The sequence below is a fragment of the Culex pipiens genome, chromosome 2 (assembly GCF_016801865.2).
Source record: "Culex pipiens pallens isolate TS chromosome 2, TS_CPP_V2, whole genome shotgun sequence".
Classification (NCBI taxonomy): Eukaryota; Metazoa; Arthropoda; class Insecta; order Diptera; family Culicidae; genus Culex; species Culex pipiens.
The window spans coordinates 192,545,526-192,617,614 of record NC_068938.1 but is presented as its reverse complement, the minus strand read 5'-3'; the positions used below and the strand labels follow the sequence as shown (position 1 = coordinate 192,617,614).

Here is a 72,089-nt window from a genome sequence, read left to right as displayed (position 1 = left end):
CCGAAGGAATCTACCGATTCTTTGTGTCCTGCCCGGAAAGAGAGATCCCGGAATAACAAGTGGAATCTTTTCTTAAGAAGCGCCGGAAGTGTCTTCGCTATTCTATTTTTTTTTGCTTCAATAAAGCTTAAGAAACGGACAATTCTAAAAGAAGTGACTTTTATGGTGATGAGGAGCCACAAACAGCAGCTCTCAGTGCGTCGTAGTTGGGCTGACACGTGCCGGCGGTCTTATCTTGCACGGGTTGATGACTATCTTGGCCGGAATATGGCACTTGTTCACGTGCCACGGCCACGATGGGTGGAAACTGTGCAGTTTCGTGGTCGATGAGTTATGGCGACGGAGCGAATTTATTAAACAATTAAGGGAAAACTAGGGTCCACGAATATGGACTGATTGTGACTAAGTTTTTTTTGGTGCAATTTTGGGTTGTCGGTGAAGATTGGTGGCACGTGTCGAGGGAAAGTTTTGGGGGGGGGAATTGCGCAAGCTACACGCAAAATACAAGTGGATTATTATGCTGAGATGGTTGACATTTTTGACCATTATGATAACAAAGATCTTGGAATGCAATTAGAGTGGGACAAAGTGTCCGCTATTGGCAGGTTAAGAGGGTTGCAAACAAATGGGTCAGCAATATTTGGAGAAGCCCATTTATCATACATATTTCTTAAACGCATATTTATTTTATCATGTGTATTAAACACACGATTTCAGTAAGATTTATTTTTTGGCAATATTGATTCGATTAACATTGAACTATTTTGAGTTAGAAAATATATTCAAAAACAAAAGGCAGTTTCAAAAAGCAAGGTTTTGTTTGAGAGTTCTCTAGTGAAATCAATAGAGCAGTTCTCTACGGAATCGGTCTTTTTCTTTAATTTTAATTTTGGTATTTTTTAATCCGGCTGAAACTTTTTTGGGGCCTTTGGTATGCCCAAAGAAGCCATTTTGCATCATTAGTTTGTCCACATAATTTGCCATACAAATTTGGCAGCTGTCCATACAAAAATGGTAAGTGAAAATTCAAAAATCAGTATCTTTTGAAGGAATTTTTTGATCGATTTGGTGTTTTCGGCAAATTTGTAGGTATGGATATGGACTACACTGAAAAAAAATGATACACGGTATAACAAATTTTGGTGATTTTTTATTTAACTTTTTGTCACTAAAACGAAATATTGGTCGCAAAATTTTTCAATTTCATTTTTTGATGTAAAATTAAATTTGCAATCAAAAAGTACTTTAGTGAAATTTTGATTAAAGGCACCGTTTTCAAGTTATAGCCATAGGTTACTTTTTTGAAAATAGTCGCAGTTTTTCATTTTTTAATATTAATGCCCATGTTTGCCCACCTTTGAAAAAAATATTTTCGAAAAGCTAAGAAAATTTTCTATATTTTGCTTTTTCGGACTTTGTTGATACGACCCTTGAACCTTGAACCCTAGTTACATGAAAATGGCTATAACTTGAAAACAGTGCCTTTTATCAAAATTTCACTAAAGTACTTTTTGATTGCAAATTTAATTTTACATCGAAAAATGAAGTTGAAAAAATTTTACGACCAATATTTCGATTTTTTGAAATGTATTGATTAAAAAAATCATAACTCGGTTAAAGATTTTTTGCCCATTCTGGAAATTTCTGAAAAGTTGGCATTTTATGTCCTCTAAAACATATCAAAAAATAAAAAAAATTAAAATGGTGTTTTTTTGCAAATCAAGTTTTATTAAAAATCACCAAAATTTTGTTTACCGTGTATCATTTTTTCAGTGTAGTCCATATCCATACCTACAACTTTGTCGAAGACACCAAATCGATCAAAAAATTCCTTCAAAAGATACAGATTTTTGAATTTTTACATATCATTTTTGTATGGACAGCTGCCAAATTTGTATGGAAAATTATATGGACAAACCAATGATGCAAAATGGCTTCTTTGGGCAAACCAAAGGCACCAAAAAAGTTTCAGCCGGATTAAAAAATACAAAAAAAAACGAATGACCGAAATCTCAGAGAATTGCTCAATACTTGAGTTTTTTTTAAAGGTCCAATAAACCAAATTTTCAGTTTTTGCTTTTTGGGTGTTTTTTAATACCCCTGACTCAAGGCGGTTTCAAAAACACCCAAAAAGCAAAAACTGGAATTTTGGTTTATTGGACTTTTTCAAAAAAAAAAAAACTCCAGAATAGTGATAACGAAAAATGAAAATCTCCCCGATATTTTTCAAAGTATTTGTCCCTCGAGGGGACAAATTAAAACGAGGGGGAAGCAAAAAGGGGGGTTGACAAAAACCTTTTTAAATGTTTGTACTAGCCTTTTAATTTTAAATCAAATCTCACCGTTTTAAAGTTCCCTTTCATTATTTTTTCGGTTTGCTTACAATGTATGTCCATCTACAAAAAAATGACAGGATCATAGGAGGCAAAAAAACTATTTTCCTGAAGATGTATTAATGTAACTGAAATTCCATTCAAAATCATGAAATTGATTTTTACATACACAGCAAAAAATCCGATGGTAAAATCGCATGCAAAAGCATGCACATCACCTTCGTCAAAATAAACACTTAATATTACAAGCTGCATGTACAATTTTTGTAAACACAAAAAAAGTTGCAACCGACGGAATTCAAACCCAGCACCCAGAGTGGCACCTTAGCCCGCTCAGCCATCAGACCGATGAAAAACGTAAAGGATAAACGTATATGTGAGCTCCACATTTCGGTCAAGTAGGTTTCCCATACTGATGGGCTACATATTTCAGGATGTAATATTACACAGATTTTCATAGAATAATGCAAAATTTATTTTACACTCAGGCCTTTTACACGCAGCTGGATTACTACTTTATTTGCTGTGTAGGTAAATTCTCTTGATGTTTTGAATTCATAGATTATGTCTTGTTTTAAACTATTAAACTTTCATTGAAAAACTAACAAAATCCACCTATGTGGTTGGAGCCTTCCTCACTCATTACCAATAATGGCTGCACACAATTTTCATCTATTTTCTAGATCCGGAATAAAAAAGTATATCAATATCACTTAAGTGGCCATATCTCGAGAGAGGGTTGCCAGATCTTCAATGTTTTGAACTCGTTGGAAAGGTTTTTTGAAAACCTAACCAACGATGGGTCAGATGATGGATCCGGACATAGTTTACATACATTTAAGTCATTCGTCCGTACCCGGGCGGAAAGTGAGTTGGTGGATATATCTTATATATAACTTCGAACTATCTTGGCTTGTTTATTCGCATCTTGCTGTAAACTCCTCGAGTTATGACGACTTTTGAAACCGACTGCGTATCATGGAAAGTATATTCCATGATCATACTGCATTATCTACAGTTGATATTGAGGTGTTAGTGGTAGTTTTTTTGGACTTAGCAAAAATTTCGAAAATTTTATTTTTTCCAAAATTTTACCCGAACATCATGAAATGATTATTTTGACTTTATTTCAAATTTATGCTGAACTTAGAAAAATTTGCAGTCACTGACATAATTTTCAATTTCCGACACTTAGAATAATTTTCATGAGCTGACATTTTAAAGTTTGATTTTATTTATGCTGGACTTTGAAATTTTTGCGTATATTTTTCAATTCTTTACTTTTACAGAAAAAGCATTTTTTTGGGACTAAGAAAATTTTTGGGAGTTTGGAAACATGATAAATTATTTTGATGTTTATTTTTGCTTTGAACCAAAATTTCGGAAAAATCGACGAAATTACAGGAAATTTTTGTCCGATTTTTACAACACATCAGTTTGTTCCTAAAATAATGTCCCTAACAAAACGTCTTCATTGAAATTTCGAAATTCGAAAGTTGGTTTTTAATAATTATTGATATACCCCCTACAAAAATCGTTCCGGCACTTAGAAAATTTACGGGATCCGTATCACGACAAGATTTTTGGTAGAATTAATTAGATTTTCAGGACTTTGCGAAATTTTTGCTCTCAGCCAGTTGAATATTTTTCAACATTTTGAAAAAATATTTTGATAAGAAACATTACCAGGCTTTTTGAAATTTTACTGTGGAATTTTGGACTTATGCAATTTTAGGAATATTTTCATAGACTTTTATTTTTAATTTAAAAAAAAATGGAATATAGAGACTTTGGATTTTTCGTGATTTGGAAAATTATTGTGACATTTTGGCAATTCAACGCTTTCTCCACAATTTTTTAATGAGTTTTTTAAGTAAAATAATTTTTCAACTTTGAAAAATCTTGTTTTGATGTAAGTGCGTATATTCCTGCAATATTACTCATATTTGTGAAGAGGAAGAAGGGGGGGGGGGGGTATGAATAGTGGCAGGGTGCATTAAAAACCAATAAAATTATTTTTGGGATCAAAATCTACTTTATGAACTTGATATGATTTTTGGAAGATTTCAGTTGTTTGCTACTATAAACTCAACTTGATGTGGCATTGTTGGTCAAATAAACTCAACAAGATTTTTCGCAGATACACCTCGAACAATTTATGTTCGTGGCCATGTTCGGTTATCTCTTAACCATACCCTGTGAACTTGACTTGTTCGTGTTTTTACGAACATGGGTAGATTTTTCCATGATGCAACTTTCTGCCCCCCGATCAGAAAATTACATCTTACGGTAAACTTGTCATGTTGCCAAAAACATGAAGATGACATGTTTCCAGAACGCTTGACTTAAGAGATGTAGAAACATAAAATGTAACATGAGTTACTCTACGAAACATCATAAAAATATCAAACCAAGTTGACATTTTGAACTTAAAAATATCATGTCATGGTACCGAAAAATATCATCCAGGAACATGAAATAATCATGGCCAATTCTGCTTTTTCCTGAAAAAAATGGTGCGAAAAAATATCATCCAGAAACAAAAAAAATCAAGACAGGTTCAGGTTTTTGCCTGAAAAAAACTGTTCGTAAAAATGTCATCCAGAATCATTAATGTATCATGAAAAGTTGTGATTTGTGAAGAAATCTTACAAATCCATATTTCGCAACTTCCCATGATACATTTTTATTTTCAGATGGTATCTTTCGATAGAAAACTTAAAAGGGCTTATTTTTTAAGCAAAAGTCCATCGCACTATCTGAACTGAGTACACCCTTACCAAAAAACATGATTTTCTGAGTTCAATATCTCACTTTTCATACGATTTTTTGAGTTCAACCCATATAACCATTTTTAAGCTTGTAGTACCTGAACTCAAAAAAATCGTATGAAAAGTGGGATATTGAACTCAGAAAACCATGATTTTTAGTAAGGGTGTAAGCCCAATACACTGTTTACAAAAATAGTCAGAAAAAGAGAGAGAGACGTAACATGCGCGCACAGTGAAAGCGTACTGTGAAAAAAACATTGCGTATAAATTGAATTAATTATCAACATTGATATTTAAATTGAATCGATTTATATATTGAGTTTTTCCCATTAATATTCATTTTATATTAATTCCACAAAACTCAGTTACAATGTGTATTTTTTAAGGGACACCAGTCTTATCTATTTTTTGAAAGTTTTGTTAATAACTTTCAATCAATCAGTTATTAAAATGATGTACACAGAAAAAAGTTGAATTTTGGAACGTTGAAAATTTGGTATGTTGAAAATTACCTCTTTTTTTGACATATATTACATAAAAAATGTTTAAAAATGTGAACCTGATGAATATTCATCAATAACTGATGAAAATTCATCATTTTCTGTGGTAAAACTAATCATTTATTTTGCCACAACATCTGTCACCATTCCCTGATGAATATTACCATAATTTTTTTCTGTGTACTGAAAGTCAACAATATTTTTAAATGTAAAAAATATTTGAAGAGATTTATTAAATATTTAAATAAAATTTCACTTTATTTGATATTGCAAGTTACATACATCATCAGTTTTTCAATGTAATATAAACAACTTTTTGTTGGCAAAAGTTACATTGACTTTAACATAATCTACTTCTAAAAAAATCTATTTATAAACATAAAAACGATTCATGTCCAAATTCTTTAAAACACTGAAATAATAAAAGCAAATCAAATATTGAAGAAAGGTGATGTTCTTTCTTTAGTTGAATTATTTGCTCAAAACCAAAATCTTTCTTTGAATTAAACAGTTTCTTAAAGTACTCCTCATCTCAGTTTAGGACAATTACTATACCAATATAATACTGCAACAACGTGAAATTTAAAAAAAAATCTCTTTACGAGAACGTCTTTTGAAACAATAATTCGCACAAAATATTCTAGTAACTTCCCAGAAAAAGATTTTCGAAGCATTGATTTGGTTTGAAAAAAAAATATATTTGCAAAAGTAACAAAATGAAGTTTGAACAGTGATAGGTTCACTTTAAAATAATATTTTTCGTACATACCTGGTTAATCCTCTTCAAATCCATTCAACCAAAGCACGGTTGCATCGCAGCTAATTTGTCTAATTAAACAAAATGCCAGATGCTGAATGTCCCGAAACATGCCCAGGTTGTGGTCCTGTTAAAGAAAACAAAACACAAAGTATCAATTTTCAAACAGAATTTCCAGGGCTTTTTTTTATCAAATAATCCAATATGATATAATAAAAATATAGAAAAGGAAAGCAAATAATACTTATCTGAGTCAAAAAATCGTTGAAATACTTCTTCCTACTAAGTATTTCGAACCAGCTTGTACCATCGATTCAGATGGACTCCACTTTCCACCTTCACCGGGAAACTGCTCGCGAGTCGCCCAATAGATTACCTCCTCCGAAATAACCAGAGAAAGGTTCTTCCTTCTGTCACGGACACCCCTAAAGGATAGAAGCAATGTCACATTGTCACGTCCTTGCCCCTGCCACACACTCACAATAATCAATTAAAAACGTAAACAAACCCCAAAGCACAGTCACATGAACAATCACAGGCCGCAGCCAGCACCAACGCGAATTTGTCAGTTTTTTTCTCGCTCACCCCCTCCGGAAACACCAAGAAAGTTTCATCCAGTTGTAATCACCCGTTCACCAAGAATACGTCAAACGTAAACAAACACACACGCACACAATCGCGCATTCGCGAAAACAATGTTCCCCCACAAATCAGGATTCCAATCACGCGACACAAAATCAAAACAAACTTTACCAGCTGTGTTTTCCTTCACCGAGAACTCCCGTGTCCTGTCAAATTCACCGAAATAGTTCCGGCGTTGATCCGTGTCAAGACAGCACCTGCATGAGGAGGAGGAGGAAGAAGGCCAAGTGACATTGAGGGCAAGAGGATTCCTCTTCTGGGTGCAGCTGCTTGGCCTGAACATTCCTTGCATCCGCCAACACTGAGCGGAACTTTTTCTTTGCCCCCAGCAGCCAAAACAGAAGCAATCACTTAACCACAATATATCGCGGCTCCCGAACGCCACGGACCGAACGAACACACACTCCCTCGGCCACAGAACGTACTCACAACCCGCGGCGATTCGCGGACTACAATTTATCCGCGGAAAACTACTGCGCGAAAACGTAAACAAACCAGCCCGCCACGAACGCAAAAGCTGTCTGTCTGCCGATTGCCGATTCCTGTCACGACATGTCTCGCGCGTTGCGTGCGAGCAGTGAACGAAAGAAGAGAGAAGAGAGAGAGAGCGAGCGCGTGGGCTCATTTTTGCACTTTGCGGTAAAATACTTTTTAATGTGATTAGTTTAACTAATGTATTTAAAGTAAATTAAAGTGAAAAAAAATCAATAAAAATTTCCATTAATAAAACTGGCAGTTTGCGGAGGAGTGAAAATTTTGCTAAGTCCAACGAAAACATAATGAAAAATAATTGTATCATCTCATAATTGACAGGTCGGTTTTTTTTCTAAGTCCCAAAATAATTGGGCATTCGAAATTTTGCTAAGTCCAGCGAAAACAAGATAAAACTAGAAAATATCATCTCATGATGGAGTGGTCGATTTTTTTCTAAGTCCCAAAATAAATTGGCTTTCGAAATTTTCCTAAGTCCAGCGAAAACTTGATCAAACATCAAAATATCATCTCATGATAAACGGGTTGAATTTTTTTCAAAGTCCCAAATAAATTGATTTTCGAAATTCTGCTAAGTCCAAAAATATCAAATAGAAATGAAAATAAAACATTTGATGATACACTGTTTAGGAACATAAAAAGTATCATGAATTTCGGCGGCCAATTTTTTAGTTTTTGGAACAAACAAAAATCATGCCATGTTCACAAAAACAACTCAAGTTATTTTTTTGTTCGTCCCATGATGCCCCCGGCCCGGGCAGAAAGTCGCATCATGGGACGAACAAAAAAATAACTTGAGTTGTTTTTGATATCATGGCATGTTTGATATTTGTTCCAAAAACTCTTAAAATGCGCGCCGAAATCTATGTTCCTTTCTATGTTTGTAGACTTTTTATCATTAGTTGATAAATTTTCATTTTCTCATGATATTACCGGACTTAGAAAAAAATCGAAAGCCGAATTATTTTGGGACTTAGAAAAAAAATTGACCTCTTTATCATGAGATGATATAATTTTGTTTTATCATGTTTTTGCTGGACTTAGAAAAATTTCGAAAGCCAAATTGTTTTGGGACTTAGAAAAAATTTCGAAATCTTTATCATGGGATGATATTATTTTGTTTTATCTTGATTTTGCTGGACTTAGCAGAATTTCGAAAGCCAAATTATTTTGGGACTTAGAAAAAATTTTGACTTCTTTATCATGAGATGATATTTTCTAGTTTTATCTTGTTTTTGTTGGACTTAGCAAAATTTTCACTCCTCGACAAAATTTCACTTTTCCGACACTTAGAATATTTTTGAAAACCCTGGATTATGAGATGATTTATAAAATTAATTTTTTTTTCAGGCGGGACTTACCTAAAATGGCAGTTTTGTTAATGGACATTTTTATTGAGTTTTTTTTACTTTAATTTACTTTAAATACACTAGTTAAACTAATCACATTGAAAAGTATTTTACCGCATATAAAATTTCATCGCAAAGCGCAAAAATGAGCCCACGCGCTCGCTCACTCTCTCTTTTCTCTCTTCTTTCGTTCACTGCTCGCACGCAACGCGCGAGACATGCCGTGACAGGAATCGGCAATCGGCAGACAGACAGCTTTTGCGTTCGTGGCGGGCTGGTTTGTTTACGTTTTCGCGCAGTAGTTTTCCACGGATAAATTGTAGTCCGCGAATCGCCGCGGGTTGTGAGTACGTTCTGTGGCCGAGGGAGTGTGTGTTCGTCCGTTCCGTGGCGTTCGGGAGCCGTGATATGTTGTGTTTAAGTGATTGTTTGTGTTTTTGTGGCTGGGGGGTGAAGAAAAAGTTTCGCTCCGTGTTGACGGGTGCAAGGAAAGTTTCGGCCAAGCCGCTGCACCAGAAAAGTAATTCTCTTGCCCAAGATGCTGCTGTGGATTAACGAGGAAAGGATTTTGGCGGATTCGCCAGGACAAGGGACAAGGGTTTGTTTACGTTTTTGGTGCAGTAGTTTTCCACTGATTAACAACAGCCCGCGAATCGCCGCGGGTTGTAAGTGCGTATTTTGGTCGTGGGAATGTGCGTTCGTTGGTGTCGTTTTATGTGAGAGTTGCGAAATGTTGTTATTTATGTGAAAGTTGATGTTTTTGTGGCTCGTTGGAGAAGAAAAAGTTACGTTAGCGGGTGCATTACAAAGCCGCAGTTCGCAGAATCGAAATCCTCCTGCCTGCATGTCGCTGGTCATCATTCCTCCTCCTCCTCCAGCAGGTGCTATCAAGACGCGGATCAACGTCGGAATGATTTTGGCGAATTAGACAGTTCTCGGTGGAGGAAAACAGCAGTTTCGATTTGTTTTGGTTTTTTGTCGTCGCGTCATCAGAATCGCGATTTGTGGAGGAACCGTATTTGGTCCGTGTGTTTTCGCGAGTGCGCGTGTGATTGTTTACGTTTCTGAACCTTCCTCTTGTGATTCCGGAGGAGATGATTAAATTGTGTGGCTCGCAAGCAGTTTCACGGAGGAAGATGAGTCCACCTGAAGTGGCTACAGATGTTAGTTCTACTAGTCAACCGACAAATATTTTTCGACGATTTTTAAAACTCAGATAAGTATTGCTTGTTTTCTTTTTCTTTGTTTACTATTGAATTTTTAATTGTTCCATAAATTTTGTTTGAGAATTGATGCTTTGTGTTTTATTTTCTCTTACAGATCTACCAACGGGCATTTTCTGGACATTCGGCTTCTAGAATTTTGTTTACTTTGACCAATCAGCTGCAAAAATGGATTGTGCTGCAATCATATGCTCTCTGGATGCATTTGAAGAGGATTAACAAGGTAAGTACGAGAATTATTATTTCAAAGTGAACCTATCACTTCAGTTTAGAAATTATTTCAAACATTTCAATGTTTGTTTAGCAAAGTTCAGTTTTTTCATACTGTTATTTATGCTGATTTTGAATACACATTATTGACTTTTGACAGATTGATATAAAATTCTGAAAATAAATTATTTATTGATAAGGATTGCATATATTTTTTTGATTCTTTCCTTTCAAGACCATATTTTTGTTTATTTTTTTTTTGTTTGGGAATTTTATAAATTTAAATGTTTGTATAAGACCGAGCCACGTTGCCCAGTTGTAACGCTTCCACCTTGACAATATTTGCAAATTTCTACACTTCTAATAGGTTTGCTAGAATTTCAGGAAAATTTTCAGCGGCCAATGCAAATAAATTAGTGCATTATTGATTTGTTTAGTTCAATTGTACAGATTTTCGAAGCTTTTTCTTTGACTTGGCTTTACAAAAAGTTTGATTTGTTTCAATTTTGTTAGTTGTATGCAATTTTGGATGTAATTTTTTGTTGCCCCCTGATTTTTCGGGCAAACTTCGAAGGGAGGAGTGACAAAAACTTTAAATAAAATTTTTACCAGCCTTACTTATTCACACTAAACTTTGAATCAATTCGAATTATACGGCAAATGATACAGTCATCCCACATATTCGGAACACCCACAAATTCGGAACACTTTTGTGATAATTTGTCAAAAGCATGCCAAATGCATCTTTTCTGTGTACCCTACTATTTTTAGGACCTTTATTTGGACATTCCTTTGCTATTTCATTTATATAAGTAGAACTTTTAAACAAAAAACTGCATTTCGAGACCATTTTATTCAGAGCAGCAAAACGCTGCTTCCAAATTGCCTGTTCCATAATTGTGGGATGTTATTGTGCCTCCCACAATTGTGGAACACCTGAATTTAACTGATATTTTCACAAAAAAAGTTAGCAGACCATTCATAAAACATTACTAAGCATGAGTTTTATTGGTTTCAGAATGTGAAGTCACTTTTTTTTTAAATATGTACCCCAGGAGCGATAAAAAAGATTGTTTACATCGTAAGAAAAAAATGTTCCGAATTTGTGGATTTCAAGGGTCAAAGTTTTTCTTCAAAAACTTGATATAAAACGATAAAATTTGCAGTTGTTCAATACAGCATTCGAAAGATCGCAAAAACAGCTTTCAAATGAAGGTAAAAGCGAATCATTATGTTCAATTATCGATTTTCTATGATTTTTTGAACATTGGCCGATCTGTAAACTGTTCCGAATATGAGGGATGACTCTATACAAATATTTAAAAAAAAATTAGATTGTCATTATGTTTAGTCTTCCAGCAGTTTGTTTGCCAGAGTTTTTAATTTTAGGCTTATTCAATAAAAATAATTTTTACTAGAAAATCACATTATATCATTAAATTAATTTGTTTTATTGAAATACAATTGAAAAACAGTCTATATGAAACTTATATTTTCTTACTGTGTATTACGCTTTCTAAAGCAACCAAATTATTACAGAAAAAAAAATATCTGGAAACATCACAACTTGTTATGAAACTTTTATGTTTTTGTATGATATTTTTCGTCCCATATTTTTCCAGGAAAAAAAATGAACTGGTCGGGATAATTTTATGTTTATGGATGATATTTTTCCGCACCATAGCATGATAATTTGAAGTTTCCAACACGAACTTAAGTTGATAATTTTTTGATATGCGTAGAGTAAATTATGTTCGCGTTTATGTTTGATTAACTCTTAACTGGAAGTTAACAGGTACTTGACATGTTTGTGTTTTTGCGAACATGACAAGTTTTCAGGAAGATGTAACTTTCTGCCCCCCGGGCGGAAAAATATCATCCATAAACATAAAATTATCCCGACCAGTTCATTTTTTTCCTGGAAAGATATGGGGCGAAAAATATCATACAAAAACATAAACGTATCATAACAAGTTGTGATGTTTCCAGATATTTTTTTTCTGTAATAATTTGGTTGCTTTAGAAAGCGTAATACACAGTAAGAAGATATAAGTTTCATATAGACTGTTTTTCAATTGTATTTTAATAAAACAAATAAATTTAATGATATAATGTGATTTTCTAGTAAAATTTATTTTTATTGAATAAGCCTAAAATTAAAAACTATTGCAAACAATCTGCTGGAAGACTTAACATAATGACAATCTAAAATTTTAAAAATATTTGTATACAGTCATCCCTCATATTAGGAACAGTTCACAGATCGGCCAATATTCAAAAAATCATAGAAAATCGATAACTGAACCTTCATTTGAAAGCTGTTTTTGCGATCTTTCGAATGCTGTATCGAACAACTGCAAATTTTATCGTTTTATATCAAGTTTTTGAAGAAAAACTTCGACCCTTGAAATCTACAAATTCGGAACACTTTTTTCTAACGATGTAAACAATCTTTTTTATCGCTCCAGGGGTACATATTTTTATAAAAATAATGACTTCACATTCTGAAACCAGTAAAACTCATGCTTAGTAATGTTTTATGAATGGTCTGCTAACTTTTTTTTGTGAAAATATCAGTTAAATTCAGGTGTTCCACAATTGTGGGAGGCACAATAACATCCCACAATTATGGAACAGGCAATTTGGAAGCAGCGATTTGCTGCTTTGAATAAAATAGTCTCGAAATGCAGTTTTTTGTTTTAAAAGTACTACTTATATTAATGAAATAGCAAAAGAATGTCCAAATAAAGGTCCTAAAAATAGTAGGGTACACAGAAAAGATGCATTTGGCATGCTTTTGACAAATTATCACAAAAGTGTTCCGAATTTGTGGGTGTTCCGAATATGTGGGATGACTGTATCATTTGCCGTATAATTCGAATTAATTCAAAGTTTAGTGTGAATAAGTAAGGCTGGTACAAATTACATTTAAAGTTTTTGTCACTCCCCCTTCAAAGTTGGCCCGAAATATCAGGGGGCAATAAGAAATTACATCCAAAATTGCAGGGTGTACCCCATTTGGCATAATGGACATTTGGCATAACGGGTTTTCAAGATGGACGTTTGGCATAATGGACGTTTGGCATAATTGGTCCAAGACATCAGGGACGTTTGGCATAATGGACATTTGGCATAATGGACGTTTGGCATAATTCGTTCAAAACCCATCAAGGACGTTTGGCATAATGGACGTTTGGCATAATTTTTGCTAGCTATTTTTTTCCTTTTTTCTAAGCAGATAACTTTACTTTAAAAATGATTTTTGTTTTCAAGAAATCTAGTATCTTTGTCATTTTCTCCCAATAGATGTATTTTTTTCCTTTTTTTTCTCAATAAAGCTTGAAAATGCAATTTTTCATAAATATAAAATGCATTTTTTTCTTAAATATATAATATTGAGATTTGTCTTCTTTTGAAATATTTTGCAGCTAATTTTTTGTATTCAATTATTCCTTCTTTTATTTTAAATTCAACCTAACAAAGTAATGTAAGTTTTGCCAGTCTTTGAAGTTTAGCAATAAAGATTTTATACTGTTTACCCTTTTCCCTCCTTTTTCAAATTCAACCTAAAGAATGTATGTACATTTTGCTCTTCTTTAACGAAATGCATTTAAATTTTTTAAAGCAATTTGCTCTTCTTTTATTTTAAAGCTAAAATAAGGTAAAATCTCTCAAAAAATGTGCAGTTTGTTTTTTTTTTCAAAATTTTGCAATCATTGTTTTTATGCAATTTTTTCTTCTTTAATATTCATCCTTAATAAAGGATGTACATTTTTTCTTTCTTTAAATATTTGACAAATGAGTTATGAAATTTTCCCTTCTTTTATTTTAAATTCAACTTTTAGAAGGGAAAATCTCTAAAAACAATACTTTTTGAAGATTTGACAATTAACTTCGTTTATGAAATTTTTTATAACATTTATATTTATTTATATAAAATTCAACTTATGGAAGGAAAAGTAAATTTAAAGATTCACATTTTGACACTCTTTAAATGTTTGACTATCGCAAAATTTTTATGTTTTTCACCTAAAAACGAAACTATTGGCACTACGCCCCCCGGGGCATGGCCTTCCTCTAACGTGGGATTTCTGCTCCAGCGCCTCTGACGAGACAGGAGAAACCGGGACCGACGTTTTACTTCACCATCCGATAGAAGCTCAGTGGATAAGGCGGGAATCGAACCCGCGTCTCATAGCATCATCAATGTTTTTCACCTACCCCTCTTAAAAATAACATTTAATCAGCATTATTTTTTTTTGGGCAGTTGTCCCTTCTTTAAGATTAGTATTGAATAAATAAAAGAAGGGAAAATTCCATAAACAACTTTATTGCAAAAATTAAACCAACAGAGAAAAAATGTGCAGAAATTATATAAATGTTTAAAGACAACATCTATAAGAGAATTTCCCTTCTTCAAGTTAAATATAAAAAATGATGGGAAAATTGAATAAAAAAACTTAATTGCAAAATATTTAAAGAAAAGCAATATCGACATCCATTCACCCAAAATACAGGATCGAGAGTATAATTCCATCAAAATTTATAGAGAGCTCAATGCTAAACTCGATAGAATAATGGTACCAACTCACACCTGCAAAACAATTAATTTAATTGATTAATTGAAACAGTAAATTTGCAACAAGAGTCATACATCGAAATCTGACTACTCTTGTGTCACCAAGCTGCTGTGGCCAAGGCAGTTTAGTCATTGAGTAAGTCTATTAAAGGTCTCTGGTTCATTTCCCGTAGAGAACACTTTTTGTTTTGAAGGATGAACTTTTTCTTGAAAATGGACTCGAGGGCATAATTCTCTCGGTCATCTAGAACTGTGTTTTCTGTGTCTGTGAATCTTTCCGCTAGTCTCGTGTCTGATGAGTGCTGCCCAGTTCTGGGGTTTCTTTAGATTAAATTCGAAAAAGAAGGGAAAAATGTGAATTTATTTAGAGATTTCCTTCTTCAAGTAAATTTTTGATCAGAAGAAGGGAAAATTGCATTATAAAAGCTCAATTGTCGAAAATTTGAAGTGGTTTTTCTCATCATGAATTTTATATAAAAGGGAAAATTTCATTTAAATAATTACTGCTAATTATATTGAAAGGGGAAAAATCTTAAGCTAACAAGAGATATTTTCTTCTTTATACTAATTATTTAATAAAAATATCAAAATTTCATTGAAAAGATTTATTGTGAATTATTCAAAAAGGAAAGAATTGACTATTGGGGAAAAAATATAGAGATACCTAATTTTTTATAGAAAAAAAATGATAATCTCTTAAAGTCATATAAAAAAGGTAAAAAATATACATTTTCGTTCGTGAAAATGACAAATACTTAACAAAAAAAAACAAGCTAGTAATAATTATGCCAAACGTCCATTATGCCAAACGTCCTTGATGGTTTTTGAACGAATTATGCCAAACGTCCATTATGCCAAATGTCCATTATGCCAAACGTCCCTGATGTCTTGGACCAATTATGCCAAACGTCCATTATGCCAAACGTCCATCTTGAAAACCCGTTATGCCAAATGTCCATTATGCCAAATGGGGTACACCCAAAATTGCATACTACTAACAATATTAAAACAAATCAAACTTTTTGTAAAGCCAAGTCAAAGAAAAAGCTTCGAAAATATGTACAATTGAACTAAACAAATCAATAATGCACTTATTTATTTGCATTGGCCGCTGAAAATTATCCTGAAATTCTAGCAAACCTATTTGAAAGTGTAGAAATTTGTAAATATTGTCAAGGCGGAAGCGTTACAACTGGGCTACGTGGCTCGGTCTTATACAAACATTTAAATTTATAAAATTCCCAAACAACAAAAAATAAACAAAAATATGGTCTTTAGAGGAAAGAAACTAAAAAATATATGCAATCCTTATCAATAAATAATTTATTTTAAGAATTTTATATCAATCTGTCAAAAGTCAATAATGTGTATTCAAAATCAGCATAAATAACAGAATGAAAAACTAAACTTTGCTAAACAAACATTGAAATGTTTGAAAGAATTTCTAAACTGAAGTGATAGGTTCACTTTGAAATAATAATTCTCGTACATACCTTGTTAATCCTCTTCAAAAGCATCCAGAGAGCATATGATTGCAGCACAATCCATTTTTGCAGCTGATTGGTCAAACTAAACAAAATACTAGAAGCCGAATGTCCAGAAAATGCCCTTTAGTAGATCTGTAAGAGAAAATAAAACACAAAGCATCAATTCTCAAACAAAATTTATGGAATAATTAAAAATTCAATAGTAAACAAAGAAAAAGAAAATAAGCAATACTCATCTGAGTTGATTACGGGTTTTGATTGATATTTTTCGGTAATCATAAAAATAACGGTGATCAAAAATCGTCCAAACTCATCTGAGTTTTAAAAATCGTCGAAAAATATTTGTCGGGTTTCAGGTGGACTCATCTTCCTCCGTGAAACTGCTTTCGAGCCACCTTCTCCGGAATCACAAGAGGAAGGTTCATCCTTCTATCGCTGACACTCCAAAACGATAGAAACAATGTCACAGTTTCACGTCCAGTCCCCAATCACCACCATGAACGCAGAAACGTAAACAATCACACGCACACTCGCGAAAACACACGGATCAAATAAGGTTTCCCCACAAATCGCGATTCTGCTGAGATTCAGCTGATTGGTCAAACTAAACAAAATACTAGAAGCCGAATGTCCAGAAAATGCCCTTTAGTAGATCTGTAAGAGAAAATAAAACACAAAGCATCAATTCTCAAACAAAATTTATGGAATAATTAAAAATTCAATAGTAAACAAAGAAAAAGAAAATAAGCAATACTCATCTGAGTTGATTACGGGTTTTGATTGATATTTTTCGGTAATCATAAAAATAACGGTGATCAAAAATCGTCCAAACTCATCTGAGTTTTAAAAATCGTCGAAAAATATTTGTCGGGTTTCAGGTGGACTCATCTTCCTCCGTGAAACTGCTTTCGAGCCACCTTCTCCGGAATCACAAGAGGAAGGTTCATCCTTCTATCGCTGACACTCCAAAACGATAGAAACAATGTCACAGTTTCACGTCCAGTCCCCAATCACCACCATGAACGCAGAAACGTAAACAATCACACGCACACTCGCGAAAACACACGGATCAAATAAGGTTTCCCCACAAATCGCGATTCTGATGACGCGACGACAAAAACCAAAACAAATCGACACTGCTGTTTTCCTCCACCGAAAACTGTCAAATTCGCCAAAATCATTCCGGCGTTGATCCACGTCTTAACAGCACCGGCAGGAGGAGGAGAAGGAGGAACGATGACCTGCCGCATGTAAGCAGGAGGATTTCGCTAACATAACTTCTCCACAGAGCCACAGAAACATCAACTTTCACATAAATTACAACATTTCGCAACTCTCACATAAAACGACACCAACGAACGCACATTCCCACGGCCAAAATACGTACTTACAACCCGCGGCGATTCGCGGGCTGTTGTTAATCAGTGAAAAACTAATGCACCAAAAACGTAAACAAACCCTTGTCCCTTGTCCTGGCGAATCCGCCAAAATCCTTTCCTCGTTAATCCACAGCAGCCCCCCGCCACAAAAACACAAACAATCACTTAACCACAACATATCACGGCTCCCAAATGCCACGGAACGAACGAACACACACTCCCTCGGCCATAGAACGTACTCACAACCCGCGGCGATTCGCGGATTACAATTTATCCGCGGAAAACTACTGCGCGAAAACGTACACAAACCAACCCGCCACGAACGCAAAAGCTGTCTGTCTGCCGATTGCCGATTCCTGTCACGACATGTCGCGCGCGTTGCGTGCGAGCAGTGAACGAAAGAAGAGAAAAAAGAGAGAGTGAGCGAGCGCGTGGGCTCATTTTTGCGCTTTGCGATGAAATTTTATATGCGGTAAAATCTAAGGGTTAATCACTTCGAGTATACTGCATACTGTGTATGGCAGCATACCATACGCGCGTACCATACGCGCATAATACTGGCTTGGTATGGTCAACATTTTGATACGATTTATACCAGTGTAGTTGTCAGAATCGTTCAAAATAGTAAACAAGGCTAGATTCTAAGCTAGATTGCACTCAACACAAGTTTTTTCGGCAATTTGAAAATAAAAAATGTGGAAATTTCCTAAAATTGTGGAAAAATGATCAGTTGGCCTAACAAGACGAAATTGAGTTGCGTTTATTTACTTATGATTTATGCATTTATTTATTACATTTATTAATTGAAACTTAAAATGTAAGGAAGTCTAATCCGGACGCAAAAATCCGGGTGAATTGTGTACGCTTGTTTGATAATGTTTCAAGCTTTACATTACAAAAATATTGTTCCTGTTTTTGCAGAAGTCCATATTAGCCACGGTTTAATGTACTCTTGTGAAAAATCTCCTTTCGAATCGTTTGGAACTCGCAAATTCAAGTTTCGCACAATCTTTGGCAGAGAGTAAACTATCATCTGGGGTGAAAAGGGACACCTGGAGCGATTTCAGCATATTGATTATAGTATTGATCCTCGATTGCATGGAATCCTGGAGCTTTCCTTGGATGATGCACAGCTGCTTGCGGAGGTTCTTTTCTTGTTAGATTCCTCTCTGACGAGATTTTCGTTTTTGAGCGCTTCAAACTTTTCGTCGTTTTTGGCAAGGATCTCCAAAGCCTGATCCCGTTCCGGATCCAGCTCGACGATCTTCTTTTGAGTTTAAGCAACCAGACACCTCCTCAAAGTGGCCTTCCGGTACAACGAATTACCTCGCGACGCAGTCCGCGCCACGACAACTCCTTGTTGGGAACCCCGTCAAACGAACCGTCTTTCCGGTCAAGAATCTTCCCCAACGATACAGTTCTGTGCTCGGTTCTGTGTATTTGGATGCTTCGACGAACTGTGCAACAGCATCTTGCCAATAGTATTTCCGTTCCCCAGCCATCATAATATTTATGAATTTAATCAGTAGATACTTGTCAAAATGTAGATAAAAATATACAAAATCCTAAACAACCACTTTTATTACAAAAAAAAAAGAAAACAATTTCGAAATCTAACCGAATCGGCAACAATAAATAACGATTGATGGAGACGGTGTCCTCTGTTCAACGGAATGTAGCGGAATCGTGCTCGTCACATTAGGCCAGATAAGTAGTAGCGGAAATGTTGCCGCCCTTGCCGGTCCAGTTGGTGTGCACAAACTTGACTTCTTGCCAAGCAGCTCGTACGTGTGCGCCTCAAGGTAGTCCCGCTGGGCCTGCAGCAGATTCGCGGACAGTCGCTCCGAGAGGTAGCCATCGAAGAAGCCCAGCGCGGCGGACATTACCGGCACTGGGACGACCTTACACCATCACTGCTGGTTCTTCACGATGGCGTTCTGGAAGAAGTTGTCCAGCAGCAGATGCGACATCGCCAGATTGCACACGAACGAGTTCCGAATGTTTCCGAGGAAGACACTGCGGATGATGCAACCTCCACGCCACATCAACGCGATTCCATCGAAGTTAAGGTTCCACTTGTACTCGTTGGAGGCCTTGCGGATCGTACGAGACGATGTTGGCACAGTACACGGCGCTGCAGATGTACGTGAGGAACGTCTTACGGTCGGCAACGTTTAGCTTGGGGACGGGCTGGCGAGTTGCTTGCTAGCCTTTGCACGTTCCTCCTATAGGGCGGACCGGCAACGCGCGAAGACTGCCTCGCCGATCACCGTAACCAAACGCCTCGGTGCAGAGGAACGATCGCCGTCCACTTGCCGATTCCCTTCTGGCCAACCGTGCCCCGAATACGCTCCAGCAACCAGCGAAGCAAACTTAACCTAACAATAAAAACAACAGCATCAGAGTTTGACGTTGAAAAATGTCAAAAGTTCCCACACTGAAATAAATCCTCGTGTTAATGATTAATATTGAGGTCCATACCATACGCACGATATCGAGTATGATACTGACTACATACACACTCCATACACACCTCAGTATCAGAAGTGATTTGCCCTTAGGGTAAAATACTTTTTAATGTGACTAGTTTAACTAGTGCATTTAAAGTAAATTAAAGTGAAAAAAAAAATCAATAAAAATATCCACTAACAAAACTGTCATTTTAGCTAAGTCCCGCTTGAAAAAATTAACTTTATAAATCATCTCATAATCCAGGGTTTTAAAAAATATTCTAAGTGTAGGAAAAGTGAAATTTTGTCAAGGAGTGAAAATTTTACTAAGTCCAACAAAAACAAGATAAAACTAGAAAATATCATCTCATGATGAAGAGGTCGAAATTTTTTCTAAGTCCCAAAATAAATTGGCTTTCGAAATTCTGCTAAGTCCAGCAAAAACAAGATAAAACAAAATAATATCATCTCATGATAAAGATTTCGAAATTTTTTCTAAGTCCCAAAATAATTTGGCTTTCGAAATTTTGCTAAGTCCAGTTAAAGCATGATAAAACAAAATAACATCATCTCATGATAAAGAGGTCATTTTTTTTTCTAAGTCCCAAAATAATTCGGTTTTCGATTTTTTTCTAAGTCCGGTAATATCATGAGAAAATGAAAATTTAACAACTGATGATAAAAGGTCTACAAACATAGAAAGGAACATAGATTTCGGCGCGCATTTTAAGAGTTTTTGGAACAAATATCAAACATGCCATGATATCAAAAACAACTCAAGTTATTTTTTTGTTCGTCCCATGATGCGACTTTCTGCCCGGGGCGACTTTCTGCCCGGGCCCCCGGGCAGAAAGTCGCATCATGGGACGAACAAAAAAATAACTTGAGTTGTTTTTGATATCATGGCATGTTTGATATTTGTTCCAAAAACTAAAAAATTGGCCGCCGAAATTCATGATACTTTTTATGTTCCTAAACAGTGTATCATCAAATGTTTTATTTTCATTTCTATTTGATATTTTTGGACTTAGCAGAATTTCGAGAATTAATTTATTTGGGACTTTGAAAAAATTTCGACCCGTCTATCATGAGATGATATTTTGATGTTTGATCAACTTTTTGCTGGACTTAGAAAAATTTCGAAAGCCAAATTATTTTGGGACTTAGAAAAAAATCGACCTCTCCATCATGAGATGATATTTCATAGTTTTATCTTGTTTTTGCTGGACTTAGTAAAATTTGGAATGCCCAATTATTTTGGGACTTAGAAAAAAAACCGACCTGTCAATTATGAGATGATACAATTATTTTTCATCATGTTTTCGTAGGACTTAGCAAAATTTTCACTGCTCCGCAAACTGCCAGTTTTATTAATGGAATTTTTTATTGAGTTTTTTTCACTTTAATTTACTTTAAATACACTAGTTAAACTAATCACATTAAAATTATTTTACCGCACTTAAAATTTCATCGAAAAGCGCAAAAATTAGCCCACGCGCTCACTCTCTCCCATTCTCTTCTCTCTTCTTTTGTTCAATGCTCGCACGCAACGCGCGAGACATGTCGTGACAGGAATCGGCAATCGGCAGACAGACAGCTTTTGCGTTCGTGGCGGGCTGGTTTGTTTACGTTTTCGCGCAGTAGTTTTCCGAGGATAAATTGTAGTCCGCGAATCGCCGCGGGTTGTGAGTACGTTCTATGGCTGAGGGAGTGTTTGTTCGTTCGTTCCGTGGCGTTCGGGAGCCGCGATATATTGTGATTAAGTGATTGCTTCTGTTTTGGCTGCTGGGGGCGAAGAAAAAGTTCCGGTCAGTGTTGGCGGATGCAAGGAATGTTCAGGCCAAGCAGCTGCACCCAGAAGAGGAATCCTCTTGCCCACAATGTCACTTGTCCTCCTTCCTCCTCCTCCTCCTGCAGGTGCTATCTTGACACGGATCAACGCCGGAACGATTTCGGCGGATTTGACAGGACACGGGAGTTCTCGGTGAAGGAAAACACAGCTGTTTAAGTTTGTTTTGGTTTTTGTGTCGCGTGATTGGAATCCTGATTTGTGGCGGAACATTGTTTTCGCGAATGCGCGATTGTGTGCGTGTGTGTTTGTTTACGTTTGACGTATTCTTGGTGAACGGGTGACAACTGGATGAAACTTTCTTGGTGTTTCCAGAGGGGGTGAGCGAGAGAAAAACTGACAAATCCGCGTTGGTGCTGGCTGCGGCCTGTGATTGTTCATGTGACTGTGCTTTGAGGTTTGTTTACGTTTTTAATTGATTATTGTGAGTGTGTGGCAGGGGCAGGGACGTGACAATGTGACATTGCTTCTATCCTTTAGGGGTGTCCGTGACAGAAGGAAGAACCTTTCTCTGGTTATTTTGGAGGAGGTTATCTATTGGGCGACTCGCGAGCAGTTTCCCGGTGAAGATGGAAAGTGGAGTCCATCTGAATCGATGGTACAAGCTGGTTCGAAATACTTAGTAGGAAGAAGTATTTCAACGATTTTTTGACTCAGATAAGTATTTTTTGCTTTCCTTTTCTATTTTTTTTAGTATATCATGTTGGATTATTTGATAAAAAAAACCCTGGAAATTCTGTTTGAAAATTGATACTTTGTGTTTTGTTTTCTTTAACAGGACCACAACCTGGGCATGTTTCGGGACATTCAGCATCTGGTATTTTGTTTAATACGACAAATTAGCTGCGATGCAATCGTGCTTTGGTTGGATGGATTTGAAGAGGATTAACCAGGTATGTACGAAAAATATTATTTTAAAGTGAACCTATCACTGTTCAAACTTCATTTTGTTACTTTTGCGAATATATTTTTTTCAAACCAAATCAATGTAGTCATAAATTTTATATTAATTGAATTGAAAAACCAAGATATATTGATCACAGATGGCTTCGAAAATCTTTTTCTGGGAAGTCACTAGAATATTTTGTGCGAATTATTGTTTTAGTTTTTTTTAAAGACGTTCTCGCAAAGAGATTTATTTTTTTAAATTTCACGTTGTTGCAGTATTATATTGGTATCGTAATTGTCCTAAACTGAGATGAGGAGTACCTTTAAAAACTGTTTAATTCAAAGAAAGATTTTGGTTTTGAGCGAATAATTCAACTGAAGAAATAACATCACCTTTCTTCAATATTTGATTTGCTTTTATTATTTCAGTGTTTTAAAGAATTTTGGCATGAATCGTTTTTAAGTTTATAAATAGATTTTTTTAGAAGTAGATTATGTTAAAGTCAATGTAACTTTTGCCAACAAAAAGTTGTTAATATTACATTGAAAAACTGATGATCTATGTAATTTGCAATATGAAATAAAGTGAAATTTCATTAAAATATTTAATGAATCTCTTTGAATATTTTTTACATCTAAAAATATTGTTGACTTTCAGTACACAGATAAAAATGATGGTAATATTCATCAGGAAATGGTGACAGATTTTGTAGCGAAATATATGATTAATTTACCCCAGAAAATGATAAAAAAAGGTGCAAAAAGGTGCAATCTAAAGAGCAGCTGCTTTTTGTAACTGTCTCCAGCGGGGCGGGTCCTACCTATTTAGCAGCACCATCTTCCACCGGAAGATTTTGGGGCCACCATCGTTCCGGTAGCCATCATTTGCATTCGACAAATCCGGTCATTTCGACAATGGAATTCTCGTTTTTATTCAGATAAGTATTGTTTGCTTTCATTTTGTAGTAGTTAATTATAATAATTATCGTAAAGGCGGAGAATTTTTACAAAAATGATTTGGATTTTCATTTGGGAATTGATACATTGTGTTCTCTTCTCTTTCACAGGATAGCAATTTCTATACAACCATCATCACATCATTGTATTCATCATATTGGATGGATTTAGAGATATTGTTATGTGAACATATCACTTTTTACCAATTGGATATTCAAAACATGTCAATTCCCGTTTGGTTTTTTTTTTAAGATAATGAGTCTTAATTAAAAACATTCATTGTGTTATTTTTTGAGATATTAACCTTAAAACTACCATTTAGAAAAACTGCATGCAAATTTTAATTCTAGATTACTTTTTAAAATGGTCCTATGTACAAAGGAATTCCATGGCACATTGGTGGTTTTGAAAAAGTAATCTAGGATAATTGATTGGCAAAAATAAAAAGGAATCTAAAAAATATGCAATTTATCATTTCAAATAGACGATTACACCACACGGAGAGACCGACCAGGGCAAATCTAAGAAAATCTTGGTTAATTTAACTAAAAGTATGGGTTAATTTTTTACACAGCTTTTTTTCAACAATCGATTGTTGATTTTGTTAACCCAAAATTGCTGACCACCAGTAACTAAAATTAACTAAAAAAATAGTTGGAATTGCCATTTTCGTTGGTTAAATGGCCGAAAAAAATTCTAGCAGTCGACTGCTAGAATATTTTTTTCAGAAAGTTAACTATTTTTTTTTTGTTTTAAGCTGAAATATTGTGGAATATTCTGTAAAAAACAGGCTGGGCCATACTTTTCAACTATTTTTCAACAATTTTTTTCGTTTTATTAACTGAAATATTTTTGCATGCTGCAAATTATAAGTGAATTATAACAAAACATTTCTTAATTAAACATAATTTATGTTAGTGTCGATATATATTTTCTTTAATTATCTAACAATACAGGCCGGGCTGAATTTCTAGCTATAATTTTAACTAATGTCTTACTTAAATACAGAAAAACATTCGTGCATGTAGTCAATAATTAGCTATTGTTAGCAATATTTTTATTGAATTTGCAGTAAATTTTATAATAATTCCTCACAAATTAATGCTGGGTGTTTTTATATTCGCATTTATTCTGCCTAAAATTTTAACTTTTTGTACTAATTTGTTTTTTGCATGAAGTTATTAAATTACTGTTAAAAAGCATCAAAACAAAACTTTTTATTATCTGTTATTATAAAACATGTAAAGTTTGATTAAAGTTTGAAAAAAATACGTTGCATAAATCTAAAAAAATAATAATAAAACATATTACAAATTTTGTTAAACATATTTATAAAAGATGTTTAATTTCTCGTGAATTCCTTGAAGATATTTCACCAAGTAAGTTATTATGTTGTATAAAATTAAGTGTTGTATTCACTTACCATCACTGTGCAATCATCCGATAAGTCATCATCATCTACAACGGTCTCAGGTTTAGTTATTTTTCACACAGAATTTACACCAAAACGAACCATTTGCTGCAAATAGACATATAAAATTTATTAGTAATTTGATACAAAATCCTTAATTTTGTCTATAAACTGAAAAAAGGATCGTAAATAAATGTAATTATAATGAGGAAAGAAGAAATATCAATAATGCTCCGTTTCCTGAAAACAATATTTTGAGTTTTACTTACCAGTTTATTTAGCAGTCTTCTATTAACAGCATTTTTAAAATATTTCTATCTTCTTTTGTATATCTTTTATAAATTTTATTTTTTAGACATTTCCCATCATCTCATTTTTATTTTGATATTATGTGTACTCATTTCCATATATTTTATGGTTGATGATTCTGAAAAAAAATGGTTCATTAAAATTGTATCCATCGTAAGCACGAAGGTTTTTGATTATTCAGTTTTCTAATTAAAATCACAACAGATAAATTGTTATGTAAAAATAAATCCATACTTACTTAGATTAACCAACCTTTTGTTAAATTTGCCCGTGCAAGTATTGTCGTGCAAGAGTTCGCCCGCCTCTTCCTTTCACTGCCCTTCCCTTTCCTTAAAACATTGTCATGAAGTCCCCTCGCATCAGAGGTCCTCATTGCGAATGTCCTCGTCTTGTTCTTCATAGTTTATCACCTGCAAAGAAATCATCAACAAACTTACTCACCAATTGCACCTCCACAGTTGCAACAGTGTTCACTTCGATTTGCACTTCAAAATTAGCCAAATAGTGTGATTTTCACCTTTCACATTCTCTCACTTCACAATTAACAACACAAACTCAACAAATCGACCGCTCTTGTTCGAATCCTGACTTCAAATGACAAACGTAAACAAACCCAAGTTCATCTTTTAAATAATCAACCAATTGATATTTACATTTAACCAAAAAAAATCTTGATTTTTCTAAAACCAAAGCTAACAGTCGAGCACGTTCATTCGAGTTCGGGAAATCTGTTAGCTTTTTGCCTTTAGCATTTTCAACAAACAGGTTATTAAATTATTACTGAATTTTGGTTGATTCAACTGAAAATTGGCCGTAACAAGTACGTTTTTGTGAAATTTACGAAAGTAAAATCAACAATTTTAATTGTTAAAATTTCTGGGCACAGTCTCTCCGTGCAGCTGTATGATTAACGCTTTTTTCATTCGTATTCATTCATACTATATGCACAATCACCTTCAATCAAAGTCATCTGGTTTATGGTACCCATGCTTATTAATGTTAATCCCAAATCAAACAAATCAATCAATTTTATATAAATAAGTTAGACTCTAGTACATTTATATATTTTCAGAAAAAAACGTCAATCTATCACTTGTTTTCAAAGTTCTTTTATGTTTTCAGATGACAGATTTCGACATTAACAAAACTTCTTCTGACTATTTTTGTAAACAGTGTATTGGGCTTACACTCTTACTAAAAATCATGGTTTTCTGAGTTCAATATCCCACTTTTCATACGATTTTTTTGAGTTCAGGTACTACAAGCTTAAACATGGTTATATGGGTTGAACTCAAAAAATCGTATGAAAAGTGAGATATTGAACTCAGAAAATCATGTTTTTTGGTAAGGGTGTACTCAGTTCAGATAGTGCGATGCACTTTTGCTTTAAAAATAAGCCCTTTTAAGTTTTCTGTCGAAAGATACCATCTGAAAATAAAAATGTATCATGGGAAGTTGCGAAATATGGATTTGTAAGAATTCTTCATAAATCACAACTTTTCATGATACATTAATGATTCTGGATGACATTTTTACGAACAGTTTTTTTCAGGCAAAAACCTGAACCTGTTTTGATTTTTTATGTTTCTGGATGATATTTTTTCGCACCATTTTTTTCAGGAAAAAGCAGAATTGGCCATGATTATTTCATGTTCCTGGATGATATTTTTCTGTACCATGACATGATATTTTTAAGTTCAAAATGTCAACTTGGTTTGATATTTTTATGATGTTTCGTAGAGTAACTCATGTTACATTTTATGTTTCTACATCTCTTAAGTCAAGCGTTCTGGAAACATGTCATCTTCATGTTTTTGGCAACATGACAAGTTTTCCGTAAGATGTAATTTTCTGATCGGGCCGGGTATAAGCCACTCAATAGGATGAACTGTTTCAATGAACGAATGAACACGCAAGAGGACTATACTCTCGCCAAATAGCACTTTCCTAATGTTTCTTTTCGTGAGGAGTGAGGACTATACCCTCGTTCTTTAACTTTGGGTGTAGGCTACGTGGCTCGGTCGGTGATTTAAATCCAGAGCTATTATTGTATTTATTTTATTTAGAGAGAAAATAAAGATCAAATCTAGAGCAACATCTTAAAAGGACGCATAGGACTCTTAACACTGTTTAATTTATATTTTGTCTTATTTCAATCTATCATTTATCAATCTCTTTTACGCAAGACTTATTCAAGTCAGTAAGAGTCTTTGAAGACATTGATAAAACTCAACTGCTTATAGACTAGCAGTAGAGTTTTAGTCTTAAATAATCCTTGAAAATTGATCTTCATAAACTCCTAAAATGGTCCACTTTGCATTTGACTCAGCTTTAACTCGTGCTTAATTCAGCATGCAGGACTTAAATGTTTTATTACCATTTTTGACAAATGACAATTAAAAACATCTTATAGATTGTTTTAAAATTTTAAATTATTTCTTGGGTTGAGTTAGATCAAATTTCAATTTGCACATAAAACTGTCTTGTGGCTTATCAAATTTCATGGAATTTCTAGCTGCAAAATGTTTTTTTTTAGTTTTTCATAAATCAAACAACTCCAAACACCTTAGGAAGGTTTTAAAAAAATAAAATAATATTATAGCCCATTATCACTTGTCGAATCAAAGTTAATTTTAAAATTAATTAATTAATTATTTTTTGTTACTGTTGAATCATTATTTATCGATCAGAATAGTTGATTTCAATTTAATCTTAAGAATCTTTGAAATCCCTTACAGAAACTTTTCAGAGAATAAAACTATCATTTATTGAAAGAACTACTTATGTTTCCGATAACTTAAAGAACGATTTGATTTTTCACCATCGTTCACACTATCATTGACGAAAGTGAGACAAACATACCGAGATGCCTAATCCAGCAAATATAAAAAACACCCGATAATTAGCTCAAGGTGCCAGACGAAAAGGTCCAAAACAACACCGAAAACAACACAAACATCGCCGGCTCAACACTATCAGCCAACACTCAGCCAGTGCCAAATGGAGTGGCAAAGGTGCGAGCCAGGAAAATCGAGACGAAGGAAAAAAGAAAGAACTCGAACCTCTAAGCCCTAACCAAGGTGTCAGTTTCTTCGATTTCTGCAGAAGGAAATAATCTCGTTTGGCCCCGGGTACGAAGCTTATTTTTTCTGCGGCTAGTTCGTTAAGGGATTAAGTGGTTACTTGCAAACCAGATTCCTGGTCCGAGAGGAAGTCATCAAAGATTGGACAGATTCTATTTTCGCCCTCGTCGTGTCCGCGTTTTGGGCATACTTTTGGTCTGCTTTTGTTTTCCGATTGTTTGGCCTGGATGGCTAATCCCGCTGAGGATTGCCAGGACAGGAGGTATTGAAATTTCAGGTTGAATTTGATGTCTGAAGGGAGAGCTGTGAAAAAAGTGGGAATTAGTCGTCACATAACTTTGTTTTTGCTTTTTCTTTGACAACTTTGTCCCAAATCGAAGCACTGTGGACGACGCAATCAGTTAAATTAAAACTAATGGACTTTTGCTCTTTCATGTTTAAGAGGTTTTTTTCTGCTCTCTACAGTTTTCTAGATCGAACCAGATTGCAGCACTTTGTCACCCTACTAGCATTTGCTGGTGCCGTGAAAATTGATGGCGTCTTTTTCGTCATATCAGGAAGTACTCTGAAACAGAAGACTTTCGGTACACGAATGACCCTTGGGTGTCCGAAACGCACGACGGTTGACTAATGGACGCAGGACGAAATTCAATAATGTCTTCCGTTCGAAGAATCAGGAGTTTTCTGTTTTTTTCCTATGAAAAAAGAACTCGAATCCTTGTTTGTCGATTTCGTTGAACCGAAAAAGTGTACCACTCTCACTCTCTATCTTTCAGAATGTATCTATTATGGACAGATGTTGATTGATAGAAATCAAGTTATTCGAGACGCCAAAGATATTCAACTCACCGTAGTCCTTCAACGTCCATCACATGCGTTGTACAGCCAGGTCCCAGAAGTGGAAAATGGGTAAATTGAATTTTCCCCCGGTTTCGAGGCGCAAACTTCGAAGGGGTCGAAAATTTTTGGCCAAGATCCGATCTCGACACATCGCCGTCCCCTGAAACAGATGTGAGCTCTGGGGCTAATGGGATAAGCAAGTTGTATCAGCTTTCTTGCCACGATTGTTGAGGTGAGGTGTGGGGTTTTTGGCAGGTCCACGAGAGCTTAAGGAGTCAATACTTGGAATCATTCATTAGGCTAATTAATTCGGAGATGGAGCGGAGCGGAACGTGACTGGGATAATAGTTCTAGATGAAGGGAAGAAGGTTAAACAGTAGAACGTCTTTTGTTTGAATGAAATTCTATATTAGATTCATTGATGATAGAAAGTACATCTTGTTTTAAATTTTAAATGATTTGAAAAAAAAGTCAACCTTTGATCACGAGGTCACTTTTAAAACTAACTAAGAAATTTTTTTTTGTCAATTGTGAATCGCAAGTTAATCTTCCTTAGCCTAGCATAATATTTATTCACAGTGCGTACTCATATTTTTATTTACCATGTGAGCATTTTTCCCCACAATGAGTAATTTTGATTGTTGATTTTAGTTATTTTTTTGCTCATCAACATGAATTTATCTTATTATCTATTTGTTGACATTTTCAAGGCATTGTTAAATAAATATTCTATGATATGATTAGAAAATTTCAAAAGAGTTTAATTTTACAGGCTGTTTAGTTGACACTTAGAAACACTGGTTTTAATCGATTCGAATTCTCTGTGAGGCTGTATCTCAGAAACTAATTGTTAAACTTTCAAAGAAAATGGTCTGACTGTTTTTCAGCATTATCGATATGTTATTTCGGGAGTGTTATTCATTCAAGAATTATTTTTTAAAATAAAAAAAACGAAAATAATTCGAAAATATAAACCCAAAAGTGGTTTTCATTTGAGAACTACACATTTCATCTAGTAATAAAGTAAAGTACCGGAAACTGGGGTCAATCGGGACAAATGGGGCGAATTGGGAGAGCAGTTTTAACCATGTTGGAGCACAATATTTTGATTTTTGTGGTTGGTTTAGGTTAGAACAGACTCAGGCCAACAAAATGTGTACATCCATTTCCAAATTTAAAAGCTTTAAGTGCTCTAGAAACTGCTGTCCCTATTTAGACTGTAGTCCCGATTCACCCCAGATTACGGTACTTTGCGATTGAAAATTTTATTCTTAAAACAAATTGTGTTATTTTTTTGAATATATAAAAACCACTTTTTTCAGTAATTCATATCTCCAGAACAATATTTTTAAACCATCATTATTTATGGCTCAAAACATTTCTTCTTAGGTCCCCTAAAACATATAAAAATCCGAAAATTTAAAAAAGGTGTATAATTTGAATTCAACGATTAGTGATAAAAAGATACATTAAAATATCGGATTGATTTTTCCCATGTGCCTAATTTTAGGGAGCTCGACATAAATTTTGAAAAATATTTACAACGGCCTAATCAAAAGTTACAAGAATTCCTTTGCCTCATAGTATGGAAAGAAAGACTCGGATAGATTTGGTACAATTGAACAACTATTATTAAATGTTGAAAACAACAAAAATAGCGTCTTTATCGTATATAAGCAACAGGCCCAAAACTACACAGAAAAGAAAAATGGTAATATTCATGAGGAAACGGTGACATATTTTGTATCGAAAAAAATGTGTAATATTATACCAAGAATTGATTAATATTCACCAGTTTTTGATGAGCATTGTAACATTACTCAAAAAAGAGGGCATTTCTCATGATTACATAATTTTTTTGGCTTTTAAGGCCGATGCAAATATTTAAAAAAGTTTTTGTCCCTCGGCCTTGGCCGAGGTCAAAGAGGGGGGGGGGGGCAAAAAAATAAAAAATATAAAAATTTGAATAACAAGCCATAATCTTTACATTTAAATGAAAAAAGTGTTTTAAAATGCATTTTACACTAGTTCAGTTGTTTTGCAATCATTAGTTTTCAAAAAATCTAAGATCTGACAAAAACAAAAATTGTATCGAAAAAAAAGATTTTGCATCGAAAGTTTTCAAAAAATCTTATGATTTTTTAATAAACCCAAACATGCTAAAAATGATTTTAAACGCAGGAGAATGTATTTTAATTTGATTTCAGCTGGTTGCACTTGAATTTTTATTGAAATTTTGAAGTTTATTGTAAAAATATTTTTTTTGCCCCCTGATTTTTCGGGCCAATTTTGAAGGGGGCGAGGGTGACAAAAACTTTTAAAAATATTTGTACCAGCCTAATGAAAAAAGTTTAAAATTTTTAGATTTCATGCCAATTTTCTAAAAATTTAAGCAAAAATTTGCAAAATATCAATGATTTTATTAAAATATTTGTTTTTATAGTTTAATGTCTTCTTATCTGTAATCCCAGGATTGAAAAATGTAAATACTCTAGATGAGTCCTATTTGAATAACAATACAAAAATAAACTAATTAGATTCAATTTATTTCAAATAGTTTACGTCGAAAACACAAGTGTTATCATTGATTGCCCCCATAATTTTAGGGGAAGTTTTGAAATTAAATTATAATTATGCCAAGTAAATGCTTAAGTTCAATATTTTATTTATTTGAAAACTACCTTTTCAGAAAAAATATCAGTATTATTTTTCAATTCAATGCAAATTGGTTGTACTGGAAATAAGTTCTTTCGAAGTACATAACAGTGTGTTAGATCATAATCCCTTTTGGAGCAATTATTGTTGTTAACAAAGAGATTACGAAGAATAAGAAAAAATGAGAAAAATCTTGCTAAATAGCAAAGGAAAGAAGTTCGAAAAAGAAAAAAATTGAACAGAATATTACCCTAATATTTTAAATTGAAAATATTTCGAATATGGTTTTATTTCCTTTTTTGTAACCGCGAAATCAGCAAATAAACTCATACTTTTATGAATGCTTGTATGAAAAAATAAGTAACAAATGTTTGCAAAAGCATGGAAACAAAAAAAATCAAAAACCACATCCACAAACCACAAATGTTCCAAAAGCTAGAGAAATATTCATTAGTTAAACATCATTTTATTGAACACTCGATCAAAGATTGTATTCCTAAAATTAATTCTCCCTCCAAAATAGCCAACAGTGCACAAACTGCTTGTTTCCACCACCACGAAAACCACACGCTCAAACCACCCCTTTCCCCGTTCGCGAAAACAATTTCAACCCCGGAAGTGACAAAATTTATGACATTTTATAAGGTAAACCACAAGATAAAATCGCACCCCGGGTCTGAGCAAGCGGCGGCCGAAGCGGGCACTTTCGTCGTCGTCCTTCTTGTCGCCAAACAGTTGGGGCCCTGTCTGGGGCTTCGAAATTGCCTGTGACACTTACCCTCCCCCAAGACCCGTGTGCGTACACGAAACACCCCGCGGGTCCCCGCTGTGCTTAGCCAATTGCACTTCCGACGATGATTTTGGTTGGAATCGCTGACACTAGACTTGGGAGCCCGATTGAAATTGGATTGGTTATTGGGAACATGTCCTGTTAAACGAATAACATAAATTGTTATTTTTAAGTTTTTTTTATGTTATTTTTTGAATAAGTAAAATCAAAACACATTTTGTGCAACAATATAAATAACAATAAATGTTTTTTTCTACATAACAAATTGTGTTCTTATAGTAAATTCCAGGTTTTTTTATTAGCAAACTCTTAAAAAGTATCTTGCAAACAACTTAACAAGCAAACCTTGTAAATGTAAAAAAAGTAGCTAACAAACTGTGTTCGCTTTGAACTTTCCTAGTTTATTCGGCCTCAGTCAGCCACTCTATGAAAATTGATTCGGTTTTACGTGGATTAGGATCCTGTCTATATGATCTACCACCTGGAACGGGTCCAAATTTTCGGGACGAGGATTTCCATGGATCACGAGGGAAGAGGACCAAAAACGAGGATTACGATGATGGTGATGATGAGTGCCGTTGCCCCACGTGCCTGCGTTACAGGTTCCACACAGAGCATCAGCTGTGAGCCTGCTCGAGGTGTTGCTGGCTTTGTTTTGCCAACATGTGGAAGGTCCTGTGGAGGCCGGGAAAGGACCACGTGAGTGGGGCTATCGCCACCAGGAGTGTCGTGCTTATAAATTTTATATGATTTGTGGCCGGCCACGCGTTGATGGTTTTTTGGGTGGCCAACCCGGCTCAGGACGACCGCCCCTTCCCCTTTGTGGAACCTATGCTGATGTCGCGTGTTTGGTGGATTTATTTTTTATCCTGTGTGTGGTGTGTTAGGATGAGCCCATCAGGGCTGACGTGCGAAACGGGCTATCTCTCGCTCCCGGGAAAGCCCGAGATTGTGGCCATGAGAAATGTGGCTCGTTACATTTGAGACAGACACGAACATTACTCAAATGGCGCACGCGGTTTTCCTGTTTTGCGAGTGGATTTATGTGACTCTTGGGCTGCCAAGTTCGTGGAGAGAATTACATTCTCAGGATTTATGAGGAGTAATTATTGTATCACCAAGTTGTAAAAATATATTTTGTTAATGTTGTTTCTCAATTGTTAATTTTTTTTCAAACAAAATTTCTAAAACATTTTCTCAAAATTAATAAATAATATGTAAAAACCACGAAAACCGCCAAAAGCCGACATGCTGTTGAAAATTAAAACAAACATCACAGAAAGTGAAAAAAGCTCACCGTCTGCTGTTTGAGGTTTTAGAAGTTGAAAGATGATTGGCAATAACAAAAAACTTTTCAGCCATCTCTTGGGCCGAAGCCAATGGCAGCGTCTGAACAAACTTGTGTGGGGTTCTTTATTGGATTCCTTGGTTGACGTCAAAAGAACCTCACATGTTGGCGGTTGTTACCCTTTAAATACACTCTTGAAAAAGCTTTTTGCAAAAAGCAAAAAGCAAAAAGCAAAAAGCAAAAAGCAAAAAGCAAAAAGCAAAAAGCAAAAAGCAAAAAGCAAAAAGCAAAAAGCAAAAAGCAAAAAGCAAAAAGCAAAAAGCAAAAAGCAAAAAGCAAAAAGCAAAAAGCAAAAAGCAAAAAGCAAAAAGCAAAAAGCAAAAAGCAAAAAGCAAAAAGCAAAAAGCAAAAAGCAAAAAGCAAAAAGCAAAAAGCAAAAAGCAAAAAGCAAAAAGCAAAAAGCAAAAAGCAAAAAGCAAAAAGCAAAAAGCAAAAAGCAAAAAGCAAAAAGCAAAAAGCAAAAAGCAAAAAGCAAAAAGCAAAAAGCAAAAAGCAAAAAGCAAAAAGCAAAAAGCAAAAAGCAAAAAGCAAAAAGCAAAAAGCAAAAAGCAAAAAGCAAAAAGCAAAAAGCAAAAAGCAAAAAGCAAAAAGCAAAAAGCAAAAAGCAAAAAGCAAAAAGCAAAAAGCAAAAAAGCAAAAACAGCAAAAACAGCAAAAACAGCAAAAACAGCAAAAACAGCAAAAACAGCAAAAACAGCAAAAACAGCAAAAACAGCAAAAACAGCAAAAACAGCAAAAACAGCAAAAACAGCAAAAACAGCAAAAACAGCAAAAACAGCAAAAACAGCAAAAACAGCAAAAACAGCAAAAACAGCAAAAACAGCAAAAACAGCAAAAACAGCAAAAACAGCAAAAACAGCAAAAACAGCAAAAACAGCAAAAACAGCAAAAACAGCAAAAACAGCAAAAAACAGCAAAAACAGCAAAAACAGCAAAAACAGCAAAAACAGCAAAAACAGCAAAAACAGCAAAAACAGCAAAAACAGCAAAAACAGCAAAAACAGCAAAAACAGCAAAAACAGCAAAAACAGCAAAAACAGCAAAAACAGCAAAAACAGCAAAAACAGCAAAAACAGCAAAAACAGCAAAAACAGCAAAAACAGCAAAAACAGCAAAAACAGCAAAAACAGCAAAAACAGCAAAAACAGCAAAAACAGCAAAAACAGCAAAAACAGCAAAAACAGCAAAAACAGCAAAAACAGCAAAAACAGCAAAAAACAGCAAAAACAGCAAAAACAGCAAAAACAGCAAAAACAGCAAAAACAGCAAAAACAGCAAAAACAGCAAAAACAGCAAAAACAGAAAAAAACAGCAAAAACAGCAAAAACAGCAAAAAAACAGCAAAAATAGCAAAAACAGCAAAAACAGAAAAAACAGCAAAAACAGCAAAAAAAGTAAAAACAGCAAAAAAAGGAAAAATAGCAAAAAAAGCAAAAACAGAAAATGTTTAACAAAACAGCACAAAAAACGACAAAAAAACTTGTTTCTTGTTTCTTGTTTCTTGTTTCTTGTTTCTTGTTTCTTGTTTCTTGTTTCTTGTTTCTTGTTTCTTGTTTCTTGTTTCTTGTTTCTTGTTTCTTGTTTCTTGTTTCTTGTTTCTTGTTTCTTGTTTCTTGTTTCTTGTTTCTTGTTTCTTGTTTCTTGTTTCTTGTTTCTTGTTTCTTGTTTCTTGTTTCTTGTTTCTTGTTTCTTGTTTCTTGTTTCTTGTTTCTTGTTTCTTGTTTCTTGTTTCTTGTTTCTTGTTTCTTGTTTCTTGTTTCTTGTTTCTTGTTTCTTGTTTCTTGTTTCTTGTTTCTTGTTTCTTGTTTCTTGTTTCTTGTTTCTTGTTTCTTGTTTCTTGTTTCTTGTTTCTTGTTTCTTGTTTCTTGTTTCTTGTTTCTTGTTTCTTGTTTCTTGTTTCTTGTTTCTTGTTTCTTGTTTCTTGTTTCTTGTTTCTTGTTTCTTGTTTCTTGTTTCTTGTTTCTTGTTTCTTGTTTCTTGTTTCTTGTTTCTTGTTTCTTGTTTCTTGTTTCTTGTTTCTTGTTTCTTGTTTCTTGTTTCTTGTTTCTTGTTTCTTGTTTCTTGTTTCTTGTTTCTTGTTTCTTGTTTCTTGTTTCTTGTTTCTTGTTTCTTGTTTCTTGTTTCTTGTTTCTTGTTTCTTGTTTCTTGTTTCTTGTTTCTTGTTTCTTGTTTCTTGTTTCTTGTTTCTTGTTTCTTGTTTCTTGTTTCTTGTTTCTTGTTTCTTGTTTCTTGTTTCTTGTTTCTTGTTTCTTGTTTCTTGTTTCTTGTTTCTTGTTTCTTGTTTCTTGTTTCTTGTTTCTTGTTTCTTGTTTCTTGTTTCTTGTTTCTTGTTTCTTGTTTCTTGTTTCTTGTTTCTTGTTTCTTGTTTCTTGTTTCTTGTTTCTTGTTTCTTGTTTCTTGTTTCTTGTTTCTTGTTTCTTGTTTCTTGTTTCTTGTTTCTTGTTTCTTGTTTCTTGTTTCTTGTTTCTTGTTTCTTGTTTCTTGTTTCTTGTTTCTTGTTTCTTGTTTCTTGTTTCTTGTTTCTTGTTTCTTGTTTCTTGTTTCTTGTTTCTTGTTTCTTGTTTCTTGTTTCTGAAAAAAATCCTAAATTTCTAACAGTGCTTCTATAAAAACACTGATAAACACAACAAAACACACACACAACTTAATGTTGCAACACAGACAGCGAGAACAATCAGCAACACAAAGACGTTCTCGTCCAATTTGAGTGATGTGTTGTAAGGCTTGCTCCCCGGTTCGGCGTCCAACTTTTTTTTTTCAAAGTCGAAAAGCCATTCTGTTTCCCCCCTCTCGGCGGGGCTTCTTCAGCAGCCAGTTTCTGGCGGTTTGCTTCTTGTCTCTTAGGGCAGTGATGGAAATTTCTTAAAATATTTTCGAAAGAATAAAATCCAGAATTGATCAAACTCACATCGCTGCATTAGACGCCAAACTTTTGCGTCTGTTTTTTTTTTATACTTTCGTGGTTTCTTTTTTCGACTTTCTTTGGCCCCCTGTCAAGGTGTCGGTTCGCTCGAGTTTTTCTTCTTTTCCACGAAAGTTTGCGGTGAGAAAAGTTATGCTACCGGGTTTTGTTAGCATATGTCAAAATAGAGCCCTAACAACAACAAACACAAACACAGCAAAACAGAAGGAGAAAAAAAAAATGTGTGCAAAATTCTTCAATGGATCTTTAATCCGTCGTGTTTGAAGAAAATCATACAAATTCCCAAAAGCAACAGCTAGCTGGGCTACTTGGAAGCATTCCAAACAAGTTCATCAGCCAAAACCTCAAAACCAGTTAACTGATGCAAACAGCACCGTCAGGAGGTTCTGGAAATATTGTGACAAAGAGAAGCTGATTTTCGGTGCTATTGTGTGGTTGTGGAATTTTTAAAACCAAAAATGGAAAATAGATTTGCTCGCAAAAAGGTGATTAGGCTTATTCCCTTTGCGAGGGTGGTGTGCGACTTCATTATTTTCTCTTTCTTTGCTTCATTTTTGGGTAAGGGATTAGTCCCTCAGATGTCTTAGCTCACGGTTAAATGGATTTGTAAAAAGTTTCTCTCTCTCTCGATTTCTTGACGAGACCTGAACAGATAAAGTTGTGCGTGTGCATGAGTTGTGACAAATGTTTACGCAATGATTGGTTGGTTTATAAGGGTTGGTCGTTGAGGGACAACAAGTTTGAGAAAAACAGAAGCGATTGTATGGTTGTGGAAAACTACAGGACAATAGCCAAGAAGGGTCCCAATGTCTACCGAATGGATTGCCAATTAAAATTGGGACATTGTTTGCTAGTCAAAAGTGTCAAAGAAATCAAAGTTTTGACAGATTTATTTTGGGTGAGATCTGAAAAGCGAACAAATTTAGCCGTAAAATTAATTCTGTTTGGCTAAGGTTTTTTACACAGCTATGTTCTAACAATGTTTTGAATATTGTCTGAGATTTTAGTAAACGTTGACTTTTTATTTTTAACTAAGCCAATGTAGTTTTAAATTCAATCTTTTTTTTTCATTTTAAAAAAAGCAGACACTGATAAACTTTTTGAAAAAAAAAAAAAAAAAAAAAATTTCGTAGATCGAATTTTAGGAATAAAAATAGGACTTTATTAATCATTATATTATTTTTAATTTTCTAAATTACAAATAAGACAAAAATCTTATTTCATTTCATGAAATCAAAGAAATGATTGCAAACTTCAAATTATTTTTTTATGGTCAAAATCAAATATATCTAAAATAATCATTATAATAAATTTCAGGATATTTTATTTCAAATTATTTTGCCAATGAAAATTTTACTTTAGGCATGTTCCCAAAAAAATCAGGGGACAAAAAATATGTTTTCCAAAACTTTACAGTTTTATTTTTATTTTTTTAGAATACAATTAATAACGTTTAATTTTCCATTTTTAATCAAATATATGCATTTTAATCACTTTTTGATCATTTTGCATTGCATTCAAACTGATATGAAATAGATGATTTTTTAATAAATTAACTGTTTTTTTTTCATATTTTTTTGTAATTATTAATTTAGCAAAAACGAAACTATTGGCACTACGCCCCCCGGGGCATGGCCTTCCTCTAACGTGGGATTTCTGCTCCAGCGCCTCTGACGAGACAGGAGAAACCTATTAATTTAGCATGAACACTAATCAAAAAATATTTTGATATTTTTTTTAAATTTGGTTTTACAGTACAAAAAAAAGTTTTTATTTCGCGGTAATTTTTTTTTTGTTTATTTAGATTAATGACTAAATTTATTTGTCGTTAAATGTTAAAACCATGGCGCATTGTTCAAAATGGTATTTTTTGTTCCATTCAAGTTTAACTCACGATATAACGGAAACTGTTGATTCGATTTCCAATGCATAAACTTGAAACTTTTTTAGATTTTTCTACCGTTTTTCAAGAGAAAGTCGAGATTCACATAATCTATATTTAAAAAATTAACTAGCATAATTTGAAACTTCGATGAAAAATAGATACGTTTAGTCATTTTCGTTCATTTTGTTTTCAGTGATTTTTTTCTACTATAGTTTTACATTAATTTTTTTTTTTTTTCAAAATACTTTACTGTAGCCATTAAAGGGATTGGTGTGCGTGTGGTTGAGCGGTTCGGTCGACGGTTGTTTGGTTCGCGATTCTAAATTAGTTTTTTTGTGTGTAAAACGGCGAATGCCGACCTAAAAAGCGCATAATCTGACGTGCCCGATCAGTTAAATTGCCGGATGGATAAAATTTCTTCGAAATTTTCTCGAAAGTGCGTGTAATTTGTGAAAAATAAACCGTCGATCTTCTATTCAAAGATGGCTACCGTCCACCAAAGCTGGACTCTGCCCCGTCTTCGTGGTCGTCTGTTAACATGTATCTGTGTGCCCGGTCAGAAAACGCGTCGTGTAGTGTGCGTGTGTTGAAGGGGAAGAGGAGAGAGAACGATCATCGTGCTGCTGCTCTGATGAGGCAATTCGGAACGAGTAGAAAATTTGGACTACTCTGAGCCAGAAGCCATGCTGTTTTTATGCTGATGCCAAGAGGATTTCCAGAGCAGCAAAGCCAACGATCAACGGCTAACCGCGGTGAGAAAGTTCTAATTAATTTTTTTTGCACCATGATTTTTGTATGCATGTGAGTGTGAGTGAGAGCGAAACAGATATTATAGCGTAACTTATCTAGATAGCTTTTTGCTTTACACAGTGGGCCAAATTTAAAATTTTCCAGGTTTAAATTTCTATTTTATTTGTTGTTTATTTCTAGTTTTTAAACTGGAAACTTGCGTGGTATTGAGCAGAGTTGTCCTTTTATTAAATTATTTTTTTAGATCATGCATTTTAAATAAGAAACTATATTGAAAGCTAATGAGAAATTGTAAGTACTATCTGTATGTGTGTTAGTGTTGCCCTATATGTTTTAAACTTAACGTTAGGCAAAACTCTTCATATGAAAAAAATTACCCTAAATAGCAATTTAAATTAGTTAGTTTTTTGTGTACTCGCCTGAGTGAAAGAATGAGTGAAAGAGTAAGTAAATAACTAATAAATTATTTGGTTACAGCTTTTTTCGGTGGTCTCGCGATCGATTTCAAGCAAATTTAGTCGGATAGTTTAGTTTGACTAGCAACGCGTTTACGTCGCAGTGGTCATGTTCTTCGCGTTCGCTGCCGTGTTTGAAACGTTTTCATTGTGTTTTTTTTTTCTTGCACTTAAAAGATAGAAATAGAAAGAATATGTCATATCGACTTAGGGCGTGTTTTGTTATTAATTTGTGTATTATACTTAGTAATATGCTCTTTCAGTAAGTTCAAGCTTTCCACAGCCGGCTGTCTACGCTTGTACGGTTCAATAAAAATTTAAAAACTAATCGGGGATTGGCGGAAACTGACAGTTGGATCTTACCGGTAGAAAAGCGCGCGTCGTGGCCGTTTTCGTCGTCTTCCCCGTGTATTCGTGTGTTAGCCTCGTTATTGACCTGTTTTGATTTGCTTTTGCTCGGTCGTCGTAAACAATATCAGAGTTTGTTGTGGCGTGATGATAATACGGAATTTATCCAGTAGCGTTGATATAAATAATTCGTTTGCGATAGAGCACAACACAAGACCTTCCTCTAGCATCGTAGCTCGGGAGGCACGGCGACAAGTATTTATTATACAACTTCTCTTTATAGCACGAAGTTTACTGCTCAATCATTTAGTTTTAGCCTAATAAAGTGTTCAAGTTTAAAATCTGTCCCAATAACTTCATATCATTTTGGTTATATCTTTCCACAGCCGGCTGTCTAAGATTTTAACCATTTATTAAACTCAACAGCAAATAAACGGGAATTGTCTCATCAGCAGCATCCGATTGTTTGCCTTGAGAATAATACATCACCCTATAAACAAAACATATTGACTTTTGGGTCACATCATCATCTTCTATGATGAATCCTGATCATTACCCTTACCTACTAACAAAATCCCAAGTAGAAGTAGTTTTTCCGGCACACGTGGGGGTGTGGATATCGTATAGAACCCACCCTTGGTAGCAACCTGTGCATACTAACATTCCCGTCCCATTCCCCCGAGATCTACAAACTGACATGGCGGGCGCCGTTGGTGGCCAACGACTGCTACCTATTCTTTCTAGCTCTAGTTTTGATGATCTTGATGTTTTATCTTTTCAACGCATTCATACATGCTGTTGATAAGAGAAACGTCACTAGATCGTTGAAGCGTACGATCAGTCGAGTTGATAGGGTATTGCGGTCCTGTTCAGCAACGGAGAAGGACAACCATGGGTGGTCTCTCATGCTCATGCTCATGCTCAAATACTTTACTGTAGCCATTAAAGGATATACTCAAATTTATTAAATAATTTTTTTTTTGTTAAAGTGAAAAATAAATTAGTAATCTTGGCAATTTATAAATTTGACCAAGTAATTTGAGTAATATATTAGCAAACTGGCAAGTAATAAATATTTTTATATTTTTTTAAAACATATTTTTATGTTAAAATCAGAAAATAGTCTTATTTGAATAAATGTTGGAGTATCTTGTATTAACAGTATTAATTTATTTTATTTATATTTATTTTATTTATTTGAATATATTGATCATACTGTTACTTATCCGGAAATGCATTTAATTAGTTTTTTTTTTCATTTGACTTACACTTTCCAAGGGGCAAAAAAGCCTTTTGTATCATTAGTTCGCCCATACAATTCGCCATAAAATTGTGGAAACTTTCCATACAAAAGTGTTACGTTAATTTTCTAAAACCTGTATCTTGGGAAGGAAATTTCTTATCGATTTGGTATCTTCCGCAAAGAAGTAGGAATTTTAGCTTATCATTTGAAAAGGTTCATGCCAGTCTTTATTTGAAAATATCCAAAACCTTTTTTTTTAGAAATCATCGAAAAAAAAATCGCAGAATTTATGATTTTCTTCGAATAATTCACTTTTTGACATTGAGAATCGGACCATATGTTTTTGAGATATCGATATTCGAAGACTGAATGATACTTGAAAATCATGAATTTTATTGTTTCCCAAGAACCCACTACAGTGAGAATTGCCCTTATAATCTGGTGACCCAACTCCTCTTCGAATGTTGTACAGCAGATTATTACTTTGTAGAACATTGTTACACTATATAAAAAAAACCCTGCAAAAAACAAAAAATGCAAAATTTTAAAATCAAAAATTTTGTTTTCAATGAAAAAAAAAATGACCTTTCTGGGTTATTTCAGATTCGAAAAGAACATTAAATTTACCTTAAAATGATATGTGGGTTTTAAAACTATTTGGTGTTTTTTTTTTTGATAAAAATTATCTTTTTTGTAATTTTGAGTACACCATTAAATCGGGTATTAAATTTTACAAATTGGTCCCTTTGAAACATAAATTCCATATTATCACCATTTCAGGCTGCAATTTTTTGAAAAACAATTCTTTTTTCACATGGTCAAAAATGGAAGGGGTCGTTCCATCTCACTGTCACGAGATATCAAAAAATGACCTCGGATTCGTGATCAGGAATCAAAATTACCCTTTAGGACAAAGTTTCACGTAAATCAATGAAGGATCTGAGCAACTGCAGTGTGAGTTGGTGGAGAATGACCCATATGATAAGGGGGTCTTAAAAAAATCATAGAAAAACTGATAAAAAAGAATCATATAAAAATGTTTTGAACAAAATACGCTATACAAAGACCGTAAAGTTTTCGCAACATTAAAATTGCTCTCTGAACATTACAAAACATGTTCGTAAAAAAATACAAAACTGGGTTATTTAAAACAGTGTGATTTATTTTTTTAAGGTTTTGTTCAACTTCTTCAGGTTTTTTTTATTTTGTTTAATGTTTATTACTTTGTTATTAAAATTGGATTAAGCAGAAAATAGCAGCATTCTTCACATCATGAATTAAAACCATGAACCTTGAATCTTCAAATTTGTATTCCCGACCAGCCTCCACCGGAAGTCAACTTGCGTGTATTGCGCGTAAATTCATGTCGCGTTGTTAACACTCTTTCCATGCAAAAGCCATGTGTTTGCACAAAATTATGATTTATAGGCCCGTAGGCGGTGAATCCTATCTCCTAACCTATCACCCCCATCCCGTTCACGGAAAAACGCTCCCGGCTGCGAATCCTTGAACGTGGTGGTCCTTGCCGGAGCTCAACGCGCGCTGTCATCGTTCATTCTAGGTCGTGTCATCATCCTCGTGGTTGAGCCTGTTACATCGCATGCGGTCTCCGACGTCGTCGTCGTCGGTTGATGGTGCTAAATTATAACGTAGACACAGCAGGTCCTAATTTCACGGCCTCCCGGCAACATCACAGCGACTTTTCGACGAAGTTCCGGTTTGAAGGGGGGTTGGTTTCATGGTGCCAAAATTGGAACATCCGGAAAAACGCCACCATCAAAACAAACGACGACGACAAAGTCAAACTACGCGTGGTTTGGAAAATCAAAAACATCCGGATTTTAAGCCGTTGAGCAAACGCGTTGACGGATGGAGCAAAGTCTTCATCGGTGTTGCTGGCAACACTTGCCAGGCGCATTTCGTCACCTCCGCTAAACGACTCACTCGATCAGCATCAAACGCGTCGTTCCGCAGACCAAATGAGACAACTTCTGCGGTTCCCACATCACCAACAACTACCGTCCCCCGTTCCGTAATCGTCGCGTAGATCCATTCCGGACCATAAAGCATTATCTCAGCTTTCATGGATTCAACGCTGAAGTAGCAGCAGCAGCAGACGATGATTTATTGAACCCAGGGAAACTATTTATCATAAATCAAACTTTTAATTAGATAACAAAACAAAACCGGAGGAGACACACAGCTTTGCGGGACAACTAACCCGGGGAAGGGGATGTTCCCTGCTGATTTTCCAAATATTGTCATCTCTGGACTAGAATTGCGTGCACGGAAAAAAGTGGTTTGATGGATTCATAAATAAAATAATTAAGTTCAACCAACGAGTTTACAACACAAATAGATGTTGTGTTGTTTTTCTCTTTCAATAGCTATTTTTTGTAAACTTTCCCCACTTTTTGTTTTATAGCAATTCCAGCTCAAATCAGAAATTTTTCTGGAACTTTTGTACCCGACCCTCTCCGATTTCAATGAAACTTTGTAGACGGGTTATTCTAGGCCTATATAAACCATTTGTGTGTATATTGAGCCAATTGTACTCGAAAATAACATTACAATTTTTTTTGTATTTTGTAATTTAAAAATTACTGTATCTCGAAGCCGTTGCATAGTATCAAAAAGTGGTCAAAGACAAACTTATAGGAAATTGGACTATCTGAAAAAAAATACACTGAAAGAAAAATACATGCCACTTCTATGAGATTTTTTGATTTTTCTGTTTAAAAGTTAAATTTTAAAGTGATGTCAAAATGTTTTATCGTTCATTTTTTTTGGGGGGAAACAGCCTAAAATGTTACAAAAAGACTTACAAAAAATGCAGGATGGTATGTCTCTCAAAAAAAAATAAATAAAAAAAAATCATTAACTAAACCTTTTTTTTGAAAAGTGGTCTAAACGTCATTTTCTTTAAAGCCGATAGTGGGAATCGAATCCCCAGACAATTTTACATAAGTCTCCATATTGACCACTGTCCTAAGTTCAATCCTTGTGAAGATACAGCGGTTTTTAAAATATTTTTTTTGAAAAAATAGGAAACAAATTGTACGTTTTATTTTGACAAAGATCATTATATGCATTGAATTTGACCAAATAATTTATTTTTTTCTGAATACAAAGTGCAACATTTTTCTGTTGATACCACCTCAAATTTCATGTTTTCGATAATGGCAAATCTCAATTTTATTTGTTTTTTTTTTAATATAAATGTTTTTACTGCCTGAGCTGAACCAGCCTCCGGCTGTTAGCTCATTAATAAAGATAAATAATAATAATGTTTTTACTGATTTTCAATAAAAACATGTTCCACCATTCGAAAATTGTCCAGAATTCTTTGCTTAATGTGTTTTTTTTTTGTTTTCGCTTAACGGTACACATCAACCATAGCTTTTGCACCCAGAATTCTGTTACAGACATTTTAGTATCTTCAAAACTACGGAAACCATCGATATATTTTTTTATTCATCCCCTAAATTACTGTCTTCGTAGTTATTTACAACAAAGTTTGACTATTTTTACAATCAGATTCTTGCAGGATTGGGTCCGTAAGTTTGACAATTTTGGAATAAGGAGACAACAACTTCCTTGGTTGCTGTGCACCCTTAAACCAATTTTATTGGACAATTTCCATTTCTTTTTGCGTTGTAAAAAAATGAGAGGAAAGTAGGTATTTATCAAACGAATTGCAAACAAAAAAGGAATTTTTGAACTTTTTCCCTGCAATGAAATTTTGTCAAATAAATTACAATGAAAAGATGCAAAACATTTCTGAAATTATACGACATGTCCAATATAATTATCCCTTTTGCTAAAAAAGTCAACTTTGAATAAGATCTCATTGATGAATTTTAAATTTTTCAAATTGTTTTCACATCACTTAATTGCGTTTGTCATTCACTAAAATTATTTTTTTTTTCGATGGTTATAAAAATTCATTTTTATTCCTTTTATCCAATGATTTAAGCATGGACAATAAACATATTGGAATCGTTTTTTAGTGAAAATAAATGAAAAAAAAAAAAATTAAATGCTAAATTAACACTTTTTTCGATGTTTGAAATAATTTTAAAACTTTCGAAATATCAGGTTTTCTATACCTTGAAGTTGATTGAATCGAAATTTTTTGGGCCAACTTCATATTTTTTTTAAAATTCACGTATTACGTAAATATTAGAAAATCTGCCCTTTAGATTGAAATTATCTTATTTAATTTTAATTCAAGTCCCCAAAATGAGTTTATTTTTTATTTTTTATATTTTTTCAACTGGTTTTGAGGAACAAAACTCCCCAACTTTTGAGATAAAGAAAAGCATGGACAAAAATTTTACCAGCAAATAATGATTTTTGAAAAAAAAAGTTTTTTTGTAGAAATGGAAATATTATTCAGGCTCTCATTTTCAATTTATACCCATTTGAGGCCTGATTTCATGTAAAAAAAGATTATATTTGATTTGTGTCCATCTTTGTTAATTTCTGGATATTTTTTAATAGCCGTGGGCATATCTTCAGTTTTTGTATCTTGTTTTCCAAAATCGGACATTCGATTTCTGAGGCACAGCCTTGCAAACATTTGCGAAATTTTTCGATCTTTCTGAAAAAATAGACTTAAATTAGCTTATGTTTGAATGGTCTCAAGAAATGAATGTTTAACCTTTTCAAATTAAAAAAAAAATCAAAAAGATAAAAAAATACAAATGTTTCGATTTGACGTTGATAGTTGCCAGGCTATTTTCATTTCAAAAATAATTAATTGGTTAAAAATAATTTTATGTCACTTAGGAAAGCCTAATTTAAAAATTGTTATTCTTAAAAGAGTGTGCCAAAGCAGTTAATTGTCCCCATGAAAATTTCAATACTTATTACAGCTATTGGAAAAAATATTTATAAATGGACTATTTTATAAATCAAATCTGCTTCATTTTTCAACGGAAATTAAGCTTAAAATTGCTTTTACTGAAAAATTATACATTTTGAAAAGCCTATTATTTTGGGAAGGATTTATCTATAAAAAAACATTAAAAAACACTTAAAATACACGGAAAAAAAGTGTGCGAGAAATCGTGAATTTCGATTCATGAATTCGTGAATAATTTTGTGCATGATTTCGTGATACCTTTCATGATTTCATGAATTTTATTCATGAAATCGTGCATAAAAATGCACGAATTTATGAATTTAATTCATGGCAAAAATATTTTTACGAATATTCATGAATTTTCCTTCATGAAATCATGCATATCACTATTCATGATTTCATGACTGATTTTCATGAAGTCATGATTAAATTGCATGAATTCATGAAAAATATTCATGATTTTACGATTATTTATGCATGCGTAAATTTTACGTCGTAAAATTTTATTCGCGAATTTATGAATCATGTTTTTCATGATTTCATGAAAGTTTACATGTTTTCATGAATAAAATGCATGAATTCGTGCATAACATTCATGGGTTTATGAATTTGTATCCATGTTTATGACGAGTGATCTTGATCAATCAAGAACAGTTTCGTTCGAACTGTCAAGTTTGTTTTTCGCTTGCCAGTTCAGCCGCGTGTTTATTTGCCACGAAGTCAATCGCGTTGTGACTTGTCGCGTCCTGTTGTGTTTGCCGGTAAAAGTGACCGTGATTTGCGGACCCGGGATTTGGAGGTGCTGTCCACCGGAACCGGGAAAAGATCTGCGGCCGTTCCGTTGGAAATGGCAACGGAGCCAAGGGCTAGCCGGAAGAGGACCGGGCGGCAGGAGGAGGACCGAGCGGCAAGAGTAGGACCGAGTGGCAAGAGGAGGGCCGAATGGCAGGAGGAGGACCGAGCAGCAAGAGTAGGACCGAGTGGCAGGCGGAGGAACGAGCGCGGGAGGAGGACCAGGCGGCAGAAGGAGGGCCGAGCGGCAGGAGGAGTAACAAGGTAAGAGACAGAACAGTTCCCGGTTTGTTTCGATTGTCGAATCAAGGGGAACATGGTCCATAAGACAGTTCCCGTGTTTTATCTCCGCGTGTGACAGTTTCTTGGTCGTGGACTCGTAGGGATCTCGGTTTTCTGTCAATTGCCGGAGCATTCTACGCGTGTGACAGACAGTGAGGTTTGTTTTGGTTTTGGAAACGAAAAAATCCCGTTTTTTTTATCGGTTCTCGTGGATGCGCTGAGTGACATTTCGGTGCTTTGTTTTGAGCTAGAAATGGGGACATAGGTAAAGTATGTTAATAATTTTAATGATTTTAATATTGTAAGCATATTATTTTAAAGTATTTAACATATTTAAAGTATTTGAAGTTAATAACGTATTTTAATAATTTTCAGCATTTCAATTTTCTTAGGTACTTTAATTTTGTAAAGACTTTTAAGTTTTTTGAAATATTATTATTTTTAGGTATGTTAAGTATGCTAATGAATTTAGGAATTTTTATTTTAACAGGTATGTTAATATTGTGACTTTTAAAAGTATCTAAGTATTTCAAGTATTTTAAATATTTCAAGTGTTTAGAGTTTGTTGAGTGTTGAAATAATTTTAAGCATTTAATTTTTTCCAGGTATTTTAATATTGTAAGTATTAAAAATATTTTAAGTATTTGAAATATTTATTTTTTAAGTATATTCATTTGTTCAGGTATTTTAATATTAAATGTTTTTAAAGTTTTCAAGTATTTCAAGTATTTGAAATAATTGAAGTGTTTAAAGTTTGTTAAGCTTTTAAATAATTTTAAGCAATTAATTTTTTATAGGTATTTTAATATTTCAAGAACTTGAAATATTTTAAGTATTTTTAAGTTTTTAACATATTTAAAGTATTTAAAGAATTTTAATAATTTTAAGTATTTTAAGTATTTTAAGTATCTAAAGTATTTTAAGTATTTTAAGTATTTTAAGTATTTTAAGTTTTTTAAGTATTTTAAGTGTTTTAAGTATTTTAAGTATTTTAAGTATTTTAAGTATTTTAAGTATTTTAAGTATTTTAAGTATTTTAAGTATTTTAAGTATTTTAAGTATTTTAAGTATTTTAAGTATTTTAAGTATTTTAAGTATTTTAAGTATTTTAAGTATTTTAAGTATTTTAAGTATTTTAAGTATTTTATGTATTTTAAGTATTTTAAGTATTTCAAGTATTTTAAGTATTTTAAGTATTTTAAGTATTTTAAGTATTTTAAGTATTTTAAGTATTTTAAGTATTTTAAGTATTTTAAGTATTTTAAGTATTTTAAGTATTTTAAGTATTTTAAGTATTTTAAGTATTTTAAGTATTTTAAGTATTTTAAGTATTTTAAGTATTTTAAGTATTTAAAGTATTTAAAGTATTTCAAGTATTTAAAGTATTTTAAGTATTTTAAGTATTTTAAGTATTTTAAGTATTTTAAGTATTTTAAGTATTTTAAGTATTTAAAGTATTTAAAGTATTTAAAGTATTTAAAGTATTTAAAGTATTTAAAGTATTTGAAGTATTTAAAGTATTTAAAGTATTTAAAGTATTTAATGTATTTTAAGTATTTAAAGTATTTTAAGTATTTTAAGTATTTAAAGTATTTAAAGTATTTAAAGTATTTAAAGTATTTAAAGTATTTAAAGTATTTAAAGTATTTAAAGTATTTAAAGTATTTAAAGTATTTAAAGTATTTAAAGTATTTAAAGTATTTAAAGTATTTAAAGTATTTAAAGTATTTAAAGTATTTAAAGTATTTAAAGTATTTAAAGTATTTAAAGTATTTAAAGTATTTAAAGTATTTAAAGTATTTAAAGTATTTAAAGTATTTAAATTATTTAAAGTATTTAAAGTATTCAAAGTATTTAAAGTATTTAAAGTATTTAAAGTATTTAAAGTATTTAAAGTATTTAAAGTATTTAAAGTATTTAAAGTATTTAAAGTATTTTAAGTATTTAAAGTATTTAAAGTATTTAAAGTATTTAAAGTATTTAAAGTATTTAAAGTATTTAAAGTATTTAAAGTATATAAAGTATTTAAAGTATTTAAAGTATTCAAAGTGTTTAAAGTATTTAAAGTATTTAAAGTATTAAAAGTATTTAAAGTTTTTAAAGTATTTAAAGTATTTGAAGTATTTGAAGTATTTGAAGTTTTTGAAGTATTTGAAGTATTTTAAGTATTCTTAGAATTTTAATTACTTTAAGTAAAGAGTTTAAAATTCTATAATAAAGTATACAAAAAATTATTTTAGGTATTTCAAGTTTTTTAAGTTTTATGGGCATTTTATTTATTTTATGTATTTTGCGTATTTCAATTATTTTGAGTTTGTGAAGTATTTAATTTATTTTGCGTATTTTTAATAGTTTGAGTTTTTGAAGTTTTTAAAGATTTTTATTTTGTTGAGTATTTTAAGAATTTCGGTGTTTTTTTTAATTTTCAATTCAACTCTCTATGACTCTATTTGCGTCAAATTAACAAAAATAAATCCTTTTATTGTAATTAATCACTTTATTGTAATTGGAGTTATTAATGAGACAAAAAAATTATGGCTTTATTATACGAATTATCGATTATTCTATTATTAGTTCATCAGACAATCGAGTCTGGACTGTACAAGAAATCCCTTAGGTCTTTTTGTATTTAATTTAAGTTTTCGTTGTATTTTTGTATAGTAACGATCGGTACCCAATTAACGTTTCCGAAATGCTCATGTAAAGTTTTTGAATGTTGGTTTTACTAAATTTATGATTGTATTTTTAATTTATTTCAAGCATTTTTGAACATCACATAACTGGGACCTTTGTAAATTCAGAATTCTTCCGCAGTGACCGGTAATCGGTTCCAAGGTGGCCAGATGGAGCCAGAGTACATTGGCATCACATACAATGGCTACAGTTTTAAATTTCATGAATTTTGATATGTCACATAACAGGGTTCCTTGCACATTCCGAAATGTCCCCAGTGACCACCGGTAACCGGTGACCGGTTCCAAAGTGGCCAGGTGGGGCCAGATTTCATTGGCATCACATAAAATGGCCAAAGATTTGAATTTCATGAATTTTGATATGTCACATGACAGGGTTCCTTGCACATTCCGAGATGTCCCCAGTGACCACCGGTAACCGGTGACCGGTTCCAAAGTGGCCAGGTGGGGCCAGATTACATTGGCATCACATTAAATGGCCACAGTTTTAAATTTCATGAATTTTGATATGTCACAAGACAGGGTTCCTTGCACATTCCGAAATGTCCCCAGTGACCACCGGTAATCGGTGACCGGTTCCAAAGTGGCCAGGTGGGGCCAGATTACATTGGCATCACATAAAATGGCCAAAGATTTGAATTTCATGAATTTTGATATGTCACATGACAGGGTTCCTTGCACATTCCGAAATGTCCCCAGTGACCACCGGTAACCGGTGACCGGTTCCAAAGTGGCCAGGTGGGGCCAGATTTCATTGGCATCACATAAAATGGCCAAAGATTTGAATTTCATGAATTTTGATATGTCACAAGGCAGGGTTCCTTGCACATTCCGAAATGTCCCCAGTGACCACCGGTAACCGGTGACCGGTTCCAATGTGGCCAAGTGGGGCCAGAGTGCATTGGCATCACATACAATGGCCACAGTTTTAAATTTAATGAATTTTGATATGTCACAAGACAGGGTTCCTTGCACATTCCGAAATGTCCCCAGTGACCACCGGTAACCGGTGACCGGTTCCAAAGTGGCCAGGTGGGGCCAGATTTCATTGGCATCACATAAAATGGCCAAAGATTTGAATTTCATGAATTTTGATATGTCACATGACAGGGTTCCTTGCACATTCCAAAATGTCCCCAGTGACCATCGGTAACCGGTGACCGGTTCCAAAGTGGCCAGGTGGGGCCAGAGTGCATTGGCATCACATACAATGGCCACAGTTTTAAATTTAATGAATTTTGATATGTCACAAGACAGGGTTCCTTGCACATTCCGAAATGTCCCCAGTGACCACCGGTAACCGGTGACCGGTTCCAAAGTGGCCAGGTGGGGCCAGATTTCATTGGCATCACATAAAATGGCCAAAGATTTGAATTTCATGAATTTTGATATGTCACAAGGCAGGGTTCCTTGCACATTCCGAAATGTCCCCAGTGACCACCGGTAACCGGTGACCGGTTCCAATGTGGCCAAGTGGGGCCAGAGTGCATTGGCATCACATACAATGGCCACAGTTTTAAATTTAATGAATTTTGATATGTCACAAGACAGGGTTCCTTGCACATTCCGAAATGTCCCCAGTGACCACCGGTAACCGGTGACCGGTTCCAAAGTGGCCAGGTGGGGCCAGATTTCATTGGCATCACATAAAATGGCCAAAGATTTGAATTTCATGAATTTTGATATGTCACATGACAGGGTTCCTTGCACATTCCAAAATGTCCCCAGTGACCACCGGTAACCGGTGACCGGTTCCAAAGTGGCCAGGTGGGGCCATAGTACATTGGAATCACATAAAATGTGCTCCGTTTTTTTTTTTTTTTTTCACAAAACAGGATTCCTTGTCAATTCCGGTATGTGCCCCCAGTGGCACGATATGGTAAATGTACAGAAAAAGTAATCCGGAAATTGTGAAAATCGTACCATGAAATCGTGAATATTACGAGTTTTACTTTACGAATTTTTGAACTATGCATATTGGGCACGAATAAGCCAGGAGCCGTGAATAAATATGCATGATTATAGACATGCCCGAATACACTCGTAAACGTGAATTAAATTCATGATTTCATAAAAAAAAAATCACGAATTCATGAAATTTATGCATGATTTCATGAAGTTTATACATGATTTCACGAATTTTTTTACGCCTTCAAAAATAAATCATAAAAAATATTCCAGAACTCATGAATTTTGTGCACGAATTCATGAATAAAATTCACGATTTCATGATTTATTTACATTTTTTCATGAATTGTGAGCATGAAATCGCGAATATTTTTACGCCTTCATTTACAATTCGTAAAAATAATTCGAGATTTCATGAATTTTGTGCACGAAGTCATGCATAAAAATTCATGATTTCATGAATTTTATGCATGAAATCATGAATTTTAATTCACGAGGTATATTTTTTTGATCGTAATCATGAATTTTTATTCATAAAATCGTGAATATTTTTCACGACTTCATGCATCCATTTCATGAAATCATGAATATTATTCACGTTTACGAGTGAAATCGGTCATGGAAAGTCATGCATATTTTTCACGATTCCTGGATAATTCGTGCCCATTATGCATAGTTCAAAAATTCGTAAAGCAAAAATCGCGATATTCACGATTTCATGGTACGATTTGCATGATTTTCGGAAACCTTTTTTTTCCGTGTATAAATAATTGAAATTGAATTTTTTGTGTGAAAATAATTATTTCTAAAATCGTCATTTTCTTCCTTTATTATCTTTTTTTCTGAATGGTCTTTACCTACAACTTAACCCAAGACACAGTTTATTCTGCAAAAAATGCTTCCAAACGAAAAAGATTTTCATATATTTACGTACCAAAATTGATTGCAGACTTTGACTAAACAAATAATGACACAAAATGGTTGCTTTGGTCATAGGGAAGGCCCTCACAAAGCTTGTGCCAAAAAAAATAATAAAATCCATTCACGGAATTCGGGCAAACTTGTCAAAAAATCTGCGCATAAAATTATATATTTTTTTTGAATTTCTTTTAGTATTTTATTTAAAATCTGTTACCGTACAAATTTTAATATTTTTTATAATTTATCGATTACAGACAAAGAAAATCGATTGAAACATATTTTTTATGTAATCTCTTAAATGTTTTTTGATAAAAGGAAATGGTAATTTTGATGTGATTAATGATAGTTATTTTTTGTAAAAATGGAAATAAACATGAAATTCCAAGTTTTGTTGCCACAATTTCTTTTCCGTGCCCAATATCTGTTGACAATATTTACCTGTACCACTAAGAAGTTCCGAAGACAGCCGGGGAAGGGAAACAATCTCAGCGAGACTTCCTCGTTCTCTCGTCCGGAACCGCATCTCCGGGGCGTGGAAGATGGCCAACAGTGTGGTGGCTGATGGTCCTCCTGCTTTCAGCATTCCAGCTGTTGTCTGGGAATTTGTTAATTAATAGTGACGTGGTTGATGACAGTGCCTTGTTGATTCTGGGAAATTTTGGATTTCCTATGGATGAGAAGCTCTTGTGTTGGCTAATTGGGTAATTCCCGGGAGCTATCGAAACTATTTTGGATGAAATGGTCTTCGTGTTCCAGCCGCGGTTGATGAGGAACCTGCTACGTGAAAAATCGCAGATGTTCAGAATCCGCTGAAATTACTATAAACATCAACTTCCTGATTACGATGCCCTACTTTCTTACGCACGTGTCCTTCCGTAGTAAACTTCATTCATGAATGAATCCTTCATAATTAATCGTTTCATTCACTATCAGCGCCGCAGCAAACTTTACAAACTATCATTAGCTCTTCCGCTGTTATCAGAGCGCTGTCGTAACTTTCCGAAATTCCAGCTGCTGCTGTCTGCGAAAAGGGTTGCGAAAGCTTGCGCTTTTGAACATCTGCTCGTCGGTGGACCTTATAACCGGTATAAGTCAGTAGTGCAGGGCTGGAGCAAAAAGGACAAGTTTCACTTTTGACTCTGAGTGAAGGCTCGAGAGCAATTAAAAACTCATATCAGATTGTTCAGGTTTGATCGAAGGTTGACCACGCGTGTTGAAAGATTGAGGTAATTTTATGATTTTTTAAATTATTCACAATTCTCATCCGAAACCAACACTTCCAGCGCTTCCAGCGGAGGCGATAAACCTTCAATCAACCAGAACAATCAATTTCTTCACACTCCACGGGCGAGCTGGAAAGAGTCTGCAGAAGACACTTGCGGTGACATCCCGGAGACTTGCCAAGTCGCTCCCGGGTGTCGGATGGCGCGTGAAATCAGGACCCATGCTGTGGAATCTTACTTCGTTCTAGCACACCCAAGCTTGGTGAGTTCGTGTGTGGCAAACACGAACACTTTTCTAACCTGCACACACCCGAGGCATGAAATTACCGCAAGTGCCACCGCCAGGTCATCAGCACAAGATGAAAAAGAAGAAGACGCAGCGAGCCTTCGTCAGACAATTAACCCTTGGCAGCCGGGAGGATTGCTCACGTCCACGGCCGAGACGATGATGATGATGATCCGTGGAAGATTTTGCGGAGAGTGAAAGAAAAAAAAACCGATTCCCGGGACTTTAAGGAGCGTGGAGGTCGTTTTGCATAAAAATCTCAACTTACGGACTGCTGCTCTTGGCCCCAAGCGCGGTTCACGTTTATTAAAAAGCTGGATGAAAGCTGAAGGCACATTATGAAAGGAAAATGAAGACGGGGTTCTGCTTGCAAGGGAAAGCTTCTGGAGGGTGGTATTTAGTGAAGGTTGAAAATAAAAATGAAAATTAGAAAATATTGCATTAATGAATCATTGCTCTGAAGATGCAATCCAGACTTTTTATAAATTGAAAATATTTTTAATATTTAGAATATGTTTTAACAAAATATAAAAATTATGATAAAAAACTAACTTAATCCACCTAAGTGGTTGGTGCCTTCCTTACTCTTCACCAACTATTGGTGATTCGATGGATTTGGACACAATTTTAATCTAGTTTTTCTTGAAATCCGCCATTAAAAGTACATAAACATCACTTAAGTTCATAACTCTAACTCGAGACAGGGTTGCCAGATCTTCAATGTTTCTCATTGGAAAGGTCTTGCGATTACCTAACCAGCAATGTGTAACATGACAATATTTGAATCGATTTCCGGTCACTTATCCAACATCCGGATAAATACAAAAACACATTTTTATACATAACTTTTGACCTACATATCGAAACTTTATAATGGGACCTTAAACCAAATCGAATGCAACTGATTTGGCCAAAATCGGTTCAGCCAGTGCTGAGAAAACTCAGTGAGAATTTTGGTCACATACACACACAGACAATTGTTCAGTTTTCGATTCTGAGTCGATAGGTATACATGAAGGTGGATCTACGATCTTTCTGTAAAAAGTTTATTTTTAGAGCAGGATTATAGCCTTACCTCAGTGAGAAAGGCATCATACAAAAAAATTAAGATTCTAAAAAATCGGTGTTAAAGCACTTTTAACAGTATTTTGATCGACTTCTTAACCACTTTCTAATATAAAGAGTGATTTCTGTAACATTTTAAAATCGTTTACTTGTCAAATAAACTTTAATTGAATTCCAATTGTGTTAAAAATTAAACACATTTCTTATAAACTTTGCTGTTTTTTTTTTTAGTTTTTGTTCCTTGACTCTGACCAATTGAATGAAAAAAGTGTTTAAACGTGCATTTTAACAAGTCCAGTTGCTTTGATATAATTAGATTACAAAATATGTCAAGACTACGAAACAACACATTTCGCGATTATTTTTTATTTTTTGATGTGCTGTACACTGCAAATTCACAAAAAAAATCTAATTATTTTAAGTGAGCTGAAAAATGCTTAATATGCAATGCAAGAAAATGTACTTTATTTTTTTTAGCTCATTAAACATTAATTTTCATTAATTTTTTTAAGTTTTGTCCTTTAATTTTTTGGGCCGATTTGGAAAGAGTCTTCCAAAAATATTGGCAATGGCCTACTTTCTAAAAAAGATTATTTTTTTCTAAAACGAACAATTAAAAAAGCCCAAAAATGATCAGGAAGTTCCTTGGCCCAAAAAATAAAACAAATACTTTTTTTTCAAAGACAATACGGTGGACCTAGTCAGGTTAGGGAAGTTCAAATTTTTTTTTGGAACTACCTAATTTTGAAATATGAAAAAATACGTGTCTAATTAGTTTGGCAAAGAATTTTAGTATAGATCTTTTTGTCTTCCTCACCTCACTGAGGCAAGGCTATAAAATCACTCAAAAATTGAACTTTTTAAATAAGCCTTTTAGATATACCTTTACGTAGGGTAGAGTAGTCATCAATGAGACACGGGAAACAATGATAAAATGGCTCTCACAAGTCGTAGTTTCAACCAATCAGGCTCATATTTTGGGGAAAGGTGTATCTACTGGATACACGTCTGCCATAATAGTGGCTTTGGTTATGGACGCTCCCTTGCAAAGTTATTCATAAATGTTTGATTTTGGGGTGTAAAAGTAAATTATGACTGAAAATTACATTTTCGCTTATATTCTGCCAATAATACAAAAACTAAAATTTCTCCAAACTTCTTTCGTCATTTCATAGGGCATGAGTTGGGCTACAATGGCCTTTCATTAGAATTGACCAAAATTAAGAATATACCCACAATCCAGGGCTGTCTCATTGTTCCCCACTCTTTTCAGCCTATGGGTAACAATGAGACACTTTGATTTTTCTTCATTAAACTTTTCAAAATCTAGGGAAATCCTTCAAAACATGAATAGGAAGTGATTTTTGGCATATTTATTAAGTTTTGACTTCATTTAGCCAATCATATAAAGTTATATGGTATATGGGTCATTCCATCTGAAGCGGAACAGCATTTGAAAATTACCCTCTCCGATCCTGCTCAAATTTGGCAGGGCTGTTGATACTATCAAATCATGCAAGAATCCCGAATTTCATCCAAATCGGACCACCCCCTCCATTTTTGTACCTCCCCAAAAAATCGACTTTTTGGCGATTTTTGAGCAAAACCCCTATCTTCAAACGGCGATAGCTCAGGAACCACAAATCATAGAAGGTCGGTCTTAGATTCAATTTTGAAGGAAATTGGACGTAGAATCCATTTCCGTGATCAAAATTTTGATTAATTTATTTTTTCTACCTGTATTGCGCAATTGAAAACTTTAAACGGCCGTATCTCAAAACACCCCATCTTATTTTTTTAATTTGACCTCACCATCGTATTCCCCGGCCAATTTTACATAAGAATCACTTATCGACAGAAATGAATATGTTTCGTTCCAGAGATATCGAATTTTAAAGTTTTGAGTAGTTGAGATTACCTACATCAGCTTCATTCGCCGCATCTGCTAGAAGCACACAGGCGGGCTGATTAAAAACTGCTACCTGGTGTTCTGGGAGATGATTAATTTTATTTTTGTTTTTATAATTTTACGCAAATATTTTTTCAAATAGATAATACCTTGATCAATATTTTTTTGTGTAAGGAATATTTACTGGGTTATTTTGAATGCACCGTTTTTTTACGTGTTGCTAACCGTTTTAGAGTACCCCCGAGGCCATGACTAGGGCCTTTGTCATGGGCGGTAGCAAAATAGTGCCATTCAGCAAAACCTCCAAAATCTGATTTAAGGATTAAAGGTTTGATCATATTAAATCGATATTTATATTGTGAGCAAGCTCCATTTGATTGAAAGATGATTTTGGTCAAGATACATTTAATTAAAAAATCCTTATACGTGTGAACAGCAGCCGCATTGTATTCCAAAAATCCAAGAATGATAGAAGAAAAAAAAACATTGTTGTTCGGACGGTGTCGAAATCACCGCAACTAAATTTGGGGAATTAGCCGCTTCGCATCAGATCAAACTTTGTAATTTTCTAACATTTTTCAGTTTTATACTTTCCAGAAATCCTTTTCCTACTCCTTGCGATCCTTCACTAGAATCCAACGTATCAACAAATTTTATTCATTTTAATTCATATTTTTTACTCAATAATGTATCGTATTGTTCAGTGTTACTTAAAAGATCAATTGAGTACTAAAGCACTATGTCAATTTTTTATGTACAACGGTAAAAAAACACGATTAAAACCCATTTCTGATCACTTTTTTTCATTTCAATGCAAAAAAAATATTGACAAGACAACATTTTTTGATGGATCAACTATGGTCCCCTTGGAACGAGCTGTCAAGTAGGACCTTTACTGTCAAGAAGGGCCGTGAAGTTATATTTTTTCAAATTGAATTAAAAATCAATTTTAAGTTATTTGCGGTCGATCAAAGGGTCATTGTACTCAGCAAAATAAGCTTTATCGTTTTGAACAATAACATCACAAATTTAAGCTTAACTTTAGGACCCAATTGCATTTTCCTGCTCGCTCCGGCGTAATCCAATTCTGCATTTACCTGTGTGTCGTTATTGCTCTGTCCTGTGGGTTAGCACAGAAATTCATTTAGTTTTTTTTTTTTTTGAGCAGATAAACATTCGCGATTAAACTCCAGTTTCCTACAGTTATACTGTTAATTTTTGCTCAAGAAGATTATTTATGATGAATTATTATTTTAATAAATGACCAGGTAGCAGTTATTGATCAACCCGCCTGTGTGCTTCCAGCAGATGCGGCGAATGAAGGTGATGTAGGTAATCTCAAAAACTCAAAACTTTAAAATTCGATATCTCTGGAACGAAACATATTCATTTCTGTCGATAAGTGATTCTTATGTAAAATTGGCCGGGGAATACGATGGTGAGGTCAAATAAAAAAAATAAGTTGGGGTGTTTTGAGATACGGCCGTTTAAAGTTTTCAATTGCGCAATACAGGTAGAAAAAATAAATTAATCAAAATTTTGATCACGGAAATGGATTCTACGTCCAATTTCCTTCAAAATTGAGTCTAAGGCCGACCTTCCATGATTTGTGGTTCCTGAGCTATCGCCGTTTAAAAATAGGGGTTTTGCTCAAAAATCGCCAAAAAGTCGATATTTTGGGGAGGTACAAAAATGGAGGGGGTGGTCCGATTTGAATGAAATTCGGGATTCTTGCATGTTTTGATAGTATCAACAGCCCTGCCAAATTTGAGCAGGATCGGAGAGGGTAATTTTCAAATTTGCACTTTTTCGTGCACAGTTGAGATGGAATGACCCATATATAAATGGATTTTACTAAATTTAAATAATTTTTAGTTTAACTTTTGTTAATGAAAGCTTCAAGTTGGCAAAATTGCTTTAAAATGTTCAAGGTAAGTCACCTGCAATGGAACAATACAAAAACATGATGTTTTAATAGAAAAGTATTGATTTTCGTAGAGTGTCTCATTGTTCCCCACCTGTCTCATTGTTCCTGCCAAGTGCGTCTACAATGAGACAGTTGGATAGCTCTGGCTGTAGAGGTCGGATCGATCTCATATTTTGGTCAATGTTAGAACACGAGCAGTTCTCTAGGATTTCGGTCATTCGATTTTTTTTGTATTTTTTAATCCGACTGAAACTTTTTTGGTGCCTTCGGTATGCCCAAAGAAGCCATTTTGCATCATTAGTTTGTCCATATAATTTTCCATACAAATTTAGCAGCTGTCCATACAAAAATGATGTATGAAAATTCAAAAATCTGTATCTTTTGAAGGAATTTTTTGATCGATTTGGTGTCTTCGGCAAAGTTGTAGGTATGGATACGGACTACACTAGAAAAAAATAATACACGGTAAAAAAAATTTGGTGATTTTTTTATTTAACTTTTTGTCACTAAAACTTGATTTACAAAAAAACACTATTTTTAATTTTTTTTATTTTTTGATATGTTTTAGAGGACATAAAATGCCAACTTTTCAGAAATTTCCAGGTTGTGCAAAAAATCATTGACCGAGTTATGAATTTTTTAATCAATACTGATTTTTTCAAAAAATCGAAATTTTGGTCGTAAAAATTTTTCAACTTCATTTTTCGATGTAAAATTAAATTTGCAATCAAAAAGTACTTTAGTGAAATTTTGATAAAGTGCACCGTTTTCAAGTTATAGCCATATTTAAGTGACTTTTTTGAAAATAGTCGCAGTTTTTCATTTTTTAAAATTAGTGCACATGTTTGCCCAGTTTTGAAAAAAATATTTTTGAAAAGCTGAGAAAATTCTCTATATTTTGCTTATTCGGACTTTGTTGATACGACCTTTAGTTGCTGAGATATTGCAATGCAAAGGTTTAAAAACAGGAAAATTGATGATTTCTAAGTCTCACCCAAACAACCCACCATTTTCTATCGTCAATATCTTAGCAACTAATGGTCCGATTTTCAATGTTAATATATGAAACATTTGTGAAATTTTCCGATCTTTTCGAAAAAAATATTTTCAAAATTTTCAAATCAAGACTAACATTTCAAAAAGGCCAAACATTCAATATTACGCCCATTGGACAGCTGCCAAATTTGTATGGAAAATTATATGGACAAACTAATGATGCAAAATGGCTTCTTTGGGCATACCGAAGGCACCAAAAAAGTTTCAGAGAAATGTAGTTTGCTTATAATGCAAATAAATTATATATTTTAGAACTATGTTTCAAAATTACTTTTAGCTTATGATTTAGAAACCAGTTTTATCTGTTCTTGGTACTTAGCAATTCATTTTGTTTCAATTAGTAAATATTCAGTTCACAATTTCGTAATTCTTATAACCTAATATAGTTTTAAAGTTCCTTTCAACTATGATTTGTACTATAGTTCATTTTGATGTAATTGTATATTTTTACAATGGATTTGCCATCTGTACAGAAAAATGCTTTTGCATGCGATTTCAACATCGGATTTTGGTTGTGTAGAAAATTGTCCAACGAATCCAACTTTACCGTACGTTTTTAGATTTGAACTCATTGACATTGAGAATAATCGATATTATCAACGTTATCAAATTATTAAATCATTAAAAACTATATCACCAGGTACTTTGACCACTTTTCATTCTAGCACTATATGGTTTCATTCCATTCCGTTCGTATTATTTTTTTTGTTTTTCTTTTCAAATTTGTCTTCAAACAAATCACTCTGGTATGAATTCAAAAACATTTGGTATTTATTTAAACATTTGCAAGTAAAACAGGTTTAAGAAATATCATTCAAGTTCAACCACTGGCATAACCCTGAGGACAGAAATTAATTCCAGAAAATATGGTATAAATCGGTCAGAAGAATGCAAAGAGGCTAAGGAAAGCTTTTTTTCAGAATATGCCCGTTAGTAAAATTAAAAGCTCGACTTTTTCCTTTAATTTTTTTTTCAATTCTTTAATAAGCCCGTTGCCCAATCGCCATTTGCGGTTCGTTTCTTATCTTTTGCGAAATTAACAATCTAGTTGATACCACCCTCACCACCGTTCCGGGTGGCGATAAAAAGCATAATTTAATCAGACCCGCTTCAGTTTCGCTGCGCAGAAACTTCTGACCAAGTCCAAGGGGCCACGCCACGACCTGCCCTTCCCAACGCAAAAGCCCAGTTTCAAATGCTCGAAAGCGCACTCGGAGAAAATAAAAACTAAAAGTGCTCGTAAAGTTCAAAACAAAATCTACCTCGAAGAAAAAAACGAGCGCGCTCAAAAACCGCGTCGAGTTGAACCTAAAACGAAGTTTAAAAAATAAAGTTTCCAACCAAAACCGACCGAAAAGACAAGTTGAAAAGGGAATTGTGAATATATGATAATTATTGGAGCAGGTGAATCCGTTTCTCGCTTAATCATTTCGACTTTTTTTTTCGGAGTTCTTTTGTGGTCACGGCCAGACTGAAGTGATGGTGGCGGCATGCATTCGTAGTTAATTTATTGAAAAACTAAATTACCATACATGCTGCTGGCAGAAGCAGGAGAGAGACTTGGCTGTAAGAATCGAGAACTGAGAGGCAAAGACGATGACGACGACGACGTAACGACTTGGAAGTCATTCATACGAACGGTGTGCAGTTTACCACAAAAGTGCGTGATCATCGCGAGTTGAAAAGTTTAACCTGGAAGGAATGGGGAGCAGTCGAGTTAAGTGTAAGGGCAGTTTAAGTTGGGTGAGATCGTGAGCACGGAGAATCAGTTGAGGCTTGATTTTCTTTACCTAGAACATTATTGATCGGATTGTGAAAAGATGATATTCTGAATGATTAATTATGCGAAGTTGCTCTTTTTTCTATCCAGTGAGTTTCTACATAGGTTTTGTCAAGTCAGATGAAGAACGCTCAAAATGTTCTCCAATTATGACGAGTACTAGGACTCATTATAATTAGGCCGATGTAAAATTTGTCATGGTTTCCAAAATTATTGTGCTTCTGGAAGGTGCCTTCAATCGTGCTGAATCTATAACTACCATTCAAATTTGGAAACAATGTAATTAATAAGACATACTACAAATCCCTCCCTATTGACCACAGTCAGAGATGAGGGACAAAAACATTTGTAAAATATAGAATATAATAAATATACTTCCCAAAAACCAAATATTGTCTCTCAAAGAAGAATCCTATTTAAAAATCACATACCGTAAACTGGGGTAACTTTGAAAGAAATTTGATTTGGCCACTAATTTTGATACATCCAATGTAACAGTCACATTTTTGCATATATGTTCGATAATAAGCTATCGCTTAATGCTTACATACTCAAAATTCTCAAAAATGTTTAGATATTAATTTGACGGGCATTTAAAAAACTTATCAAAGTCACCCCAGTTTACGGTACTAAATATTCAATCAACATTTCAACAAATTTTAGTACTTCAATTAAATTCTTCATTCTTCACTATCCCTCATTTTTACAGATATGCTAATAGCATTATTCACTATTTGATATTTTGTCTACCCTCTATTTGGCGCATGGTTTTTTTAATTCATTCTTGCGTATATATTGCAGGGATTTCAAAAAAGATTAAATGTTGCTAAAATTTGATAAACTTTACCCCCTTGGATTTGTTTCAATTTTTTTAATCTTGTAGCGAACCAAAAGTGCAAAGTTTCTAAAATATGAATTTGCAATCGAAAAGTACATCAATTGCCTTGCCAAATTTGGGCTGTATCGGAGAAAGATAATTTTCAAATGCTGCTCCGCTTCAGATGGTATAACCCATATTTAATTTAAATATGTTTTAAAACAATCAAATCACAATTCAAAATTTAAAGATTCCAGAGAGCCAAATTGACCAATAAATGTACAATTTTCACCAAAAAAATCAAATGGAATACTGAAAACCGGGATGACATTGATAGAATTTCAATTTATTTTTCTAATATTATTCAAACGGTTAGACTTGTCTCAAGATTTAAAGTTATCGCAGTTTTAGTTAAAAAAGTTGATTTTTATCCGTTTTCGTAACTTTCCCGTTTTTGCGCAGTTTTTATTTTCAAAATATCATATCTCCGAATCTCGTTAATGGATATCAGGTTTTTCTTCAGATCTGAGCTTTTTGGTCCCGAGACCTTCAAATTGGCAAATTAAATTTTCACAAAATCTTTCTAAATATTCAGTTAGCTTTTTCGAACCTCCACATATGTTTACTTAAAAGCCCAACTAATAATCTTTCTTTTGAAACGTGGCGCTTTAAAATTCAGCCGTTCCGGAGATATGATTTTTTTTTAAAAACATGTGCTATTTACGAATATTGACGAACAATTTCATTTTTTGGACCACCCTATTTCGGAAAAGAGCACCCTAATCGCCAGAAAAAAAATACAAGTCTAATTTTTTGAGCTAAAGAACCCCCACTCTAAATTTGAGCCAAATCGCAGCACTTTGATTTGAGGATTTCCTGTTTGTCAAGGAATGGCTGAATAAAAAGTTTCAAGATAGATCAAAATGCACAAGGATTTTTTTTTCATAAAAACACCGATTTTATTTGCCACCAATTGTAGCATGAATACAAAATCCAAAGAAATTTGTTCTATTGATAATCCCTATTAAAAATAACTAAAGATATTTTTTAATAACGTTCCAACAACAACAAAAAACTTGTAAATTAAATTTTGACAATTCTTAATGTAAAATTTTACAAAGAATTCAAAAATACAATATGTTTTCCGATTCGAAATATTTTTTTATTATTAAAAAAATAACACAAATTTTTTATTTGATTTCTAACCAAATTCTAGAAATTGATTCGAAATGCCTACAAAATACATCTTTTTTACAAACAAATAATTGAAACCAGTAAATATGTTGAAAAAGCTTTCAGGCAGGGTTGCCAGGGAAAAAATGAAAATTAGGCCAAGTAGGTAAAAAATCTGGATAAACCTGGGAGACGAAAATTAAACAATTATGAATAGGGAAGGGGAAGGGGGCTATAAATTAATGCTTGTAAAATCCTGAAAGTTTAATTGATTGTCGGTCTCAAAAAGTTTGAATTGACATTTTTAATAAAATAAATATTTGTTATTTTTCGATTTTCAATTTAATTAAATTTGAATCAAAAAGATGTTCGAAATTTGCAAAATATGTAAAACCGGACGAAATCTGTCAAAATCTGGTACAGATGATGATAATTCTTTATTTTGGAAGAAACATGAAAAATTTTGCCTTCCCATTTTTACCAGGCAAACCATATAGGGGAACAGCATCTAATTCCAGCGTGCCTCTAATGTTGGCAGGTCAGAACTTTGACATTGAATTAAAGCTAATTAAAAGCGTTTTCAACTGAAATCGAGTGATAAAAAGCTCAATAAGAATTGAGCAAGCAAGTTTCTATCAAAAGTTTTGCAAAATTAGTTTTTTAAATATTGAATATCAGCAAATTGGATGGAGTTAGGAGCGAGTGCTTAACCTGCCAAACAAACGAGAATTTCCTCTTTATAACGTAAATTCATATTGGATGATTTCCACACTTTTATAGAAAGGTTAGGTCCAAATATTATTTATTATTTTATTTCTCGGGTAAAGGTCTGTTGAGGAACAAAAAAAATAAAACAAACTCAATGTTTCCAAATTTGGAAATCAAAAGTATCACAAAATGCTTTATACATTACTGTCATATATTCGATTCTGCGTGTATCCTCCAGAGCAAGCAGCAGTTAAGTGCTCAGAGCTCTAGAAGTTTTTTCGAATTTTCCGCCGCAATCGACCGTGATTACCCGCGAGTTTGCTCCACCAGCATGCCGAAGGCCGGCCGTGGCCGTGGCAGTTCGAGTGCGGCCTCGAAAAACCCGCGAAGTTCGTCTACCGGCCGTGTGCAAAAAGGTAAACAAACCAACGCCGCCGCGTCGTCCGCCATCGCGCAGGGGAGCGTGTGCGCTGATGGTTTCAATCCGGAGTTATTGCACGCTAATTACCGTGTCCAGGATCGCAGCCCTATAAGAAGCAGACTCCGCTCAGGTACTTCCGGCAATCTGTCGACCGGTGGCGCATCAACATCCGCCAACATTCCCACCAGTAACAAGTTCGCGAGACTGAGTGACGAGGAAACCAACAACAACAACACCGACGGTAGCAGCACTACCGACGACGACGACGATGATGGACGTGCACGCAAAAAAGGTAGTACGACAAAAAAAAGATAATTCTCCAAAGGAACGGCGACCACCTCCAATTTTTATTTTGGATACGTTGGCGGACGATGTTGACGAGTTGCTGGAAGGCCTCCAATATAGTCTGAAAATTGGAAAATCGAAAGTGATTACTTTCAACAAAAAGAATTTCGACCTGGTGGTGAAAGAACTGAAGTGTAGCAACTTCAAGTTCTACACATTCGATCCAGTTGAGAAGACCGCGGTTAAGGTAGTCCTGCAGGGCTACCAAGACCGCCCAATCGCCGACCTGAAGGAACACCTCTCGGGTGCCGGAATAACGCCACGGGAGATAAAAGTGCTCTCGCGAAAGACAACCGTCACAGGTACACACACTCTGTACCTGTTGTACTGCGACCGCGGCACCGTCAAAATCCAAGACCTGCGACGGACTAAGGCGTTGGACGGTTTTTGGATAAACTGGCGGTTTTACTCCAAAAACCCAATGGACGTAGCGCAATGCCACCGTTGCCAGAAATTCGGCCACGGCTCGCAGAACGCTGCGTGAAGTGCGGTGAAACACACCTCTCGGAGAAGTGTGCACTGCCGTGCAAGGCGGACTTAGGGGACAAGGCAGAGCACACCAAGGCGCGCATTAAGTGCGCCAACTGTGACGGCAACCATACCGGTAATTAGCGGCGATGCGGCCCAGCAAGAAGTAACCGGAGAAGATCTCTTCACCTTGCCGGAGTTTTTTGCTCTAGCGGGCGAGATGATGACGCGTAGCAATTTCTGGCCCTAGGGGAGCTAATGATTAAGCACATCTACAATAGATAAAAAAAACTGTGTTTAAGCTTTTTCTATTTCTATTCCCTTTCCTTTGCAGTTTCAGTAAGTTTTTTTCTAAATTTTTTCTTACTTTTGGTAATCTCTTAGTCATAAGCAATAATCGTTCCAAAATGGATTGAGATTTAACACACAGCTGAAAGGAACTCCAAAACTCTGTTATGTACTACGAATGAACTAATTGTAACATGATTATTCACTAATAAAACCGAATTGAATTGAATTACTGTCATATATTTGCAAAATATCAAATAGTATAATTTTACAATCTGTGGTGCCTGAATTCAAAGTGAGAAAATATAAAGAACCCAATGTATAATGCATTTTTATGCATTTATATCTATTAAAAGCATGATTGAACCAGTTTAAAAATAGTTGACCTTCCGTGATATCTAAAAAAATCCGGCAATTTTGTTTTTTTTTTAATCTAAGATTTTTCAAAATTCAATGATAGTTAAACATTTGTACTGGTGTGGTGTGCAATGCATCAGACAACACTTTTTTCATTGAAATGTGATTCCATGGCCCGCATTTTTTTTTTCGCCTCCCAATAACCAATAACGTGGGTCAGCATCAAGAGACATAAACTTAAAAAAATATTTGCAGCGGCCTTATTTGATTTTAAGTCATAAACCTTCTTAATTTTTTTATTTAAAATTTGTATTTGATTGAAATTTGTTTCCCTCTCATTTTAGAAGATATTTTGAAGGTACAAAAACGTGAAATATAATTTTCATTATTTAAATAAAAATTCACTAAATTTAAAATAACTTAAATGTTAGAAAATCAAAAATAAACATGTAGAAAACTAAGAAAAACACAAAAAAAAAACAAGTACATAATTAAAACAATCAAGAAGTTGAATAATTTTTTTTCTTATATTGAAGCTAAATTTAATTATAAAAAAAACGAATGAAAACGTCTTGTTTTCCGTTCCCATCACCGTCGCTTGGACGGACGTGCCCCCTCGGGGGCAGCGAGCCTTCGCCGGTGTTGTCTTGAACTCTGCGGGTCGTGGGATTATCGCACAAATCTTCACCAAAGCTGCGCCAGAAATGCAGTGCAGACCACGCAAGAAAAAAAATCGCTCCTCTCCTTCTTGTAGGACGGGTGCCATCTGCCGCCCGGGAGCGTTTTTCTTCTGCAGGATTTTCTCGAGTTTTTTTTTGCACTATTTACTTCTGCGCGAGGTCCCGCTGGGCGTAATTGTTGAGCGAATGCCTGTGCATTCTGGTGTGACCCCGGGGATCAACCTGCAACCTCCGGAAACTCGAGAACTGCTGGAGGAGGGTGAACTAATAGAGATTTCCCACTCTGGGAATCTGTTTGATTTGGCATCTTTGCGGCGGAATCGGTGTCATGTGGTTGGCTTGGAAGCGAGTTCGGGATCAGATTCGATTTCCGTTCTCAGGTATATTTGAGGTTAACTGGGTCAGTCGAGGAATGTTGCAAGGGAAACTGTACTGGAAATAATTTTATTTTTCATTTTTCGAATCACAGTGATTCCCAAAATTTAATTACACTTAAATGCTTCCTACTAACGGTACTCAACAATCCCTTCGCGCTCACATTTATTGCAATCAACGAAGCTCAAATTTTTAACCATATCACATTACGATTCACCTGATTGGCTTCTTCCAGTCCAGCGACGGCAAAAGCCCCCCACCACCCATATCGAAGGGGATTTTTCTCCAACCGTCAGCAGCTGGCTGGTAACGGTTCACAAATTTCAATCACATTTTATCATATTTATTCCAGATTTTTTTCTCTCCTCTTCCCCAACCGTAAAGGATACTCTCGCGTCTAAAAAGAGCCAAACCTCTTTCACCGTCGTTGTTGAAGTTGACGTCGTCGCAGGTCGTTGACGATCTTCAAGTAGCGTCGCCGTCAGCGGCTTTGAAGCAGCTCAGCCAGGTGTGCATAAATTGATTGACAATCTTCAGCGGCAGACCTTGCCCTGTATATGTTGGCTCAGTCCGACCAGCAGCAGCAGCAGATCAACCTGGTCGTCCTTGCCCGGCAGACTGTTGCGCTACTGATGATGGTGGTGGTGGTCCCCTCAACCTGGTGGAGTATCACCATCAGAAACATATCAGGTCCTGGCCTTTTTTGCTTAGCTTTTTTTTCTCTTTTTGAACCGTTGAGTAGAAAAAGTCGTTGAAGTCACATTGCGCTGATGCGAATCATGCGGGGGATGTGGGTTATTAAAAATGGCTCCTTAATTACTGGCGAGAACCAGCTGCTGAGGGTGGCTGATATTGTGCAATGTTTGCATAAAATTGACACGGACAACTTGAATTTACATTTTTTTAGAACACGTCTTTAAGCTTAACTGTAAAATATGTAGTTTTTGAATTGCTTATGTTTTTACTCAGATTTTTTTTGGCATTTTTTTCAGTTGAGGAAAAATATTTTTTTAATATAATTAACTAGTCTTAAAAGCTAAACAAAATAAGTAATGCTGTAGCGTTTGAGACAGAGTTGCGTAGCTTAAATATTTCGAAATGGAATCTGTCTCTAAGCCTTCAATTCCTAACCAAAAATTGGTTGATTTTAACTGTTACAATGTTTATTATGCTCTGGAAAAGTTTTCAATTATTTTGTATTCAAAATTGTAAAAAGTCGCCCAAAATTAAAAGAAATACCTTTTTCATTTTCTGGTGATTTGTAGATTAAGATGTGCTTGAAAATAAGAATTAACTAACTAAGCCACACAAAGCTGCTAAAATATGTTTAGCTATTATTATTATTATTATTATTATTTTTTGCTGAACAAAATGTGTTTCTATTTTTATTATTTGTATGAAACGTTGTCCTTCGATCTCATAAGTCCAAATCATCCATTTTGCGTAATTGGTTCCTTCAAACAAGTCTCCATACAAATTTGGGGACTGTCCATTAAAAAAGTTTTATGCAAATCTGTGTCTTAATAAGAGCTATTCAAATATGTGAAAATATGAATCTTGATTTCTCTGATCGATTTGGTGTTTTCGGCAAAGTTGAAGGTTGTAATCAATAACTATTCAGAAAAAATGGCACGCAAAAAACATTTTCAAATTGATTTAGAAAGAAATATTTTGAAACTTTTTACCAACTTTTTGCCACAAAAACTCAATTTGTCAAAATTTACCTCCTTAGATTTTTTTATATATATATTTTTATAATTTTTTTTAGTGAAAAAATTACGTTCAGTTTTTCGCAAAGATAGGAATTAAAAAAAATGCACCCGAAAAAGATTCCAGAAACAAATGAAATTTGACACTAAAACCATCCAAATTATGTAGATTTTTCAAGCTTTCTCTTAGTAAATATTTTTTTGATAATATGGTAAGTTTCAAAGTATTAATGCAAAAAAAAACGCAAAATGCCGTATTCTTTTAAATACTATTTTTTTTTTGTAATTTGCAATACGGGTATCAAACGATTTGAAATGTTGAATGCATTTTCTCTATTTTAGAGTTTTTTTAATGAAATACTATTTTTTTACAAAATACCGTTTTATCTCTAAAATACTCTTATTTTTATAATTCACATTACGAGTATCAAACGATTCGAAATTTCGCATGTATTTTAACTGTTTTAGAGCTTTTTTCAATGAAATACTAAAATTTTACAAAATACCGTATTTTCTAGAAAATACTCAAATTTATTACTATCACAATATGCGTATCAAACGAAGCGAAATTTCCATGATTTTTCATTTAAAAAAACTCTAAAACAGTTAAAATACATGCAAAATTACGAATCGTTGATAACCATATCGCGAATCATAAAAAAATAGTATTTTCGAGAAAAATTTCATTCAAAAAACTCGAAAACAAAAAAAAAATCGAATCGTTTGAATTTGCGAATTATAAAAATTTTAGTATTTTCTAGAAAATACGGTATTTTGTGAAAATTTGAGTATGTCATTCAAAAAACTCTAAAACAATAAAAATGCATGCAAAATTTTAAATCTTTTGATAACCATAGTACGAATTCTGAAAATTTGAGTATTTTCGAGAAAATACGGTATTTTGTGAAAATTTAAGTATTTCATTCAAAAAACTCTACAACAGTTAAAATACATGCAAAATTTCAAATCGTTTGATACCCATATTGCGAATTATGAAAATTTGAGTATTTTCGAGAAAATACGGTATTTTGTGAAAATTTTAGTATTTCATTCAAAAAACTCTACAACAGTTAAAAACATGGAAAATTTCGAATCGTTCGATACCCATATTGCAAATAATAAAAATTTGAATACTTTCGGTATTCAATGATTTTTTTTAGTATTCATACTTTGAATCTTACAATATTAGCAAACAAAAAATTTACTAAGGGACCATCCACAAACCACGTGGACACTTTTTTTTGGAAATCTCAACCCCCCCCCCCTCGTGGACAATTGTCCATACAAAAAAAAACTTTTTTGTATGGAGCGTGGACAATCGCCATACCCCCCCCCCCCCAAGTGTTCACGTGGTTTATGGATGGTCCCTAAGAGGAAGTTTGAAAATTCAACAATTTTATAAATATATTAAATAAAAGTTATCGTCCATTATCGTCAATAAAATTATCTCCGATAGAATTATCGGAATAACGATAACGATAGATAATTTTATCGTTAACAACCATGAGTATTTCATGACATTTAAATGGTTCAAAGTTAGCGTTTCAAGTTCTTCAAGTCCTTTCTTCTTGATCTAAAAAACTGTAGAATATTTTAACTAAATAGAAAATTTCTCTTTTTTACATTGAAAATCGAACAAAATGTGTTCGAAATATCAGTTAAGGGCTTATCAGCTTACACTGAAAAATACTCATTTTCTTGAAATTAAAATTCTATTTGGCTGGATCAAAAATACAAAAACAAAGCAAAGTTTTGAAATATTTTAACGTGGCTTAGTTTGCAAATGAATCCACATTTTCTTATACCAATATCTCAGCAAATAATTGTCCAATTTTCAGTGTTAAAAAATAAAACAGTTGTGAAATTTAATGATCTTTTACAAAAAAATAATTTGAAAATTATGAAATCAAGACTAACAAATGGGCGTAATATTAAATGTTGAATGGTCGGAAGCGGTCAATTTCGAAAGGAATTGCTCATATTGATTTTTTTTCCACGAAATGAAAAAATGATCAAAAAATTTCGGCTGACAATATTTTGAAAATTTAAATGTGAATAAAAGATCTAATTATGATGACATATTTCGCAACTGAGCCAAGCTAAAAAAATATCAAAACTTTTCGAAACTTCTAA

At 34.1% G+C, this 72,089-nt stretch overlaps 1 long non-coding RNA gene and 1 pseudogene across 1 annotated transcript; one reads left to right on the top strand and one right to left on the bottom strand.

Annotated features, from left to right (window-relative positions):
* Nucleotides 1-19,285: 19,285 nt before the first annotated feature.
* On the bottom strand, nucleotides 19,286-23,747 carry LOC120423363 (6-phosphogluconate dehydrogenase, decarboxylating-like; annotated as a pseudogene).
* A 23,465-nt stretch (nucleotides 23,748-47,212) lies between these two features.
* On the top strand, nucleotides 47,213-47,947 carry LOC128092999 (uncharacterized). The gene is made up of 2 exons (XR_008212160.1): nucleotides 47,213-47,753; nucleotides 47,791-47,947. It is a non-coding gene; the product is annotated as an uncharacterized LOC128092999 (long non-coding RNA).
* The last annotated feature ends 24,142 nt before the right edge of the window (nucleotides 47,948-72,089 follow it).